Source organism: Silene latifolia, chromosome 4, assembly GCF_048544455.1.
Source record: "Silene latifolia isolate original U9 population chromosome 4, ASM4854445v1, whole genome shotgun sequence".
NCBI lineage: Eukaryota > Viridiplantae > Streptophyta > Magnoliopsida > Caryophyllales > Caryophyllaceae > Silene > Silene latifolia.
The window spans coordinates 31,110,549-31,182,637 of NC_133529.1; the positions used below are offsets into that span (position 1 = coordinate 31,110,549).

The following is a 72,089-nucleotide window of genomic DNA, read 5'->3' on the forward strand; positions in this document are numbered from 1 at the left end:
GTTGTCAGGTAGTTGATCCCGACGGGCTCGAACCTTCGATTGTTCTCGAGGTTAATGTTGTTTTCACAGGCCAAGAGTTGCTCTTCCAAGAGCTTAAGCCTTTTTCCAGTTTCGGTTAATGGCCAAGAGTGTCGATACGGGTCTCGACACGGTCCATAGTGACCTTAAGGGTTGTGAGCAGGCTGGCTAGCTGAGCAGTTGTGAGATCTCCGTTGTCATCGTTGTTGTTATTGGACGAAGATGAAGATGGGGCCATGGTTTTGAGGCAGAGAACAACTCACATTACATCTCAATCCAGAACGATTTAACGACAAAATGCAGACATCGCAAAGGACGAAAAGATACTTTGGACTCAACGAGATGAGGGCAACCGTGTGTGGTGCCTCGGTGCTAACTCGATTGATGGTGTTAACTAGGCTTTGACCCGCGTTCAACGTGATGGCGTGACGCCGTTGAACGAGTCTCAAGATGAGACGACTCATAAGTAAAGATCCAAAAGTACGTTTGCTTTGATTAGGTAGACACGAGGCGGACTTGGAGTAGTGGACTGGAATTTTCGAAAAATAGAAATTTTTAAAAAGATACATTTGTTGCTTTATGTAAGGTCTTCGAAGAGTAGAGATGTCCAAAGAGTCGGCCAGTTGAAAAAGGTTGTCTTAGGTTTGTTTTCAAAAGACGGTTTGAGTTAAAGTTACGGCGGCTTTGAAAATGATGTGTTGTTTCCGAAGACAGACCTTTCTTGAAATTCAAAATCGTGTGTTTTGAACATCGAGATTTGCAAAGTTTTAAATTGTCGTGGTCTCGAGGACGGTGTGTTGTTCTCGGGATTTGGAAAGTCCTCGAAAATGATGTGTCATTTTCGATTTTGAAAGGGCGTTTATGTCGGCGCAAAAGTCCATTATGTCGACACAAAACGGTTTAAAATCCTGTTTCAAAATTGTCATTATGACGGCATGAAAAAGGTGTTTTTGTCGAAACGGTTGTAAAAACCAGGTTTGAAATCATCATTACGATGACATAAAAAAGGTTTGCAACGGTCGGCGAAAGACTGGGGTTTGAAATGGCCATTATGACGGTGCAAAAAGGTGTTTTGAAAATTTGAAAATGACAAGGAAGGACTTATGATCACATAGCACATAAGCACTCACAGTTCATTATATTATACATAATGCTGACACGGGTTTTGGCTTAATAAGGGTGGTTATACACTAAGCGATCAATCCCCGATTTTCGAGAGGGATCCCAATTCAAACAAACTGTGTAAGGTTGGTACCCTAGCCTTGTGCACGTGGGAAGTGATAGCTTTTTGGTGAAACAAAATGGTGTAATATCAATGGTATGCTTGACGCAATTGGGATTTGAAACGCGGGGATGAGAAAACTCACGCCGATGGGACGAGTCAATTGGTCGATAAAGGTTAGGTTATGGGCCCGGACAAGGAACCCGACTTATGACCGTGACATCAATTAATGTACTTCAACAAGACCTCGTTCGAATTTCACCATCTAGGGATCGTAAAGACACAAGTGTCCTAGTCCTCCCCACCGGAGTCGTCAATTTGTGGACATGGGCCACGTACACGTCAAGTCAATCTGTGGATGTACAGCAGTCGAAAAGCCACTCTCGGTGGCGTAAAAATGCTTTCGACCGGATCGCTTTAGATCGGTCGGTTTCGTCTCGGTGAAGGTCTCGAAACGATGCAGATATGTTCGGAGTCGCCACCAAGAAATTATGGGATGTCTGGAAACCATTCGAATCCACTTTATATCTAGGTCAATCAAGGCAAAAAGCGGTGTTTGACATAGGTACTAAAGATAAGGAATCGTCCTTCTTTAGCATCATATCGCTAGAATGACTCTCGTTCATTCTGGATAAGGTCGTCCACTATCCAAAGTTTCTGAGTATAAGGTGAGGGTACGTATTGGGAAGCCCTTTAATCGGACACCCAATCCCGCGGTAGCGACCTCTACTGATAGATCGTGGTTGGTTAAGTGTAGAAGTTGATAAAACGGGTTAAATGTGCGCATCCACAAGTTTCAACCTAACATGTGAGATTTGCTATGTCAGTTGTTTATCCAAATATCAAGTAATTAATGTCGAGTTGGATTTAATGTTGGTTTGCATGCAAGACAGAAATTAAACATCCATTTACCGAGTTAGGTTTATGGTGCATAATATGATCCATTGGTCTTAAAAAAGGGAGGTTTTTTAGATTGCAAAGTGTAAAATGTAAACTTATCAATATGATCCGTCCTGTATTGGATTAACCGAAGTCGGGATCGTCCTAGACGAGGGCTGGAAAGGAAGCAGGAGCAGTGTCAGGCAGCCTATTGCGGCGCGAGCCATGAGGCGATGCAAGGGAGCCTGTCCTGGTTTGAAATGTAGAAAACAGAAAGCATGTTTTGACGCGGGTCAGACGACGGATTAAAAAGGCGTCTCATGGTTGTTAAAAGTGTTTATGAAATTGTTTGTGAAATTGTTTGTGAAATAATTTGTAAAAGGGTGTTAAAACCCGCTTTTGTTGAAAAGGTCGTTAAGACCGCCTTCGTGCTAATATGAAGAACGGGACTCAGAATAATTATCATTGTGTTGATAATATTCGATGTCGGGTTCAATTTTAAAAGCTTGACATGGATAGTTTTGTAAGAAAAGTTGTAAAAATGCTTGATATGAACTAATTATATTAAGTTCATTACTTTGTAATTAAAGTAAAAAGGTGTTTGATATGAACTAATTATGTTAAGTTCATTGCTTTGTAATTAGCCGAAGTTTATCATCGTACTCGGGTTAAACCGGCATGGTATGTAGAACCAAGGATGATTATCCATGCATGACTGATATATTTTTTTTTTTGCAAATGTAAACAATTCAAATGAAAAGAGGGCTTTAAAATACCCTTTAAAAATGTAATTAACCAAATATTATCACCGAGTCACGGATTAAACCGTCATGGCATGAAGAGCCAAGGGTGGATATAATTCATAGTTAAAAATGCTCATCATAAAAATGATTTGAAACGGTAAAAACCGATTGCAAATAAGAAATGAAAATAGAGGAAAAGATGAATTCAAACAAATTTGAGTTCTAACCTGGGGTGTCATAAGTGGCGCGAGCCACCTAGTTGTGACTAGGGGCTTCTGCTTTAGGTCAAAACTCAGTTTTGGCTAATCAATCCATATTTTGGATCATGTTATGCATGTTTTATCATGTTAAAACCATAAAAACAGATAAAAAGAACATGAAAGAAGAGGATTAATTACACCCTCATACTTAAATGCTACGTTGCTCGAAGAGAAATCGACAAAGTGTAAAACCTCATGAGTCGAAAAACTCGATTTAAAACCGTTTTTGTAAAGTATGGAGTGTTGCTTTGCTTTAATGATTTTGTAGTTGGTCGAAGTGGTAAGTCAAGTAATATAATGCACGATGACGGTACCAAATAATGTGTATGACTCGTATTTTTAATCGGTAGGTCGAAAATACGTGTCGTTTGTTGACTCAGGAAGTCGAGGTCTAGAATTTTAAGGGAGAAAAGAGGGGGCGGACTCTCGTGTACCTTTAAATGGTGGCATTTGAGGTGTATTTATAGAGAATTATGTGGTTGTGTGCATTTTGGGCGACGTGGCCACATGGACTGCTTGAAGAGGCGCGAGCATGTCCGCGGGTCTTCAAGTTATCTTGTCACTATCAGGCATTTAAATTTGTGGTTTGTTCTACCCTTGGTTTTGTAGGACATGATTGTTGTACTTGACCATCAAGTATACCGTGTATACTTAGCATGGAAGCATTGTGATGTTTGTTTTTTTGTGTTTGATTCGGTTTCGTTGTTGGAGGCGGGATTTGAATTTTGAGTCGGTTTTTGGACCAGTGTCGGTTTTGACTCTAGTTAGTGTCATTGCGACCTCGTCGTCGTGCATAAAACACTCCAGGTACTTTTGAAATGTTTTGAAAATGTTTTCATTTTCGAAATCATTTTTGAGTTTTTCGACACGTAGTTTATATAAACTGTCGATCAAACGTAGCGTTTCCTAAGCATGTTGTAGTCCGATAATCATCGGGTGTTTGTTGGGGATTCAACAAATATCAGGTATCTACAATAAATCGATTATTATTAGACATCTATATCACGTCAAATTTCACATCTTCACATGTAATTACATCAATCACGAATATGCGGACTCCAGGAAACAGTCAATTAATGCAAAATTACTCGTAATGTGACTCAACCATATTCAACATTCCCATTTCCAGACATCATGTCACGCATATACCGCGCCAAATCCACCACATCATAACACATGTGTTTCCATATCCGTTCGTGATACGTGCATTTTATATAGCCTTTTTAGTCTTATTTTGCACGTATTTCTATGCATTTTTATAGCGTTATGTATTGCAATATGCTCCTGTAGATAGCCAGTATCTGCTGAGACTCCAACAAACACCCGATGATTATCGGACTATAACATGTTTTGGAATCGCGGCGTTTGATCGACAGTTTGTGTACAACTTTACGTCGGAAAACTTAAAACGATTTCGAAAATAAAACAATTCAAAACTTTTCAAAAGTACCTGGAATGTTTAATGCACGACGACGGGGTCGCAATGACACTAACTAGAGTCAAAACCGACACCGGACCAAAAACCGACTCAAAAATTCAAATCCCGACTCCAACAACGAGTCAAACCGAGTCAACCACAAAAAACAAACCATTTCAAATCTTCTATGTTAAGGTTTCCCGGAATCTTACATAGTCAAGTACCAAACATGTTCATCCAAAACCTAGGATAGAACAAATCATGATTGCACTTGTGTGAAAGTGACAAGACAACTCGAAGACCCGCGACGTGGCTCGCGCCTAGAGGTGGCAATCGGGTCACTCAGGTCGGTTATGGGTCGGGTCAAAGCGGGTCGGGTCATATCGGGTTCGGGTTATGTCGGGTCAGTGACGAGTTCGGGTCGGTTCGGTTCATGTCAGGTCGTCTTCGGGTCGGGTCATCAATAGGTGGCAACTCGGGTCGGTTCATTAGCGGGTCAGTGTCGGGTCAGGTTATCAGCATATATTTTATCTTATAAATTTCGTTTTGGATGGTAATTTTATGTTTAAATAATAGGTAGGTGTACTAATTGTAGTTTTAAGTGAAAATAATTAAGATGAATGTCAGTTTGGTGTTATTGAAACCATTATTAAGCTAGTTCATTATCGGGTCATCTATCGGGTTGAAAAAATATCGGGTCACGGGTCGGGTCGGGTTCGGGTTGGAGAAAATAAGGCTATTATCGGTTATCGGGTCGGTTCGGGTCGGGTCAGTTCGGTTTCGGTTCACCCAATTTTCGGGTTGTATCGGCCCGGGTTTCGGGCGGGTCGGGTCGGGTTCCTCGGGTCGAGTCAGCTTTTGCCAGCTCTACTCGCGCCTTTTGAGCAACCCAGGTGGCCACGTCGCTCAAAACTCACACAACCACTCATTTTCCTATAAATACCCCTCAAATGCCCCCATTTGAGAACTTACGCGAGTGTCCGCCCCCTCTTTTCTCCCTTAAAATTCTCGACTCGACTTATTAAGTCACAATCCGACGCGTATTTACGACCTACCGATCGTAAATACAAGCCTTACACATTGTTTGGTACCGTCATCGTGCATTAAATCACTTGACCGACCACTTCGACCACTACACCATCACTAAACTTAATAAAACACTCTTTTTACTTACCAAAACGGTTTTAAACCGAGTCTTTTCCGACCAAACGAGTTGTTACACTTACGTCGGTTTCTCGCCATAACCAAACATGTAAGTATGAGGGTGTAAAAATCCTTCTTTTATCATGTCTTCATTTGTTTCATGACTACAACATGCTAAAACATGCATAACATGATCCAAAACATGGGATAAACGAGCCAAAACTGTGTTTTGGCCTGAGGCAGAAGCCCCTTATTGTGCAAATAGGCTCGCGCCTCAATGGGGTGCCCAGGTCAGAACTCAACCGTGTTTGTTCTCGTCTTTCCCCTTTAATTCATTTTCATATTTGTAATCGGTTTTTACCATTTCAAATATTTTCAAACCATTTTTATTTTATTTCATTTGTTTTAACCATAAAACATTTTTCACCCTTGGTTCCTCATACCATGACGGTTAAATCCGTATTTCGGTGATAATATTTGGTTAATAACATTTAAAAGGTATTTTGAAGCCTTTTATTATATTTTGGGAGGTATTTTAAAGCCTTTCATCATTTCTTTACATTTTCAAAACAAGTATATTAGTCACCAACACAAAGTCATCCTTGATTCTATATACCATGCCGGATTTTAACCCGGGTACGATGATGAGTATCGACTAATTACATTCAAATGAACTTAAAACAATTAGTTCATAATTATTTTCAAAACTATTCATGTCAAGTTTGCCAAAGTCGAACCCGACACCGAATATCATCAAAATAATGATGATTATTCGAGTCTCGTTCCTCAAATCAACAAATGCGGTCTAAACGACCCTTTCAAACCAAATCGGGCCAAATACCCATTTTTCAATACGTTTTATAAACGTTTTTCAAAAAGCCAGAACACGGCATACAACCGGTGGTTGACCCGCGCCTAAACAGGCCTCTTTTTTCTTATTTTCGCACCTCATGTGGCCGCCTGGTGCAGGGTCTGTTCCCTTTCCAGCATTAGTCTAGGACGATCCCGACTCCGGTTAGCCCGGATATAGGACGGATCAGATGACTATTTGCTCATTCAAAATCATATTTGAAAAATGCTTCACTAAGACAAATGGATCACGTTATGCACCATAAACCTAATACAGTAAATGGATGTTTAATTTCCGTCTTGCATGCAAATCAACCATAAATCCAACTCGACATCTTATACTTGATACTTGGATTAAATCAACCGACTTAGAAAGCTCTCATATGTTAGGTTTAAATTATTGGATGCGCATTCATGCATTTAAACCGTTTTATCAACTTTTGCATTCAACCAACCAAGATCGATCAGTAGAGGCCGCTACCGCGGACGGGATTGGCTTTCTGATTAAAGGGCTTCCCAATATGTACCTTCACCTCTTACTCAGAAACTTTGGATAGTGGACGACCTTATCCAGGGCGTACGAGAGTCATTCTAGAGATAGGATGGTAAAGAGGGACGATTTCTTTATCTTTAGTACCTGTGTCAAACGCTGCTTTGTGCTTCCATTTGACCGAGGTATAAAGTGGATTTCGAACGGGTTCCAAGCATCCCACAAATACTTGGTGGCAACTCCGAACATCTCTAATCGTTTCGAGACCCTTACCGAGACGAAACCGACCGATCTAAAACAATCCGGTATAAAGCATTTTTTACGCCGCCAAGCGTGGCTTTCAAAAGACCGCTGCGCGTCCGCAGATCAAACCGGACCCGCAGGTGGGCCATGTCCACAGCCCCGAATTGGCTACTTTGGTTTGTTTTGTCTGAATTGCAGAAACGAACCTGAAAGTGGTGAAACCGTACTCTTTTCGTCCTATTTAGCATGCATTATTGAGGAGACGAGAATGTTAGAGCGAGAATTATGCCTTGGAGTGCGTGAAGGGTGGTTAACAAAGCAGTCAGAGTCAACTTGAGAGGTTGATATAAAGAAAAGCACTTGATCGAGAAGTCTTTTGGTTCGATCGAGTGGTTTGGAGGACACGAGAGGTCGATCGAGTACTTTTAGTTACTCAATCGAAATGCTGATTTTTGGATGTCCTCGATCGAGAGGTATTTTGGCTCGATCGAGAGGATTAGCTGATGAAGACCTTGATCGAGTGGTTTTATATCACTCGATCGAGAGGTTTTAGTTTCACGCGGGCTTTTAGTGACCCGTGATTAGTTTTATTTCGTTAAACCTTTTATTTTCCTATTTAAGCTTTCGCTAATTAGGTCATTAGGATGCTTTTTCATCTTAGAACTCTCTAATCTCTTTTTTCATACTCTCTACTGTTAAACTTTCTCTTTAATCTCTTGCTTGAATACTGGATTGTTCTTTACGCCGGATTGCTTGAGATTGTAATCACTCTTCTTCCTTAATCTTAATCTATTTATTTGTTTGCTCTAATCCTTGTTCTCTCTTCGTATTAATTCTGCCCTAATTTAGTTTATGCATAATTATTGTTGTTTTACCATGCCTTTCATTAGTATATTCATTATTATTATTGTTGACGCCATTAGTAATATGAGTAGCTAATTTCTCTTATATCGGGATTAGGGAATCCATGGTAGGATTGTGACGATGTAGCGAATAGACTAGATGATTTATTTGTGAGAACCTGTACCCATAGCAATTTAACTGTAATATCGACTTAGTTGAGTGCACGCTTCTAAGTTACCTTTAATCTAGTTAAATTTACTCCTGGATCGGAAGATTGGATTAAATAACCTGCTATGAACAGTAGACTACCCTAATGCGGACGGAAGTTAAGTTAGTGGAAATCTAGGATATAAAGTGGATCGGAAGGACCTTTCTTGTATCCCTCTCACAGTAGATTGTCTGGGCTATTTGCAGCTGAGTTGATAGACTACCATGGTGAACCGAAATCCTGGCATGCTTTCTCTATTTGATCATCTCATTTACAATTCTCTCACTTTTATTGCTCTTAATTAATTTCTCTTGCCTTTAATCCTTTATTAGTTTAGAAACCAAAATGAATCCCCCCATTTTGTGACTTAATAGACGGACCTTTAACAGATATCTTGCCTCCCTGTGGAGATCGACCCTGCTTATCACTAGCTTCTTTGTTAGTTTTAATTAGGTTTATTTTTGGTACAAAACGACAGTATCAAATTTTGGCGCCGTTGCAGGGGAGGCAATAGCCCTATCTGTTTTTGTTTTCGTTTATTTCTTTCCGTCTCAGGGAATTTTTATTCCTTGAGACAGTTCTCACTTATTTGTTTCAGTGTTGTGTATGCCCAGGTCAAACAGGTCAGATTTAGTTCCAGCTAATCCTGAGCCAGAAAGACTGTTTCGACATAGACTCCGTCTGCAAAGAGAAATTCGAAAGGAAGACTTGAGTACTTTCGAACCCAAGCTACAACACTTCTTATTTGCAGAAGAACCGTCTTTTGAAGAAGACAATCTCATTTCTTCCAACAAGCCAGTAAAGATGCCTATCATTGCAAGTCACTCGGAGCCCAAAGCATCCTCGATTCCTAAAGGTTTCAATCTCAGGACTGAGGACGGTAACACTCTCGATATCCGTCCGTCTTACATAAATCTGGTGGAAAAAAATCTGTACCGAGGTGTGGCGTGTGAAGATCCGCGAAAGCATATGGAAGTCTTTACTGACTATTGCTCTACTATTCCCGCCACTAAGGGAGTAACACAAGACAAGATAAAGGAAGTGCTTTTTCCTTTTTCTCTGACTGACTCAGCCCGTGAGTGGCTGATTGATCTTGACCGGACTGCTGCTGGTATCACCAACTGGGAGACTCTCGCACTTGCCTTCTACAAAAGATACTTCCCTCCACAACGCACTAATCAGCTGAGGGGTAAGATTACTAGTTTCAAGCAGGCACCTGATGAGACTTTCTATGAAGCTTGGTGCCGGTTCGAGAAGTTGGTGAGGTCTCTTCCTCACCATGGTTTTGATCAGTGGTTCTTGTGCAACCAGTTCTACAATGGGTTGTGCGATGACCACAGAGCTATACTTGACGCCTCATCTAATGGGAGATTTCAAAAGAACATTGATGATGATAAGGGATGGGGCATTATTGAGGAGATGGCGACCCATTGTGCTGAATATGGGAACCCACAGGACGGTATTCGAATGGTCCATTCGGTTGATAAGGCAGTTGTGGCCCAGCTGGAAGCCATGAATGCTCGGTTTGATAGATTGGAGCTGCAATTTGCTGGAGATCAACAAACGGTTCTTCTGTTGACTAGATAGGAAACTGTCACATGTGAAAGATGTGGAAGCAATGACGGTCATACTGCTATTGACTGTCTGACTGAGAAGGAACAAGTCCTTGCCTTTCAGTAATATAGGCAAGGAGGAGGTTCCTATTACAATAATCAAGGGGGGTTCATCCCAATTTGAGGTGGACAAGTCAGAATGTTCTTAATCCCACTCCTCCACCGCAGCAGCAACAACCTTATGTCCCTCCTCACAAGGCTCAACAAGGCTTCCAAAAGCCTCCTTCTTTTCCTCCATCGAACCAAAGAGCATCATCTTCAAGTGGGGTAAGTGAGCTAGCTGAGTTAAAGTCAATGCTTCAGTCGTTGACAAATCAATGGCAGATGAGTGACCAACAGAAGGAAGCTTCGATCAAGTCACTTGAAACCCAAGTTGCTCAGTTGGCCGCGAGCCAATCCACAAGAAAATCGGGTCATTTGTCATCTCAATCCGAGAAGAATCCACATGAGACGATTAACTTGATTAATTTGCGAAGTGGTCGTTCCTACGAAGGAACAAAATTGTCAGCTGATAAGGACATTTCATACCCGAGGGATGCTATTATGGAGGATGAACAGTCATCTGTCGCTGAAAATATGCGGAGTACAAAGGAAATACTCGATCGACTGATTTCAGGTGGTCGATCGAGTAGAAATCATGTTGAAACTACTCGTGTAACACCCCCATACTCCGAGTGCCTTACCAGGACCACTCAGGTATGAAGACATCACCATCTCGGTTGCCCGAGGTATGATAATCAAATAGACAAAACAGAAACAACATTTATTATAAGTAATTTAATGAATAAGTACAATCCTCGAAACCAAACTGAAAGTACAATACATTATTCCAAACGGTCTCATTTCTCAATCGAAATGTAAATAAAACTAAACTACAAACGGAAGACTCTATCGTCATGTCGTGGCCATCCCAGCTATCCCAATATCATCTCTATACCGCTCAATATCTCGCTCACCATCCCCGAATGGATCACCGCAGGTTTTACAAAACAACACCGGTCGATTACTAATCACACAATCAAAATAGATAACAACAATAAGACAAACAGACAAATTTGAACCGCCACACACACACACACGCACATCCAACCAACCGTCTCAATCACCGATCGTCCACTGGACCCAGCCCGCCGATGGGGACCGCACTGCCGTTCCCACCTAAGCCCCGCTCATCGTACGAGCGATAACCCTGTCCATTAATGTGCACATCCCCTTTCGTGGCGGGTTCCACGAAGGGCGAAACTAGGGCGTGAGATCACTCCCGCAAGTGACCCCACTCAGCCGAGAACGCATCTCGAGAACCATCAACTAACACAACCACAATCACAATCACAATCACAATCATCATATCAAACAACTAACTACAGCACATCACCAATATCCCATTATGGGACTAATACTGAGTAGGAAATCCTACCTGGAAAGCACAACACGCAGACGGTATCTCAATTTGTCTCAAAACGCCTCTTCTATGAACTCTCCTCCTACCATACAACACATAGATACTACTATTCAATTACTATTCATAAAAACCCCCAATTCCTAAATTAGGGTTTCACTAATCTTAACAAAACATTATATAAATTGTATTAGAAGCTTACCCTCGACGCAAGGAATCCAACGACACGAACTACGATGCAAACTGACCGTCTGAACTCCGGGAATTGTCAAGAGCGCGATTAGGAAGAAGACAAGTTGCTTTCTCTCTTAAACAGGTTTTAGGTTTTGTAAAAAGTGATTTAGAACAAAGACGAATTGGTTTAAATACCTTAATCGCGTAATTAACAAAACCCGAGAAAACTCCCCGAAACCAGGACACTCGATCGAGTACCCAAGGTACTCGATCGAGTAGCCTTCGATTACTCGATCGAGTGCCCTGACTACTCGATCGAGTGCCCAACAGGTCAGAAACTATTTTATTCTGCAACATACCCTTACTCGACAGAGTAAGGGCTACTCGATAGAGTACCCCCAAGACCATAAATACGGAGTATTACAACTCGATCGAAAGGAATTGTTACTCGATCGAGTAGTCTGGATAATGAAGGAACTGATCGAGAGGTCCAAACCACTCAATCGAGTAAAAATATTGAAGAATCTGTTCGATTGAGGGGAAATGTGCCTCGATCGAACACTGTTGCTATTAAGGAACTCGGTTGAGAGGCTGGAAATGCTCGATCGAGTGAAATATCACCTGGAAAGACTCGATCGAGAGGTAAAAAGACTCGATCGAGTGAAAAAGAGCTTGAACCTGCTGAGACATTGGAAGAGAGAAACAAAGGGCTCGAGATTCCTATTACGGTGCCCTTCCCAAGGCGATTACAGAGCACTAAAGCCAATCAACAGTTCGGTAAATTTGCCGAGCTCCTGAAAAGCCTACGGGTTACTGTTCCGTTCGCCGAGTTGCTGACACAGGTACCCTCTTACTTAAAGTTTATGAAAGAAAATTTGTCGCGTAAGAGGCACATAAACGATCATGAGACGGTAGCTTTAACTGAGGTACGGATTGCCCTAGTTCAAAATAAGTTGCCACCTAAACAATCAGACCCGGGTAGTTTCTCGATTCCGTGTCATATAGGAACCCATTTGATTAACAACGCGCTATGCGATCTTGGTGATAGCGTGACCATCTTACCTTTGTCTCTCGCTAAGAGACTTGGTTTGACCGAATTCAATTGCACTAATATGACCGTACAGATGGCCGACCATAGTATATCACGGCCGTTAGGAGTTATAGAGGACATACCTGTCAAAATCGGGAGATTCTTTATTCCCGTAGACTTCGTAGTGCTTGATATTCCCGAGGACACTCATACCCCTATTATTTTAGGGAGACCATTTTTATTCACTGCTCGCGCAGTGATCGATGTCGGGGGTAAGACACTTACGTTTCAGGTAGGAGATGAAGAATTGATTTTTCATCAATCTAAATATCGTAGGGCTCTCATGCAAGCTCAATCTTGCAATGCCCTATCCTCTATCGACTCAGATATAGACACTTCGGCTAAGAATGTTGAGTTTTGTGCTGCTATTGTAATCCCTCCGCCTCAGACTGAGAGCGAAAAGGAGGAACATTCGTCTGTTGTCCTTACTGCAGGTACAGATGAAATGGAAGTTGGAGTTCTCGATCGAGTAGAATTCTGTTCGATCGAGCAGAATGAAGGCCAGACTCCTCGATCGAGTGATTTCCACTCGATCGAGTGAAATTGAAGACTACACGCAGGAAGTACCCCTTTAACTTCTATTTTTCTTCATTCTATTTTTTTCTTCATTTTGTCTTCCCTTTCGTGCAATAAGAACTCCAAAACCTCCATAATCTTTGCCCCTTTGCCAAATCCAACACCCACATACTCATCCTTGCTAGCATACCGACACTTGTCCTCTATTTTCCCGTTGAATTTCGTCCTTGTTGCGGTTGAATTTGGGAATTAGGGTTTGCGGGTTTTTCATTCAAAAATCCGTTATTTACATAAATTTTTGTCGATTCTCTTGTTTGTCTTGTGGGTTTCGTCATCAAGTAAGTTTACCCTTTAGCTCTTTGTTAATTGATTGCTTTATTTCGTAATTATAGAGTAATTAGGGTATAGGGTTTGCGGTTTCAATTCGAAATTCCGATTAAATTGGGGTTTTTTGCGGTTTATTGATTCAATTGCTTATTATTCCCCATTGCTTACTTGATTAGGATGGAAAGCAGTTCACTGCCTTCGACTAGATCGACTGTAGTTCCATCCTCGACTGAGACGGTGGTCCCTGTTGTCACCACCGTCGTTCCTACTGTTAGTACCACTGCTACGTCCCCTGTTTCACCTGTTGTTACTGCTGGTGCTACCTCTGCTACTGCTGCTAGTTCCGTTTCTGTCACGGCTAGCTCCGCTTCTACCTCTGTGTCGACTTCAGTCTCTGTCTCAGCTAGCTCTGCCTCTGTTTCTGTCTCTACTGCTTCTACTGCTGCAGCCACAACTAGCACTTCTGGTACGGTGACCACCCCTGCTGCGTGGTCACCGGTCATCCGTTGCCTACGGGGGCCACTCTAGTACCTCGTCCCGCTACTGGACGGGCTTCTTCTTCAGGTACTAGAAGGTGGGGTCGCGGACGAGCTACACCTTCTGCTGGCCGCTCGCTGGCCGAGTCACCATCCGAGTGGATGATTCACTTGACCCGCACCCCGATTATCCCGAAGTAATTTTCGTTAATGCTATTCATCGTACTCGTTTCTTTGATTTAGCGAGCTGTGATTTTCTGTCTACTAAATTTTTATGCCGTCAGTCACTTGATAGGCTTGGTATTTACGAGCCTGTTTGTAACACCCCCATACTCCAAGTGCCTTACCAGGACCACTCAGGTATGAAGACATTACCATCTCGGTTACCCGAGACAATGATAATCAAACAACAATAAAGAAACAATGTTTATTATAAATAATTTAGTGAATAGATACAATCCTCAAAACCAAACCAAAAGTACGATACATTATTTCAAAATGACTGTTCTAACTGAAATGTAAATAAACTAAAGGCTACAGCGGAAGACTCCTATCATCATGTCGTGGCATCCCAGCTATCCCAGTACTCATCTCAACCCCTGCTCAATATCTGCTCAACATCCCCGAATGGATCACCGCAGGTTTACAAAACAACACCGGGGTCAGTACTAATCACACAATGAACATGTATAACAATAATAAGATAAACAGACAGCTTAACTGTCACACACACACACATGACCAACCAATTCCCATCATCTCAATCCCGATCGTCCACTTTGGACCAGCCCTGCCAGTGGGGGACCGCAGCCGTACCCACCAAATCCCCGCTCCACATAGCAGTGAGCGATAACCCTGTCCATTAATGTGCACATCCCCTTCCGTGGCGGGTTCCACGAAGGGCGAAACTAGGGCGTGAAGCCACTCCCGCAAGTGACCCCACTCAGTCGAGAACGCATCTCGAGAACCATCAACAACAATCACAACCACAAACACGGTACAATCATTATATCAAACAACCAAATACAACACATCACCAATATCCCATTATGGGACTAATACCGAGTAGGAAATCCTACTGCGGAAAGCACAACAATGATCGGAGACGGTATCAACAAATTTGTATCAAAAAGCCTCTTCTACGAACTCTCCTCCTATCATATAACACATAGAGGGTACACATCACATACTACACACAAAAACCCCCAATCTCTAAATTAGGGTTTAACCAAAACAAGGGAAGAACAATAAAAAGGGTACATAGATCTTACCCTCGACGCAAGGAACTCAACGATACGAATAACGACAAGAACTGACCGTCTGAACTCCGGGAATTGCTAAGAATGCGATTAGGAAGATGAACTGGTTGCTTTCTCTCTTAAACAGGGTTTTAGGTTTTGTAAAAGTGATTTAAAACAATGACGACGAAACTTAAATACCTTAATCGCATAATTAACAAAACCCGAGAAAACTCCCCGTAAAACCGGACACTCGATCGAGTACCCAAGGTACTCGATCGAGTACCCCCTTACTCGATCGAGTACCCCAGCTACTCGATCGAGTACCCAACAGGTCAGAAACTATTTTATTTCGCAACTTACCCTTACTCGACAGAGTAAGGCCTACTCGATAGAGTACCCTAAGACTTATAAATACGGAGTATTACAGTCTTCCCTCCTTAAAAGGAACTTCGTCCCCGAAGTTCAAACCACTACTAAACAAAGGTACTCCCACAACATTCCCGACTCAAAAGCCAAACAAAAATTTAACATAAAACATGATACTAACCCAACTCATCCCGACAAACATACCGACTCTACATATAAAAGGTGTATAAAACTCTTAAAACTGCTCGCGATCATCTCCTACCCCCCTAAAAGAAACAAGGTTACGTCCCCGTAACCATACATACCTGATCAAAGAGGAAAGGGTAACGCTCTTTCATAGCTTCCTCTGGCTCCCATGTAGCTTCCTCGGTCTCGTGGTTAGACCAAAGGATCTTAAGCAAAATTGTCTCACCACTCCTAGTCTTTCTAACCTTTCGGTCTAGAATCTGCTTAGGCACCTCAAGATATGATAAGGACTCATCTAGCTCTAAGCTCTCTGCCTCTAACACATGTGACGGGTCACTCACATACTCAGAAATGGTGCGATACATGAAACACATTATGCACTCTCTCTAACAGCAATTTGGTAAAGCCGGACGATAAGCAACTTCCCCAACTCGCTCTAAGATCTCATAAGGCCCTATAAACTTCTGACTTAGCTTGCCTTTCTTCCCAAATCTCATAACCCCACGCATAGGAGAAACTTTCAAAAGAACCTTGTCCCCAACTTGAAACTCTATATCCCGGCGATGTAGATCTGCATAACTCTTTTACCTGTCCTGAGCTGCTCTCATCCTTTCCCTGATCATCTTAATCTGTTCCACCATCTCTGGTCCTAGAACCCTTTGCCTCAAAGACTTTGTCGTCCCAACAGATTGGACTCCTACACCTCCTCCCATACAAAGCCTCAAACGGTGCCATACCTATCTTTGGTGTGATAGTGTTATTGTAAGAAAACTCTATCAAGTCCAACCTCTGCTCCCAGCTACCACCAAAATCCATCACACAAGCTCGCAACATATCCTCAAGAGTCTTGATTGTTCTCTCGTCTGCCGTGCCGTCTGTCGCAGGATGAAATTTGTACTCATCTTCAAAGTTGTTCCCAACGATTCTCGCAACTCTTTCCAAAACCTCGATATAAACCTCGCATCTCTGTCGGACACTATGTCCTTAGGGACTCCATGTAACTTAAGCACGTTCTTTCGATAGGCCATAGCCAATTGTGCCTTAGTCCATGTATCTTTCATTGGAACAAAGTGAGTGACTTGGTCGACGATCCACTATTACCCAAATCATGTTGTTACCTTGTTGACTCTTAGGCAAACCCACAATGAAATCCATGGAAATGGATTCCCACTTCCACTCAGGCACCTCTAAAGACTGAATCTTACCTTGTGGTCGTCTCTGTTCCCCTTTAACTCTCTGGCATGTCAAACAACGGGACACAAACTCAGCTGTCTCTCTCTTCATCCCAGGCCACGAAAACGTTTTCTTCAAATCCTTGTATAGCTTGTCTCCACCTGGATGAACTGAATATGGTGTGCAATGCGCCTCTGTCATGATCGTCTTTTTCAACTCCTCATCATTAGGAACACACCACCTACCATCAAACCTCAAACTACCATCTGTATGAATAGAAAACCGGGACACTGTCCCTTTCTCTACTCCGGCTCTCCACTCCACTATCTTAGGATCCAAAGCCCGCTTATCCCGAATATCATCATAAAACTCCGGATGTCTTGTCATATCACCCATGGCATCTCCTTTCGCATCATATGTATCCCAAAGCTCGCTACCTCATCCCTCAACCTCATCAAAGATAGAAATTTGTACACAAGGAATGTACACTCTTCCTACTCAAAGCATCAGCAACAACATTGGCCTTCCCTTCATGGTAGATGATTTCCATGTCGTAGTCGCCAATCAACTCCATCCACCTCCTCTGTCTCATGTTCAACTCCTTCTGCGTGAAGATGTACTTAAGACTCTTGTGATCAGAAAATACCTTAAAGATTGCTCCATAAAGGTAATGTCTCCAAATCTTGAGAGCAAACACCACTGCACCCAACTCCAGATCATGAGTAGGGTAATTCTCCTCATAAGGCTTCAACTGCGCCCGGAAGCATAGGCAATCACTTTACCATTCTCGCATTAACACACATCCCAGCCCATTCTTCGAGGCATCTGTATAAACCTCAAAATTCTTGCTCCCTTCAGGCAATGCTAGGACGGGAGCGTGGTCAAACGCTCCTTTAATGTCCGGAACGCCGTCTCACAACTCTCATCCCAACGAAACCTGTTCTCTTTCCTCATCAACGCTGTCATCGGTCTAGCTATCTTGGAGAAATCTTTCACGAACCGTCTGTAGGATCCAGCTAAACCCAAGAAACTCCTAACCTCAGCAACATTCTTTGGTGCTTCCCACTTTGTCACTGCCTCAATCTTCGCCGGATCCACAACTACCCCATCTTTAGAGATCACATGCCCCAGAAAAGCAACTTTCTCTAACCAGAACTCACACTTGGACAAATTAGCATACAACTCATGGTCCCTCAAAGTCCGCAACACGATCCTCGGATGCTCCTCATGCTCCTCCTTAGTCTTAGAGTAGACTAAGATATCATCGATAAACACCACTACAAACTGGTCCAAGAACTGCGTCAAGATTCTATTCATCAAATCCATAAACACTGCCGGCGCATTAGACAACCCAAACGGCATCACCACATACTCATAATGGCCATACCTTGACGTGAAAGCTGTCTTTGGTATGTCCACCTCTCTAATCTTCACCTGATGGTACCCTGACCTCAAATCAATCTTAGAAAAGATTGTTGCACCGCTCAACTGGTCAAACAGGTCATCTATCCTTGGCAAAGGGTACTTGTTCTTTATCGTCACACGGTTCAGCTCCCTGTAATCTATGCATAACCTCAAACTCCCATCTTTCTTCTTCACGAAAAGAACTGGTGCTCCCCACGGCGATACACTTGGTCTAATGTATCCCTTCTCTATCAGATCATCCAACTGCTTTCTAAGCTCCTCCATCTCCTTAGGACCCATACGGTACGGTGCCTTAGAGATCGGCCCCGTCCCTGGCTTCAACTCGACGGTGAAATCTATCTCCCTCTTCGGTGGCAACCCCGGAATCTCCTCCGGAAAAACATCTGCAAACTCTCCCACCACCGGTATCTCATCAATCGTCGGAATCTCTATCCGGTCATCTCTCACATGGCACAGGATCAAAGGACATCCCTTCCTCGGATAAGACTTCAAGGTAATTTGCAATCAACTTAACTTTGGGTTTGACTAGAAACCCACGATAAGACACACTAACACCCTTTGGACCTCTTAAGGACACTTTCTTTTGATGACAGTCTATCTTAACTTTATACTTTCCTAACCAATTCATCCCAACTATCATCTCAAAACCGTTAAAAGGAAACTCTAGCAAGTCTACAGGGAAATCAACTTGCCCAACTATCAAAGATACATCTCTAAACAACCTCCCACACGATACTGGACTCACTCAAGGTATGAAAACTTGCTCACTAATGATTCATATACTCTCAAACCCAACTGTTTAACATGACTCAAGACACAAACGACCGAGAAGCCCCCGAATCGAACAAAACAAAGGTAGGAATACCATTAACAAGGAATGTACTGGTGATAACATGCGCATCTTCCTCACCGCCTTCTTCTCCATCATGAATAACTTGCCACCGGTCTTCGTCCGCCTCCCGAACAAGATCTTGGTGATGCGGTCGGCTTAGCACCCGACCCTTGATTGTTGTTGTTGTTCGTCGGTGTTTTCTGATAAGAATTACCGCCGTTGCGGTTGCCTCCACTCTGGTAACTCTGACTTCCCCGGTTTGGCCATGATCCAGTCGGTCTGTTGCTCGCGAAGCTCTGTGCAGGTCTCTGAAAGGATCCCGGTGCACTTGTGCACTCATGTCTCTTGTGGCCTACACCACCGCAACTATAGCAGGTCACTCCCCAACTATTACTCACACTTCCACGGCCACGCCCAAAGGAAGCCCAAAGCACTAAACCGGACCCGGAAGAAAATCCTTTAGACTGATTGTGGTTGCCTTTCTTGTGATTCGATTGGCCACCACCCTCGCTCTCAGACTTCCTCTTTTCACCACCTGACCTCTCCTGAGCCATCTCCACCAACCTCTCCGCTCTCCCAGCCCTCTCATAAGCTTCCTTAACATCAGTAAGGATCCCCACGGGTAACTTATCCATAATCTTGGTGGTCAACCCCCTCTCAAACCTCAATGCCAAATTCTCCTCACTCAAACCCATGTCCTCAGCATACCTAGACTTCTCATTGAACAGCCTGTAGTACTCAGCCACAGACATCTTAGCAGTCATCTTAAAACCATCAAACTCTTCTCTCAACTTACTCCTCACATGTTCCGGTACAAACTCCTTTCTCACAGCCCTACGAAACTCCTCCCAAGGTATAGCAGGTAAGCCTTGGTTGGTATATATTTCCTTAGCACTCACCTTCACTGAATCCCACCACTTGCCTGCTGCCTCCTTCAGATAGAACGCAGCCTGTTCCACTCTCATCTCATCAGGACAATGAACCAAGTCTAAGATGTTCTCCATCTCTCTCAGCCAACTATCAAGTAGGTTAGGCTCCCCAACTCCCTTGTACTCTTTCGGGTTAAACCTCGCAATATAGAGGCTGATTTTGGAATGATCAACCTCCTTCTCCTTATTCTTATCCTTGTCCTCATTCACTCTCTTCAGGGTCTCAGTAAGAGCATCCTGGTGCTCTAACATCTTAACGATGTCATCCACGGTCATAAGCTCAGCTCTCGCATACAAAGCAGTTCTCTTGGGCGGCATCTTGAAGCTATATAAGAAAGGGTAAACATAAACACACGTACTAAACCTCAAAACACGAAAACACGCTGCCCAGAACCCACTCGATCGAGTTCCCAAACACACTCGATCGAGTAACGGGCTACTCGATCGAGTGCCCCACGTACTCGATCGAGTACCCAAACTCCAGAACCCAAACAGACCTTCTGATCTCTTACCTACTCGATCGAGTATCTAGGCTACTCGATCGAGTGACCCCCTACTCGATCGAGTACCCCTAGTTACTCGATCGAGTGCCCCAAAACTCGATTCTGGACTCCAAATCGCCAAAAACCCACCCGATCGAGTCAGTCTCACTTGATCGAGTAACACTAATTCATAGAAGCTACCCGCATGTTACGTCATATGCTAACATGCTAAACTTTATAAACCACATTATATCATAATAAGCATACTACGCATCTTTTCTACTATCCACGAAATCATTTCATCATATTATTAAATGCCACATTGTAAATCATCCAACATGTTATCATCTCATCAACAAGTTTCCTCATATCACCATTTTCTTTCACATGCTCAACTTTCTACTTCAACATTCAACAATTAACGCATTCCATCACATTCGTAACCCAGTTAACCAAACACACATACGACTCGACAAACACTTCCCCCATGTGACCGGTTCAAAGTTGTAGGGCGACCCCTGCGACTTTAGGACGTCTCCCAAGCCTTTGCACTAGCTCCTACAACTTTTACCCCGGGTTCATTTTAATTGACTCCCTATGTTCATTAAGTTCATTGGTTACGGGTTTCGGGATCGTCGCTCGATACCATTTGTAACACCCCATACTCCAAGTGCCTTACCAGACCACTCGGGTATGAAGACATTACCATCTCGGTTACCCGAGGCAATGATAATCAAACAACAATAAAGAAACAATGTTTATTATAAATAATTTAGTGAATAGATACAATCCTCAAAACCAAACCAAAAGTACGATACATTATTTCAAAATGACTGTATTTCTAATGAAATGTAAATAAACTAAAGGCTACGGCGGAAGACTCCTATCATCATGTCGTGGCATCTCGGCTATCCCAAGTACTCATCTCAACACCTGCTCAATATCGCTCACCATCCCGAATGGATCACCGCAGTTTACAAAACAACACCGGGTCGTACTAATCACACAATGAACATGTATAACAATAATAAGATAAACAGACAGCTTAACTGTCACACACACACACACACACAGCCAACCAATTCCCATCATCTCAATCCTGATTGTCCACTGGACCAGCCCTGCCAGTGGGGGACCGCAGCCGTACCCACCAAATCCCCGCTCCACATAGCAGTGAGCGATAACCCTGTCCATTAATGTGCACATCTCCTTCCGTGGCGGGTTCCACGAAGGGCGAAACTAGGGCGTGAAGCCACTCCCGCAAGTGACCCCACTCAGCCGAGAACGCATCTCGAGAACCATCAACAACAATCACAACCACAAACACGGTACAATCATTATATCAAACAACCAAATACAACACATCACCAATATCCCATTATGGGACTAATGCGAGTAGAAATCCTACCGGAAAGCACAACAGATCGGTATCAACAAATTTGTATCAAAAAGCCTCTTCTACGAACTCTCCTCCTATCATATAACACATAGAGGCTACACATCACATACTACACACAAAAACCCCCAATCTCTAAATTAGGGTTTAACCAAAACAAGGGAAAAACAATAAAAAGGGTACATAGATCTTACCCTCGACGCAAGGAACTCAACGATACGAATAACGACAAGAATCGACCGTCGAACTCCGGAATTGCTAAGAATGCGATTAGGAAGATGAACTGGTTGCTTTCTCTCTTAAACAGGGATTTAGGTTTTGTAAAAGTGATTTAAAACAATGACGACGAAACTTAAATACCTTAATCGCATAATTAACAAAACCCGAGAAAACTCCCCGTAAAACCGGACACTCGATCGAGTACCCAAGGTACTCGATCGAGTACCCCCTTACTCGATCGAGTACCCCAGCTACTCGATCGAGTACCCAACAGGTCAGAAACTATTTTATTTCGCAACTTACCCTTACTCGACAGAGTAAGGCCTACTCGATAGAGTACCCTAAGACTTATAAATACGGAGTATTACACTGTTATTGAGATTTTGAGGGGTACGGGGATGTCTGGACTAGTCACCATGAGTGCCTTGACCTTCAAGGAGCTGACCCTCGAGTTTTTCAGCTCCTTTACCTTCTCTTCTGGCGCCTATGCCACTGACCCGACTTGTAAGGGCGAGTCCATAAGTTCTCTTGAGGACCATTGGATGAGAGAAATGGAGGGGTAGGATGAAAGCAAAAAAAAGGGGATTAATTAGCTAATTTACACTCTCTCTCTCTCTACCTTCACTAATTTATCCTAATTAATCACTAAATCACCATATATCATTTTTCCACTCATCCACTTATCTCTCATTTCACACATTTCTCTCAACTTCTCTCTCAAAAACCCCAAAAATAAAAACCCAAATAAATCACTTACCCTCACCCTCTCCTACTCCGTCAACAACCACTAACGCCACCACCCACGACCCCGACCTACCACCACACCTTCCTCACGCCACCCAACCACCCTTCCACTGCCCACCACCCACGCGCATGCCCACCACCCACGACCCCAACCTACCACCACACCTTCCTCGCGCATCCCCACCACCACCACTACTCACGGCACACCTCCACCATTCCGACAACACCACCACCACCTTTTGTCCACGTCAAAAACCGGCACACAAGCCCACCAACCGCCACCTGCCTGCGTAAAAAAGCGGCACACCTTCTGCCCACGCCTCCCTCCTCTCCTCCACCACTGCCGCCTCCTTCCTCCTCTCATCTAAGATCTCGGTTTTTGGCAATAAATTTGTTGTAGAATGTCGTTGTTGTTGCTGTCTTTTGTTTTCTTATTTTTTGTTTTTTTTATCGTTTTCCTTCCTGTCTTCTCAGATCTACGTGTGGTGTTTTTTTTTTTTTTTTTTCAAATTTGGGTGTTTTTATTTTTGGTTTTTTTCCCCTTCAAATGTCTTGTAAATTAGTCTTGTTATACATATTTTTTTCAAATTTCCTTTATATTTTTTTCTTAGATCTTATTTATATTTTGTGAGATCTCATTTTTTAACCTTTTAAACTAAATTTTTTATAGTCTTGTAACTTTTTTTATTTTTTTTCGAGTAAAAGTTGTGTTGGTGTTGTTGTTGTGATGGTGGTGGAGATCTGAGTTTTTTCTAAAAAAAAAACAAATGAAAAAGTTAGATCTAGTTTTCAAAAGTTAAACCTAGATTTTTTTTTCCATATTTTTTCTTTATTTGTTGATTTTTTTTCTTCTAGTAAAGTTAAGATTATACTTATCTTTATCTTTATTTAAGTTACACTTTTCTCTATTAAAGTTACACTTCTTAAAATTATAGTTTTCTATATTAAAATTACATTCTTCTCTATTAAAGTTACACTTTTCTCCATTAAAATTACACTTTTTTCTATTAAAGTTACATTTTTTTCTGTTAAAGTTATATTTTTCTCTATTATTAAAGTTACACTTTTCTCCATTAATGTTACACTTTTCTCCATTAAAGTTACACTTTTTTCTATTAAAGTTACACTTTTTTCTATTAAAGTTACATTTTTCTGTTAAAGTTATATTTTTCTCTATTATTAAAGTTACACTTTTTTCCATTAAAGTTACACTTTTTTCTATTAAAGTTACACTTTTTTCTGTTAAAGTTACATTTTTCTCTATTATTAAGGTTATACTTTTCTCCATTAAAATTACACTCTTATCTATTAAAATTACACTTTTTTCTGTTAAAATTACATTTTTATCTATTATTAAAGTTATACTTTTCTCCATTAAAATTACACTTTTATCTTTAAAATTACACTTTTTTCTATTAAAATTACATTTTTTTCTGTTAAAGTTACACTTATCTCTATTAAGGGTACCCTACCAAGGACTAAATTTTATACTCTCAATGGACTAAAGTTACACTATCAAAGGACTAAAGTTACACTCTCAATGGATTAAAGTTACACATTGAATATAGACTAGAGATATACTCTCAATGGGTTAAAATTACAATTTAATGGACTAAAATTACACTTTAGTTGACTAAAGTTACACTTCGGGACTAAAATTACAATTTAATGGACTAAAGTTACACTTCTGGACTAAAATTACAATTTAATGGACTAAAATTACATTTTAATGGACTAAAATTACACTTTAGTTGACTAAAGTTACACTTCTAAAAGACTAAAGTTACACTTATAAGTTATAAATCACTCAATTTACAATGAGTTGTGTTAAAATTTGAAAAAAAAAATATTTCTCAAAAATTGACGTAAAATTGCTTCAAAATTTCAAATTTGTCGTAAACTTGCTTCAAAATTTGAAATTTCAAAATAATATCCGTCAAAACCGCTTTCTTTTTGTTAAAATTACACTTTTTTTTGTTAGAATTACATTCGTAAAATTTGTATAAACTTTGAACTATAAGAAGATCTTTTTTTGTTAAGTGTATAATAATGAATTAGTGAATGTATAATTAAAGCTAGAGAGAGAAAGTGGGATTAATTAGTGCAATGAGGATCCTCTGTCCATTTGGTGTCCCATTGTGTGTGTCACACCACTTAGCTTCTAACACCTCAACAAATTAACAAATATATTGTAATATTTTATTTTGCCACAAGTGATGTGTCGAAATGTAAGTGATGTGGCACACACAATGGGACACAAAAGTGGGACAGAGGATCCTCATTGATAATTAGTGTATAGGAAACTCATTAGTGTTAAGTGTGTTTGTTGTCTTCAATCTCAACCATCCATATTGGAGGATCTAATGATAAGAGATAGGATTTAGGGACTCAAAACATATGGTGGATTTATAAGAACTTTACTCTCTCTCTCTCTCTCTCTCTCTCTCTCTCTCTCTCTCTCTCTCTCTCTCTCTCTCTCTCTCTCTCTCTCTATCTATCTATCTATCTATCTATCTATCTATATATATATATATATATATATATATATATATATATATATATATATATATATATATAATTGGGTTGAAATGCTGTGGATGTACCACTCGTCAACCCAGCTTTAAATAAAAGTATTAATTACAGCTGAACATTAAATATAAACATAATAAATGTTGTACAAATCTCAGCAAAATATTAATTATAGTTTAATAAACTTTATTATAAAATTACATTAAATAATTACGGTAATTTGATTCTAAATTTATTAAAAAAAATTATTTTGATAAAAATTCTAAAATGTAAATAATTACGTTCATTGCGAAAAATGCTTCAGATTGAGTATAATTTTCATTATAGTCATTGAAATACTTTGATTTGTAGAGATGATTAAAGTGAGTGTTTCATAATGTTTTATGTTTACATAAAAAGACATTTTGAGAAAGTTATAAAACTTAGAACATTAAATCCTAAGAAAAATATATTTGGAAGAGTCATTGTATTTCTTAAAAATATATCTTAAAAAAAATCTACTAAGAGATAAGTTTTTATGTGGGAATGAAAAATAATATTGCGAGAAATTGAATACATATGAGATTTTGATAGGTTTAAAAATTTTGATAACGAGTATGTGTACGAGTATGTATGCACACAGTGATCGCGAGTACATTTGAATAATCAAACAAAAGTAATGATTATTAAATAATATATTAGTACAAACGACATGAAAAAGTAGAATAAACGTTACATTTTTCTTTAATATCTTCAATTAAAATAGGTATATTTCAAATATAAATATTGATTATGACTAGCTAAATAGTACTTTTAGTTAAATATTTTATATGTTATCTTTTAAATACTTTGAAATTAAACCTCAGAAAATATTATTTGAGAAAGTTTAACCTATTTTATTTATAGGTAAACTCTTAAACATCATTTATATATAGTTATTTAAAAATACAAAAGGTGCAATTCTTATAGATATGTTTGACACATAACACATGCAAGACACAATCAAAACATTTGAATAAGTTGAGTTTGAACTTTATATGTTTGATACATAAATATCACACGTTATACATAAAAAGTAAAAATTACATAAAATTATATTCACATCATTTTGAACAAATATTAATTGATTTGGAACATAACGTATCGAAAAATGATATAATTTGAGAACTTAATGTAGATTGTTGCATTATTCGAATAAATGTTATTTTAATTAATATGATATTTGATCAGTCACAAAATAATTTATAAAACGTTGATCATGCATAATTAATTATCACTTACTAGTTTTAATTAAAACTGTATGTATTTTATTTTAAAACATTGAAGTTAAACCTAAAAAAATTAAATTTGAGAAAAATTAATTTTTTTTTATTTATAAGTAAAAATATTAAAGATTATATAGAAATTATGTTATTTTTCTTCAATTATAATAATTAAATTTTAAAACAGGCCGCGCGAAGTGCAAGATACTACCTAGTATATATAAATTTTGTGCAAAATTTTAAGGTAAGATTCTCGATTTAAGACAATACGTAGCATTATTAACAAAAGTGAAATCTTATTATTCAATTAATTCAAGAAAACTTTAAAACAAAATTTTCAAATTTGAATACCATACTTAACATCATTAAACAACATTTGAAGCTCCTTTACATAATTAGATAAAGGATGAAGTATAAAAATCAGATTTGTCGGTATAACTAACATAGATGTCAAAACTTGAGGCGATTTGTAAAGCAAAACTGCTAGTTTAATATAACACCCATACAACATCAAGAAAAATAAGTAACAAAAAACAATTGGATCATGTTTTGAGTGCAAGATCAAAATCATTCATTTTAAGTTAAAATTCTAAAAGATTTTAGGCACCATTTTGGGATGAAATTTTGATTCAAAGTAATACATGTCGTTACTAACAAGGAAGAATCAAAACTTAAGCGTGACAAGATTCTTGAGCCCTATTAGTTTACTAAACTAAGTTTTTAAACACGAAAATCGGAATTTACGCATGAACATTAAAGTTTCAAAATTTTCAAGACCAAATTTCAAATGCATAACAAGAGTTAGTAATAACAACCAAACTTCGGTCCTTGTTAAACAATTAACCATGCAACAAACACCAAATCAAATTATTGACTCAAGACATCTCTGTAATAACCGAGTGGGTAGATATGCCTAGGGACATATCCGTCACAAGTTAAATGCCTAAGGAGTAGTGTTCTACTCTGATCTTATCTAGCTACTTGACTATTATTTAACCCGTTTTCAACTTATATATATGTCCGTCTTCAATTAGCTCCATGATTTTAGTAATTGCCCCAGCATTTTTTCAAGGATTATTTCATAAGAATAATCCAACCTATACCTCTCCTTCTTATATTAATCCAACCTATGTTTTAACCCATATTAATCCGACCAATACACTCATTTATCTTTCACTGAACTTACCCTAATTTTTACCTGTTACAACCTGTAAAGTTTCCAGTCATAAGGCTATGGACCCTATTTTCGTTTGTTCTTCTTCACTAAACTGAACCAATTCATCTTCTTCTTTCAACTTTTCCCAAATTAAAAACAAAACCCAGAAAATCACTTCTCCCTTTTATCTTATTCTTCTTCTTCCTGGATCTATTTCCTCTTCATTCATTTCTTCTTCTTACTTCTTCATTATCATTCTCCAATAATCACAATGCACAACTGAAATCAATAATAAACAATACCTGCAAATCCCAAATCTTAATATTAAGCATAAACCTTAAATCTCAAAATTAAACACAATATTTATCCATCAAAATGTATAACTACTACAACTCTAAGTAATTGAAATATAAATCCACAAAATCAGAAAAGGGGAAATCGAAATGTTAAAACTTAGCTTGATTGTAAAATGCAATACCGTGAGTTTTGACGATGCAAGGTTGATTGTATTTGGGGGCATAACAATGACGCTTACGATAACTGAGACATTCCACCATTTTCCCAAATTGATTGATTATTTATGTCTTGCACTCTCTAAATTGAGCTGCAAATTCTCCCACAACCACCATTATCCACATAAATTTCCATTGATTAGCCGCATAAATTTATTAAATAATCACCTTTGCGCCTCAACAATCTCTCTATAAACCCTCATTTGATGGGGTTCAGTGATGGTGGAGCAGATTTATGGTGCGGTTTAGTAGCAGTGGTTTTGGGTGTTTGTTGTTTGAAGATTGGTAATGGAGGAGACAAGAGAATGAAGATTGAAAAGGATGAAGGACCTGTTATTATTGTTGCTTTATTGATTTTATTATTTATTTTTTCTTAAAGGTGACCTGACAAACAAGTAGTCGGTAACCTGGTGTATTGGGAGTTAAATGAGTGTATAGGTCAGATTAATATGGGTTAAAACATAGGTTGGATTAATATAAGAAGGAGAGGTATAGGTTGGATTATTCTCATAAAATAACCCTTTTTTCAAATCCTGCACTGTCCAATTGTCCCTTAACCTGACACCGTCTCACCCGTGGGCTGTGGTCTACATGTATGTATGTATCTCCCTTGAAACTCTCTCCCCCTCTTTCCCTCTTCCTCTTCCTCCCCCTTACCACTTTCCCTTCTTTCCCTGAACCTCGATTTCCTTCTGGTACGTCTTTTTCTCCCTAATCTCTTTCCTTCAATATCCGCTCTCATTACAATTGATCGATCTAAACTTTACTTTCCGTAGATCGCTTTCTACATTTCTCAATTTTCTGCTTCAATTACTTCCAGATCTATCCTTCCGCCAGTGTTTACCTAATTATTCGTTTTAATTTGTATAGAGCGAATTTGAATACCTGATTCGGCGAAAATGGCGATGGTAGAAGAACCCCTATATCCAATCGCTGTATTAATCGACGAGCTCAAAAATGAGGATATTCAACTCCGATTGAATTCCATTCGTCGTCTTTCCACTATTGCGCGTGCGCTAGGCGAAGAGCGCACGCGTAAAGAATTGATTCCGTTTCTTAGCGAGAACAATGACGATGACGATGAGGTGCTTCTTGCTATGGCTGAGGAAATGGGCGTGTTTATACCGTATGTTGGCGGTGTAGAGCATGCCAATGTGTTGATTACGCCGTTGGAGACGTTGTGTAGTGTTGAGGAAACTTGTGTTCGTGATAAGGCCGTTGAGTCGCTTTCTAAGATTGGTGCTCAGATGCGGGAGGTTGATGTTGTTGAGTCTTTTATTCCTATGGTTAAGGTTCGAATCTCGCCGCTTTTAATACGCCTTTGAGCTTTTTTGTTGTTGCCAAACTATGTATATTGTTATTCCCTCTCATTGTTTGGAATTGCAACATTTTTGAAATTTGTGGTTGAATCATTTATCTCTATGGTTAAAGTTAAATTATCGTCACTTTTCGTATGAGTTGTGCTGTTTTTTTTTTTTTTTTTTTTTTTTTTTTTTTTTATTGTGGAACTATGTAAATTGTTGTTTGGTCTTATTCGTTGGAATTGCGACATTCTTAGAAATATGCGAGGAGAATTTAGGAAAATAGGGAAAATTTCGAAAATAAGGAGGGGGTACCCTACATTGCAGATCTGATAGCTGGGCTATTCGTGCTTGGAAGCTTGTTTTGGTTTTAAAGATGTGCATTGTGTAGCTTTTTCGAGGTCATCTTATAGAACAGTATTGCGTTTATGTTAGTTATTGAAGGTATATTATGTGTGAGCTTGTGAGGGTTATGTTATGTTTAAAAAGGCTGCACACTTTTGACATAGGCATTGGGGGTAATGTTAGTAGTAGTTTTGATATGTAGTAAATTCTTGAGGTGAATCTTGTTAGCCAAAGCTTTGTGTAACCGAATTGCAGAATTTGATATATGGGGTATCTTATATATTAGCAGTTCGTTATTAGGATTGTACTCCGTAGGCGCTTTTTATGGAGTTGTTAAAAAATTTGCTGATACTCATGACATAAAAACTTGATAGTTTAAAAGCTTTGCGCAAGATTGTTTTGGGAATCTGATGTCTTTTTGGTATAATTTGTAAACTTAAAGAGAGTTATCAGACTTCTAAGTTTGGATGAGGAAGAGTTATGGTAGCTTAACAATCACAGATATCGAGATTACTTTTGGCACTGAGAGCAACTAAAGAAAGCATAATTTGTGCTTGGAAGCTCATTATGGTTTTAAAGATGTGCATGATGTAGTTGTTTCGAGGTCATCTTATAGAACAATATTGCGTTTATGTTAGCTATTGAAGGTATTTTATGTGTGAGCTTGTGAGGGTTATGTTATATTTGAAGAGGCTGCATACTTTCGACCTAGGCATTGGGTGTAATATTAGTGTGTAAGAAATTCGAAACTTGAAAAGTGTAATGTTATATTTGAAAAGGCGGCATACTTCTTACATAGGCATATTTGAAATTGGTTTCATTGTAATGGTTTTTCAGAGACTGGCTGCTGGTGAGTGGTTTACAGCTCGTGTTTCTTCATGTGGCTTGTTCCATATTGCTTACCCAAGTGCTCCTGAAAATGTCAAAGCTGAGTTAAGAACAATATATAACCAATTGTGTCAAGATGACATGCCAATGGTTAGAAGATCAGCTGCTAGCAATCTGGGGAAGTTTGCAGCTACTGTTGAAACAACCAATTTGAAATCTAGCATTTTGTCAATGTTTGAGGAGCTTACGCAGGATGGTATGTGTTCTGTTTCTCATGTTTGCAGGAGCTTTATATGTGTAGCTTGTGTCAGTCAACAGTAACTTGTGAGGTCATTGTAAGATGCTTACTTATGTATATTGTATGCGTTGAAGGACGGAACCTTAGTTTATTTGCCAGGTGCTTCATTTGTCTTTTCCTAAACGATACAAGCTTGTATGCACAATTTGCATTTCTGTAAAAGTCTCTATGTGCTCAATCTGCAAGATCTATGGTTTAAGGGTACATAAAGCAGCTTTGAATAATTCCTTAATTATACGATATAATTTGACTGCCGTCCCTATTTTTCTGTTTTTTCCACTTCTATATATTCTTACAAATTGTCGGGAGTCGGGACTGTAGGTCTCAATTACCTAGGAAATATGGACTTCTGAATCAATTTGAATCCACCTTGTGTTGTACACTTGTACTGTTGTTTGGCTTAATTGCTTGATTTGCTAACAGATGTGTTAGTGACTACCTGCATAGTGCAAATCAGCTAGTATTTCACATTATTTCTCCTTGGCATACAGATCAAGATTCTGTTCGTCTATTGGCTGTTGAGGGTTGTGCTGCCCTTGGGAAGCTCTTGGATCCACAAGACTGTATTGCACACATTCTTCCTGTTATAGTTAACTTCTCTCAGGTATGCTACAACTCTTACTAGTACTTCAGCTTCTGTAACGTGTGTGCTTTTGGATCTTGTTGTCTATTTATTAGCTTTCCTTGCTTACACGGTTGCGAGTCTTGTGAATGAAGACAGTGTATTCCTTTATCTTGAATATCAAATTTTTATTATTATTATTATTTTTTTTGTATAACTTTCTCACTGTTTACTTCGAAAATTTTAGGAGTAAATGTTTTCCTAGCAAATTAACTGTTGCATATATAAGATGGATTTGGATTGTAAGGTTTCTGTTAGCTTCAGAACTTACTGGTCTATGAGGCTATTGTGCTAGATTCCTATCAATGTACTTTATTGAACGAAACACTGATTTGAAATTTGAATTGGTGATTTGCTTCTGAGTGCCAAAAGTTTTTTGCGCATTTATCATATTTGCATTACTAATCTGACTAATAATTCTATGTACCTGATTATCAATTTCCAGGATAAGTCTTGGCGTGTGCGCTACATGGTTGCTAATCAACTGTATGAGCTGTGTGAAGCAGTGGGCCCTGAACCTACGAGGTATCAATTGGCTACTGCATATAATCTTCCACGCCATCAGGCCATCCTAAACATTTTGGGGATTCAAACATCCTTGTTCATTCTATTTTCTTCTATTATATGGGGCATGCTGAGAAGGTCCTATTTGTGTCTTTGATACTCTATTTTATATTATATTTGATTCTTCATCTTATTTTCTTAAGGTCGGATTTGTTACCCGCATATGTGCGGCTACTGCGCGATAATGAAGCTGAAGTTCGTATAGCAGCTGCTGGAAAAGTGACCAAGTTTTGTCGTATCCTAAACCCTGAGCTTGCGATTCAGCACATTCTTCCTTGTGTCAAGGTAGATATTAATATGTTCCTTTTCATCTATAGAAATTTCAGGGATTAAATTAGTCTGTGACCTGTGTTCCTGCTTGTCTTACTTCATATATTCAGTTTTCTAATCTGCAAGCTTTTCTCTTTGCAGGAGTTGTCATCAGATTCGTCTCAGCATGTTCGTTCGGCTCTGGCTTCAGTTATTATGGGAATGGCACCGATTTTGGGAAAGGTGAGAGATCAAGTAAATATTTATTGTATTGCTCAATATATGTGTTATCTTGTGTCTGAGTGTATGATTTGTTTTGAACAATATTAATTATTCGGTTCTTTGGTGGTCTCCTTATTTGAAAGAACTGTTTTTAATGCTTTTTCACTTGCTCTTAAGAGCTGCATAGGCTTTTTCACATTTAACTGGGAAATCACTACTTGCAAAAGATGTTCTACAGTGTAATAATCAAAAGACTACTTATTTAGCCTGAATGAAGTATAATAATTATCTGAATTGAATAGTTTAAAGCCTACACCTGGTGTTGTATGACAACATTGGAGGTCCGCTTCAGTAATGCCCATGTCACTTATTCTTAGTGTATTGACCGTCTTCTTTCTTTATCACTGCTTTATGCCTTTATATATTGTTGTGCTTGTATATACTCATTGTCTTGTTAGTCAAGCAAGCCTGGTTTGATCTCTTTTTGTCAACTATATTTCATTAATTTCAAGATGATTCTCTTCATAGTGTTCCCTAATGTGGTTTTGTGGTCGCAGGATGCTACAATTGAGCAACTTCTTCCAATTTTCCTGTCGCTTCTTAAAGATGAATTTCCTGATGTTCGGTTGAACATAATCAGCAAGCTTGATCAAGTTAACCAGGTTTGATTTTAGGTTATATTGCGCGGTTGGTCACATATTTGCTTTTTGCACACGAATCAGAGACACCAGTAGATAAAAAACGACGAGTGCATGACACTTGACATTACTATAAGTGCGGGACTACGGGTATGACGTCGATATCCAAGGAGATATAATAGAGGTGATGCCCATTTACAGAAAGACACCATGAGGGTGACACCCATATAAAAAAGATACTCTAAAAGTAACACCCATAAACAAAGACACCTAAATGTGTAAAATCTCTCCACATTTTGTTTTCAATGAAAATAGGTTTCAACCTTGTTAAAAGGTAAATCATGTTATATGAGAAGCTTAGCGCCACAAGTCCTCATTGCAGTCAAAACAAGAAGTAATGGCCATGAGATGTCGATAATAAGTTGCTAAGCATTGGCCTTAGTAACTCGATGAAGCAAAATTTCAAGAATGAATACATAAAATGCTAAATGAAGAAGGCTTCTTTCAAAGAAAAGGGCCTTTTAGTATGCTTGTTTCCTTATATATGAGAAAATGATGTATACAATGCTTCTAGTCGTCATACACTCATAGATGTACTTAGTTCATACTTTTCATGGCGCCACCTCGACTTTGCTAGTTATGAGATTGGAAGTGCCCTCATTTGCTCGTAGTTGGTAATATGTTTTGGTTTGGTCTTGTTTTCTCATTTCTTTTTGTGATGATTTGCTGATGGGTTAATTTGGATTGCTCCATAATGCAGGTAATTGGAATAGACCTGTTGTCACAATCGTTACTCCCTGCAATTGTCGAGTTGGCAGAAGATAGGCATTGGAGGGTTCGTTTGGCCATCATTGAATACATACCCTTATTAGCTAGTCAGCTGGGCGTTGGATTTTTCGATGATAAACTTGGTTCTCTATGCATGCAGTGGTTAAATGATAAGGTTTGTATAATCATGGTTCATGACTCATCACGTCTAGCTGTTTATAAAGAATAAGGATAGGGGTAAATGAATGAGAAATTTCCGGAAGATGTTTTCTAGGTAACTACAGTATCTAGTATCGTATTAAATCTGCGTGGATTACATTGGGACAAAGTTCTAAAGGCCTTGAAGGTCACTGCTGCCTCATTTTGAGGCAGTATGAGGCGCATTTATGGTATAAGTACAAATTCAGAATAAGCAACCATATCTTAAGTTGTTGATCCCTTTCATAGTGGTGTTTTGAAATGCCAGAGTATTCGAAATCTGGAACACTTTAAACACCCTTAGAAATTGCCTAATGTATCTTTTGAAGTTATTTTGTTTTATGTTATCTGCTTTGAATCTTCAGTTTGCTTAGATCTGGTTCTTGGATTTCAGGTTTACTCAATTAGAGACGCTGCTGCTAATAATGTGAAGCGTCTTGCTGAAGAATTTGGTCCAGAGTGGGCAATGCAACACATAATCCCACAGGTAAGTTGGAACTTCTTAGCTTGTTTCTTTAGCTTAAGATTTATTGTCGTGCGACAAGGAAATCAGTCTATTCACATATTAATTTGTAGGTAGCTATCATCGTATTTGCTGAACTTGACGTTTAATGTTTTGTGCGCCTAAAAGAATGATGTAGTATCCATTTCTGTATGTTCTTCCCATTTTTCAAAATCCCCCACATATATATTTTGAAAAGTGGGAAGAACATGGTGAAACGAAGGTTAGTAATAGGTTTGGAGTCTGACTGCATATTAATTTTGTATATTTTGCAATATAATGCTCTGCTGAAATTTGGCAGGTGTTAGAGATGGCTACTAACCCTCACTATCTGTACCGTATGACCATCATACAGTCAGTGTCTCTACTGGCCCCTGTTATGGGTGCTGAACTTACGTGTTCCAAGCTTCTACCAGTGGTGGTTAATGCATCAAAAGACAGGTATATTATTGATTCAGTTGTTATTAGACATTTAGACTACAGTCACTACACTATATTCAGAGGTTAATTAATTGCTTCAGTTATGACAAAGCACTTGGGTTACTATATAACAATGGAGATGGATTACGACGTTGATTTTGTAAATATCTCAGGGTACCAAACATCAAGTTCAATGTTGCAAAAGTGCTGCAGTCACTCATTCCAATTGTTGATCAATCTGTAAGTATCCCATTTCTCTGCGAATCTTGCCACTTAGGAAGTCTGACAATGTGTTTTATTATAGTATATGGTAGACGAGGGGTTGGTTAAAAGTGGTTTCGGGTTCTATCAGTTTAGGTTTTGCCGGGTCGGGGACATCACCGGTGGTGATAGGTTGGGCCGGGTTCGGTTTGGGTCAAAATCGGGTCGGTTAATCAATATATATTTACCATACCTTTTCATGTTTGGCCAATAATATCGTGTTAAAAGTTATTTTTGGTGCATATGTTTAAGTTGAAACAATCAAGAAAAATGTCAATTTGACCTTTTTTTGGAACATTATTACTTTATTAGGCCAATTCGTTATGCGGTCATTTCATGGGGTTGAGTTAGTATTGGGTTACGGGCTATCTCAACTCGATTTTAACTATTGCTTCATTAAGCCTTGTGCCTCGATGTGCTCTAGGCGCACTTTTCTATACTCCAGAAGAATGACTCCAATAATTGGTACAAGTTCATGGGGATTCAGTAAATACTCCCTCCTACTCAAAATAAGGGGCGTTCACCTGTCCAGAACTGTACCGGACTGACCCGAATTTTGAATAGCCCTACTCAAAATAATCTTCCCCTTGGCTATTTCACGGTGTCTAAGAAGCCACTTTGACTCTATTCTTCTCCATTTAAATGCTACGTTGTATTTTTTTTTTCAAATAATATTTTTGTGAAAGAATGTTTTGTGATGAATGACAATATTTCATGATCATATTATAAGTTTTCATATTTTAGTACTTACTGACGGTCAAAACTCTAACCGCAAAAGTAAAATGACAAAGATAATTTTGAGGAGGGGGTAACTAAGGGGGCGTTTGGTTGGGGGTCTATAAGAAAGGGAAAGGGAAACAAAGTTATTGATTTCCTTTGTTGGTGTTTGTTTGACACAAACAAAGGGAATGAGATTCCCTTTCTTACCCCTCAATCCATCGAATTCCACTCCCCCACTCCCCAAGGTATGAGATTTCATTACCCTTGTTACCCCTTCAACCACCTTATTCACCTACTACCACACTTGCGACTACCACCACACCAGCCACCACCAAAGCACCACCAGGATGCCATCGCCACCATCACGCCACCGCCACCACTGCCACCACCACAGCCACCCCACCTAAACCACCACCTGCACACCAAAACAAACCACAATCACCAATCTTCTCCCCAAGTACCCCCAGACCGCCGGCAGCCCACTGTTTTTGGGGGCGGGCCGACGACGACAAGTGGGCGACAGTGTCAGGTTGGGCGACGCGGTGGGGTCTCAGCAGTGGGTGAGGAGACGGTGGCTGCAGCTGAGTAGATAAGTGGTTGTTTGTTGTGGTGTGTGTTAGTGGTAGGAGTGAGAGTGAGTGGACCATTATTTTCTTTTCTTGACTTGACCAAACTAGTTAAGTTTTAGGTAATCCTTTACCTTTCCCCCTCTTACCCTTTCTGATTTCCTTTCCCTTTCTCTAACCAAACCCCCCCTAATATGCTACACAAGATATGTCAAAGCCAGGTGTCAATGATGTAGTTCCCTAAGCAAACATTTTTCCTTGTATAAACTTCGCTTATCTCACTCACCCCTCGAAAATCTGGTGTATTTTCGGTATAATAGAAGTTCTTGAACTTGAAAAGCCATCTTACAATCCTCTTTGTCATAGGTGGTCGATAGTACTATCAAACCTTGCTTGGCTGAGCTCAGTGAAGACCCAGATGTTGATGTCAGGTTTTTTGCTACAGAAGCTCTCAAGACGACACACCAGGTTGTGATGGCTAACTAAAATTTCCTTTTTTGGTCCCTACGTAGATGTTTATTGAATACTATAACCATTCTTTATAATATTTTTTTTACTCTCTTCTGCTGAACTTATGGGGAAAGCCTTTGCTGTAGAATGCATCTAGCTTTGTATTACTAGTGTCCCTGGTGTTATTATGCCCTTTGTGCTTATAAGTTGTAACTATAGTTTTTTTCGTAATTTTTTGTGCGTTGCTTGCCAAGTATTCCCGAATATCTTCATAGCATCAATGAGCTAACTTTTATGGCAATTCAGTGACTAGTGCAGACTGTTAAAGTGTGGAACTATATCTAAACTATCCTATTGATAGCCAAAATGTCGAGTTTCATTATGAAGCGTTATGATTGTTTGCATGTTGAAGTATATCTGTTAGTAAAACAAGCTCAATTATAACAAGTTATGTTGAAAGGTGAAGCAATGAGTCATATTCTTCCCATTTTCCAAAATCTTCGTCGCAAGTTTTGCATATCCTAGTGTATTTTCAAAGTTGGAAGAACCTAGTAAAACGGAGATTACTATATTTTCTTTATTCATTATGTGAAATGGCGGTGTAGCAAATTCATTCAAAAACCGAACTAGCAAAATAACCGAACGATGATATTATTGCGCGAAGGTTTAGCCATCTCTGTAACTATAGACTTTTGCCAAAAGACAAAAACCAAACCAATATAAGAGAGCATTACATTACTGAATATAAACCCAAAGACTGTGATCTAAGATGACAACAAATTAATACTCCCGTTCATAGCAACGGATTATACATTCAGGGGCAGGCGACCTTCAGACGATATGAAGGTATCAGATACAACTTATCAACTCTAGGAATTGCAATGCCAAATTTCTCAGACATATCCATGTCTTCAGGCTTCTCATCCCCAGGGAGCTTCCAATCAAAACAATGCACCAGTTGAGCCAACACAATCTTCACCGTGACAGTTCCTAGGTACGCACCAGGACACAACCTTCGCCCTCCACCAAATGGGAAAAACCCAAAATGCTGTCCACCTCCATTGGCAAACCTCTCCGGGTAAAACTCATCAGCATTTTCACCCCAATCGTTGGGGTCTCTTGCTATACCCCAAAAGTTGATTATTATTCGCGACTTCTTAGGGATCATATAACCGTTGAGTACAATATCTTCCATTGACTCGCGGGGTAGTAGCAATGGTGCTCCCGGGTATAGTCGAAATGTTTCCTTAGCGACCATGTCTAAGTAAGGTAGTTTTGGAAAATCCGTCTCTTCTACCATTCTCGAGTCGCCCACGACAGAGTCAAGCTCTTTTTTGAGGACATTCATTATCCTTGGATCCTTGACCATAGCGGCCATGGCCCATTCTATGGTGTGACCAATGGTATCAATCCCGGCACCAAATAGATCCAACATTACGGCTTTGATATTGACTCTGTCGATGACGATATCTGTCGGGTTTTTCATTATTTCCAACATAATACCCAGGAGATCGTTGTTATGTACGAAGCCTTTTCCGGTGAGATGATCCTCTATTATGGCTTCAAGTACGACATCTAGTTCCTTACTCACCTTCTTCATTTTTCGAGTTAGTCCCTATAATTGATTCCGTGGTAGGGATCAATATATATCACAAATATTTTTATAAAAAACTAAAGTAACTAATACTTCAGGCAAAATCATTAATTTAGCTTTAATTAAAATATACACTCACAAAGAATAAAAAATAAATAAATGATCGAGACAGAGTGTGTTATTTTGTGGAATAACATTCGGTTTGTTGTAAATAAGTTTTCATAAGTTGAATGGGATAATTAATGTGTGATTTTTAATGCTATTTGGATAAAACTTTCTTACACACGATTATAGTCTAGAGGCATGGTCAAGACAAATAGACAATAATAATTCAAATCGACCTAAAAAATCGAAATATTTTCTCATTAGTCCTTTAACTATTTTTTTCTCCTGACTTATCCCTCGTTTATTGCCAAAAGTCTACAAAGATTGTAGAGACCGTGAATTTTTTTTAAAAAAAAGTCACCCTTTTTTGAAGTCTTACTCAAGAATTATGGTTATTAAAAAAATTTCTCCAAAAATTAAAATAAATTTATTTAAAAATTTGTCATTTTTGAATTTTCATTGATATCTAACCTAATTAAAGATATAAATTTTCATTAAAAGTATGAGATTGTTTCCTTATAACAAAAATAAAGCAAAAGTGTTTACCTGTAAATCAAAGGGTGCAAGAAGAGGAACATAATCAGCCATATTAAAAGCACCACCCAATTGCAATACTTGTTCAACAAAGTTTTGCAAATCATACCTCTTATCTTCCTCTTTACCCTTTCCAACAATCATCTTAAACATAATATCTTCAGTTAACTCTCCCATCTTCTTACCAACATCAGCCACGGCACCCTTATCGGCCGCGTCTTTAAAAAACCTTAATGTCCTTCCTATCTCCGCTTTCCTAAGCCACGCAAAGCTGTCCACTTTGCTGGCTGTGAGGAGTTGAAGTGTCATCATTTTCCTTAGTTTTCGCCAGGACTCCCCGTAGGGAGCCAGACCAACTGCCTTGCCTTCGTACCATAGGTACTTGACGGCTTGCAAGGCAGGTCGACTGGCGAAAACCAAGTCATGGTCTTTTAGGAATAACTTTGCAGCGTCCGATGTTGATACGACTATACCTGGGACCGACCCCAGACGCATGGTCATTATAGGACCGTACTTTTTTGCTAGGTTTGCCATGGACCTGTGTGGGAGTTTACCCATCAAGTGGATGTTTCCAATGAGGGGTAGCGGTCGCGGCCCGGGTGGGAGCTTGTACTTGGGCCTTGTTGTTAGGTAGAGGAGAGGGAGGATTATGAAGGTGAGGGTTAAGACTAGGAGTTGTGTGATTTCCATGGTTTTTGTTTGTTGGTTGTTTGTTTATGCATGCATGCAACTATGTGTGTTATATAGGAGGGGGAGTTTACCTTACCCTTAGTATTAATGGTATGTGCCAGGTGTGTGGAATGGATTTGTAAAGTGGCCTTTGCATGGCCTTACTACATTTACACTTTGGGTAAGAAATAAAGTTAAAAAGGTATCATATATTTTTCTTAACAATTTTATTTCTCTCCTAAAACTTTGGTGAAAAAATTCTAATGAATGGATGGGAGGCTATCAAAATGATTTCAGTTTTGGTAATAAATTGGTAGCATGATTTACAACTTAAATTGTTCAAATAGGATCATTGTTATCAGACCTGTATTTCGATCTTATGATTTTACGATTTTGCAATAAAAAATATCAGTAAGTCTTGCTTATAAACGGTCACTATCCGTCTTAAACTTAAGACGTGTCAAATACTACCACGTGGTGCTAATAAAGACAAAAATTTTGGCATTTCTTAGGCAACTTCGCATGTGATTTGATATATATTTGACCCGTACATCTTAAGTTTAAGACGAATAGTGTCCGTCTTAAATGAGAATTTGTGCAAAAATATAGTGACCAATTCCAATTTTAAGTTTGTAGGATTTTACACTCATGCTTTATTAAAAAAAAAAAAATCTAATCATAGAATCGTAACATGATCCTAGGACTCAATGATCCAATTTTACGGTCCTAAACTCCTAATGTTAGTTTTTTTTCCTTTTTTTTGTTGCAATTTATGTACTTTATCCGTCCCCATCATTTGTTAACCTTTTCCATTTTTGGATTGTCTCATTCAATTATTTACTTTTCTATTTTGGGAGTACTTTTTTTTTGGGCTGATAATTGTCATTTGGCATTTTGATCCACTTGTCATCCAACCAATCTTGTTAAAATCGAGATCCTACTTTGGATCAGCGAGGTTACTAGGATCATATAGGTAGAATCGTAAGATCTTATATAACTAAAATACATAGTTATGGTATCAAAATATGTTAAAATCTCATGCTTAAATCTCAAAAGTTTATTAATTTACCGAATTGCAGTCGACGTTTTACAACGAACCGTCGACGTTTTAAAAAAAAAGACGTAACTTACCCCTGTATCTCTTTCTCCCTCACTCATACTCTCTCTCTCTTTCACTCTTACCATTCAATCACTTCCCACCCGGCTGCCACCCGCACCACCCTGCACCACCACCTCTCTTTCCCCTTTGCTCTTTTTCCTTTTTATCCGTATTTCAAAAATCCCTTTCCACCGCACCATTGCCACCCAACACCACCACCACACACCACACCGCCACTGCCTTGCTACTAGGGGTGGGCATAATCCGGTCCGGACAAGAAAAATGGACCGGTCTAGACCGAAATCTAGTTGATCGGAACTGGTATTAAAAATTTCCCGTCAGGGCTCCGGTCCACCATTTTCTAACATTCCGGTTTCCGGTCCATTATTTTCTAGTCCGGACCGGTTTGGACCGGAATTCCCGAAATTATTGTTATTTGCATTTTTTTCTTAAACTTATTTTTTTTTAATCCGGTCCGATCCGGCCTAATGGACCGGAAATTTTGGACCAGAAGTTGAAAAAGTGTTCATGTAATGACAAATTCCAGTCCAACCGACCAGTCCGGTCTTGGACTGATTTTTCAGTCGACCCCGGACCTGAATTTTTATAGTCCTGTCTCGGTCCATGTTTTTTGTCGGTTCTGATTCCGGTCCGATTTTGGACCGGTGCCCAGCCCTACGTGCCACCACCAGTCCCTACCACAATTGCCCCTTAATTTTGTATTTTATTGCTTCTTGTTAGATTCCAATTTGTTATTTCAGTTCATGCGAATACGGATATTTTGTTTGCGACGGTCTTACTGAGGTCGTTTGGGGGTCAAACGAAACCAAAATCCGAGTTCTTAGATGTTTTGAAATCGTGAAACTGCAAGTTTTGTGAATGTGGGAAAATTTAGGGTCAAAGATGAACCTAAGTGGTGCTAAAATGGAAGAGAAAGTTTCTGGTCAGAAACTTTGTTTTTGCGAAAACAAGGGTTGGTTTGGACATTGATATTCAACAGTGAGGACGGTGTTTGACACGGCTGTCGCAACCTATCAAAAATAACCAACTGGTCTCTAACTAATATAGCTAGGGAAGTCGGGATCGTATGCAGAGGGAGACTAAAATGTGTTCTACTTGCTAACTAAAGTCTGCCTAGTTAACAAATGGGGTTTGTTTGATTTGATTGCTAAACTACAAGTAGTGAAGGAAAGAAAAGTACGAGAATAGAAAAGAGTATAAAATATAGGAGAAGAGAACAAGAATTGTCGGTTCACCAATGAATGTCTAACGGTATTGTCTAAGTCACAGATCGGTCACAAATATCGGTCTAAGGGGTAGTGAAAAGGTCCTCTCGGATTGCTAATCGCCCTAGAATGATTCTAACGGGCTCTCGCAACTTATTAGGGCACTCTAATGTTTGTAGCAGGTCTAACCCTCACCAGGCTCTTGATATTAGGTCGGGGTTTACCAGATCAATTAATCAATCATGCGCATTAACTGTTTAATTGCGATTTAATGCTACAATTAACAACAAAGGCATAATATAATTGACCAATTTAAAACCTAAATAACAACCGTCATAAATTCATTGGCTACCCTAAATCCTAGTGGAGAAATTAGCTAGACATGTTCATCCCCACTAAACTAAAAGAATAAGAAATTATGAATGTTTTCCCGCATAATTGATTGACTATAGTAATGGGCCATGTTAAAATATTAATAATTGATGTGATTCACTAACAAAAGAAAGTAGGCCCCATGTTATTCTATACAAGTTTAGCAAAGTAGTGACCCTATATTCCGATTCACTAAATTTGTTTGGTGCATATTAAAATCTGTAAATTTTTCTGATCAATGCAATAACAAAGTAGTTACCCTATATTGGATTATGTTTTTCCATAGTAGTCGGATTTTATTATTTTTAATAATAAAAAAACTTTCGTACAAAAATAATTTAATCTAAAAGTCCTTTAAATACTACACTTTTTTTTGATAATATCACTAACATTATAATCAGTACATTACAACCTATTATAAGCACAACTCATTTATATACATATTTTTTAAATTCATACTATATAAGCCAAGCTCATAAATGTCGTGCTTTAGCTCAAAATGGCGTGCTTTAACACGGGATCTCAACTCATAATAATGAAAACGATAGTAATAATTAAAAGGGATGAATTCATAATAAAACGATGATAGAAGGAATTAAACATAAAAACTAATGATAATAAAGATGGAATAGAAAGTAAGCAATAAGAATAATAAAGATGAAAGAGCAAAGATTAATTAAATTACCAATAATTTGGAAGAGTAATGAACAGGGAATACAAAGTCTCGATCTAAAAGTTGTAGAAAAGGTTTAACGTAGAATCAGTTTTTAGCAGTCGAAGGAAGAATAAAATATACCCTAATGAATTCTTTTCCAAGCCTTTTATACTAAGTCCAAAGAGATAAAATAAACAAGTAACTAAAAGCCCATTCATGAGCTAAATCACGGCAAACGAAGCACCTGTCGATCGACACTCTGCCTCTGTCGATCGACACACTTGGACCCTGTCGATCGACACCAACATTAAGTCGATCGAAAGCCATTAATAGCTCCAAAATATCAACCTCATGTGACGATGACAGGTTTGTCGATGGACTTCCATCCTCTGTCGATCGACACCCTTCTTCTGTCGATCGACCAATATGCCTCTTATCAGCTTCCTACCACGTTTAAGCACTCTAGGTAACGGTTACGCATCCTTCCAATGACTCAGACGTGGAATACGACCTCTCGTCCCCTTTATCGACTGGCTTTGGCTTCTAAATGCATAAATGGGTTCCAACTATGCAATAGACATGAAACATATCCAAAGTAGCAAATACGGGAGGAAATGTAATTAAGTAATCAAATAAACACATCGAAATGCATGCCAAATATGAGAATAAACGCATATAAAAGGCACGCATTAGTGTTGAACGTTGCATCTCAAAGTTTGTGAGGTTGCTCAACATTGGTGTTGAGCGTTGATGAAGGATAAAGACGTTGGTGATGAAAGTTGAGCATGGATAGGGACGTTGGTGATGAAGGATAAAGGATAGGAACTTTGAAGCCCTGGTTGAAACGTTGATGTCCTATGTTGGGCTTGGTTGCAACGTTGATATTCAACGTCTAACGTGGTGCTCATGGATCATACTTTGAAATTCAACGTCCATCCATGGACCGGATTTTAAAATTTCATTTTTTTTAATGTATTTCTTACGTTTTAATATCGTTAATGCATATGAGAGATACATGAAATAAGATTGGTCGTATTGTTTGCCATTAATTTCTAGCGTTTTTCTCGTTTTAATTTATGGATGTATTTCTAACGTTTTTCGATTATAAGTTAGTTAACTTATCTATGATTAGTCGTTTTCCATTGATATCGATCTTTAAATGTTGTAATTGTTTTGTAAGAAAACGATAGGGCGCCACCCGGTAGTACTGAATCTTAGTACCACACTAACTAAATTAAAAGGAAAAATAAGAAAATTTATTTTCGTTTTCAATTTTGCACAAACCATTTAAGAGTAAAAATGTAATTTCGAGCTAGCAATGAATGTAGATAAGATAAGGTTTTGATCAATATATTTTTGTCTACATCGTAATCTCATCTTCTTCATGCCTGAACTTAGAGATAAAAAAGACATACAAGTTTTAATTCAACCATTGCAAAGAAAAAGAACATCAAGCGGAGTGAAAGCAGGTTGGGAACCCAAAGTAGCATAGGCTATTGCTGCTTCGTACGGCATCAGAGTTGCTAGCTCTTTAAATCTCCATCGTGTTATGTTAGCATGCGATGCGCAGGCTCCTGCATCCGCTTTACAAAATCAACGACCTACTCGTTGTTTGTGGGAAATGATTGTGGAAGACACCATGTGTAAGCTCAACGTTTTTGAATTTAGCAAAGTGACCCATTTTAAGCGTGACGGTAATACCGTTGCTCATCATACAGCTAGGCTGTGTATGACGGAGGGAGAAGAATTTGTACATGTCTGTGGGGAATGATTGTGGAAGACACCATGTGTAAGCTCAACGTTTTTGAATTTAGCAAAGTGACCCATGTTAAGGGTGACGGTAATACCGTTGCTCATCATACAGCCTAGTGTATGACGGAGGGAGAAGAATTTGTACATGTCTCGAACTTTCCGCACATCTTTAGATTTGGCGGCCTTGGATTTTGAATGAATGAAATGAAATAGTCTCTTTTCCCCTTCAAAAAAAAGAAAAGAAAAAGAACATAAATAAACTAAAATTTGAACAACAAGGCCCAACAAAGACTATTATACTCCGTATACGGTATAATATTAAAAGTTACTATATGATTAGATTTTAAGATAATTATTTCAAGAAATTGATCATATGAGAGAAGTTTGTACGGAGTATTAATTTTGAGTTTTAATTTACTGATTATTTATGGTTTGTAAACAAACTTATAAGAAACTAATTTATATCACACGATTGAAATCACCGACTTTAACCCGAATAACCTGTTTATACTTGAACTTGGCGAATTTGCGTAGAAATACATGACACGTACTACTCTTGCAAAAAATAAGAGCCGAGAATCAGCTAGGTTAGTGATCAACTTTCAAAGATAATGATTATGATCAATGTTCATCACTATTAGGATATTAGGCCCATTAGGACCGGATATCATCTAGGGTTTAGTAGTGACGGCTACGTCACGATGGGTGTCTCTAGGGTTTTAGTAATGCTTAGGGTTTCTTGATCGGTACTATAAATACCGATCATTCTACTGATATCAATAACACAACAACATTATTATCAATACAATTACCTTATGAAATACTTTCCGCTCTATAATTTTATCAATCACTTTTTAAAGCTTCTCTATAAAATGTTTGTATAACAACCCGACCCCTCACTGTCGTAACACAATCTCAATAAGATGGGTGTGCACCTTTGGGCCATTATTTGTCCTCACTTAAGCCCAAAAGCACGAGACTTTTTTAGTAAGTGGTAGGTGAAATCCTTTATAGGCATATCATAAGCTCCATAATTTCCCGATGTGGGACAAACTTCCTTTCAATCTCTTGGGGTGTTACACTTAGTGCATCATGTATAATTAATGGTCTTAATGTACGTACAGAGTGTATTTCATGCATTCCTATGGTTGTTGAAAAGATGCCTACAAATTTGCCAAAGAAAGTGCTTGAATGAAACAAATTTGCTAATGCTGAATCATTGGTTGTAACATTTTAATTTACTAAAATACCCTTTGTTATTTATTTGTTTTCATTGAGAGGAAAATAAAAAACCTTAACCAATTTACTATTATATCTCCGGTGGCATTCAATTTGAGTAGCATCTGGTGTCATCTTTTCATTTTCCCTTTTTAATTGGCTTGGGAGACTTTGGGAGAGAGAGAGAGAGAGAGAGAGAGAGAGAGAGAGAGAGAGAGAGAGAGAGTGTGTAAAAGGATAGACTTGTTTTTTTTTTTTAAACGTCAATGACCTTTTTTAGTCCCCTTAATTTATCATATGCCCATAAATTGTTCCAATTTGTAAAATTTTTCTATCTTAAAGTCATATATAATATTTAGTAACCGAAAAAATGAGAATAATACCAATGAAGGATCGGTCGTATAATCGTAGGATTGAATTAAGATTATACTTTAGAAAAATTTGAGACAAGTTGAATTGTAAGATCCTACAAAATTAAGATTATACCTAGAGTTGGGATCAGTCACCACTTTTTGAATCGTAGAATCGTAAGATCCTACTGTAACACCCTTATACACCAAGGTGCCTTACCAAAGACCACCCTAGCATATCAAGGTGCTACCATCTCGGTTGCCTGAGGTAGAGTATATAAAATTGACCATCAAAGAACAATTAGTTTAAAATACCAAAACTGTTTAAAGTATGAATACAACTGAAATCAAACTCAAACGTTTACAATCAAAACTGTCAAGGAACTAAAGTAAACTGTCAACGGAAGCTAGATAAAAATGGTGACGACTCGACCCCCATGCAAACCCGCGAGCTATCCATAACTATACCTGCTCAATCAATTGCTCACCATCCCCGAATGGATCACCACAGTTTTGAAAACAATACCGGGTTCAGTCAACTGTATAATCAAGGTAAGACCTCATAAAACAACAATACAACCAATTCAACTGCAATATCAATTCCCAACTCCATTACCAATAAATATCTAACTACACACTTAAGTGTGTAGTCCTGCCAGATTACCCATCGCAACAGATAATCTTCACCGCCAGTGGGGGGCCCCTAGACGTTCCCACCTAAGCCTCGCTCATCGCAACGAGCACACCCATATCGTTAAGGTGCACATCCCTCTTGTGAGGGGAGCCACAAGAGGCGAACATAGGGTTGAAACCATCTCCCGAACATGGTCCCATCTCAACAATACCAATCACAATATTACTCAAACAATATCAATCCTATACAACATGTTAATCAATCAATCAATCACATCAATCTCAACTTAATTACACAAGAGTAGGGAAACCTACCTTATTCGCGAATCTGAAATCAACAAACAACAACGAAAGCTAGAATTGTTCCTCTACGAACTCATCACTAACGAAATCGATACGGAAAAGATGGATTGTAGACTTAAGAGCGATTGCACTTGACTTGGGAGTGATTAGGGTGATTAGAGAGATGATTTAAGTAGTTTAGGTTTTGATAAAAAGAATTAGTAATTGTTAAACGAAATATTTATAACCTTTAATCACCTTAATCAAACCGCAGAAATTAATCCCGTCAGACCGGGTACGCTCGGCCGAGTACCTGGGATACTCGGCCAAATACGACTTACTCGGCCAAGTATCTCACTACTCGGCCGAGTGCTCCTGGGCAAGTAGCCTGACCAGAAGTCACACGACGACTTACTCGGCCGAGCTCCACTTACTCTACCGAGTAACTGAGAACCAGAAAACCGTGGTAATACAGTCTTCCCTCCTTAAAACGAACTTCGTCCCCAAAGTTCATACCATACCAAAACAGTATGCAAATCCAACTACACAAAGACACTAACAACACCAACTATAGCTCACACAAACCAACAACACGACTATACCAACCGCAAAACTACCCCAAAACACATATGCGACCATCTCCTTCCCCCCTTAAAAGACAATGGTTACGTCCCCATAACCAAACATACCTGATAAAAAATGGTGTGGGTAGCGCTCCCTCATAGCCTCTCCGGTTTTCAAGTGGCTTCTTCCATGTTGTGATTAGACCATAGCATCTTAAGCAAGACGGTTTCACCATTCCTTGTCTTACGTACCTTACGATCCAAAATCTCCTTAGGAACTTCTATATAAGTTAGAGTGATGTATCACTTTTATATACACTTTTATAACTCCTTTCATGTTGTTTTGATACCGTTTCTACGCCTATTATATCATTTATATGCCTTTATTAGTGAAATGTCGATACTGCCGCTACTTTATGTTTTAATGCAGAAATGACGCATTACGAAGTGAATCAAGTAAAGATGAGCATTGCGGTTATGGCATAGCGGAGTAAACAGGGCATGACACGAGAAACGAAGAGACTTGAAGATAAGAAGATAAGATAAGAAGAAATCAAGCTGTTACACTTGGTTCCTTGATCGAGTACATGAGGGCTCGATCGAGTAACCCTCCTCGATCGATTATGTTGAGGCTCTATCGAGGATCCTCTCTGATGGATTTATTTCCGTATTTTCCTAAAACACGTCTTGTTTGTAATATATATTCTAAACTTGTAGGATTTATGAGGTTACGCTTTTTATTACTTTCGTACGGCTGAAATACTTTAAGTTGGTTTATCTTTCATACTTTTGGATATTTAATCTTTCCTCATTAATCATTAAGGTTCTAATCGTTCTTCGTAATTTATTGTTCAAGTTTTATTCTTTTAATTCATTATTGTTATTTCATGTCTTCAATTATGTTTTCATCCATCTTTATTGTTGTTGATCAATTCACTATGAGTAGCTAAATCATTCACCTAGGATGAAGGAGATCTAGGTTGATTAGAAAGGGGATTATCAATTGATTATTAGCAATATCGTTTAAACTATCGTTTGATTATTGTTCTTATTCTAGTTATATGATTTAAGGCCCGAGTCTATAATTAGTGTAGCGAATTAATGCTTTCACCGACAGGGTTAGAATTAATATAGGCTGCGATAATCAAATAGATTGTGTTTAATATTAGCGATTGCATGTTAGGCTTAATCTAAAGGGCATAATAGAATTAATCAATCTTGTGACCTTAGATAGTTTAATTGACCTAACAATTAATTAAGATACACCTCATATAATTGACCTAGTGAACCGGAATCCTAGACTCTTTAATATTATTGTTACACATCTTTTAATTTACTTGCTATTAGTTGATAGAAAACAAACAAACAAAACTCCCATAAAATTGTTAGCTCACTACAACAAATCCCTTGCGTTCTTGACGCTTTAGGGGCGACGCCTTTACAAGTGTCGATCCTTTTTTCGCCCTTATATTTGGTCTCGACACCTTATTACGTCAAAATCAAATTTTCCATTTCCCCAAAATATTGAAAACCCAACAGCGCACTAATTAGGCGCTAGAAACAAAAATTCCATCAAAATTAGCCGCCTATATTGAAACTACTCGCATACCCTTAGCTATCCCTCAGTTTATGATGAACTAACCCTAATTGCTTTCCAACTCACCCATCATCTTTTCTGTAATACTCATTACAATTTGCTATCCCTTCGTTTTCGATTTTCATCAAGTAAAATCAATTTGTTGGTTGCCTAACCATCCAAAGCAAGGTCAGACTTTTCTTCTTCTCTAATATACTTTCATTGATTTCTTTCGCGTTTTCTATGCAATTGTAGATTAAATTAAACAATTTTTATTACTTATGGCTTCATTCAATCTCTCATATGTTTAGATCTGGACTGTCGATTCCGTTATTAATTGGAACCTCTTCAACAATGCCGAACGATTTGTTTTATTGAAATCGTGAATCTGGTGCTCGAATTTTTGCAATGAACTACAGTTTGCTTCTAAGATCTGATTTTTATTTTCGTTTTGCTCTGTTTTTTTTCTTATTTAAGCGATTAGAAATCTCATGTTTTTGTTATAAACCCTAATTTATGAGTTCGTTTTATTTTATAATGTTATTCCGCTTCATAATCATGCTGATTTGTCTTGAATGGCGATGAGGTATCAATTTCTTATGTAAATCGTCCTACTTTTCATTCAAATCTGTTGAATTGTTATCATTTCTGCACTTATTTTGTGTCGTTCTACTCTAATTTTTGCTCAGTTTCACAATATCATCAGTTTCTTGCAATATTTTCCCTCAAATTGATTGTATCAGTTATCCGCCATAGACAAGCATCCAACAGGAAGCAATGCCGTCACCATGTTGGCAAATGATTCCAGTTTTGCTTTCTTCACCACTGTTTGACCATCAGTGACCTCCAGTATGTACTGGGTAACTCTTAATACTAATACTTTTCTAATTATAATTTTAATTTAGGGTTGAGGATTGGGGAAATTCATTCATTAGGGTTTTCAAATTTCGGTATTTGGATTAAAGTCAAATTACACCTAAAATGACTCTATGTATGCTTAAGGTTGACAAAAGGGCTAGTGTATCTCCTCGATGTATGCTTAAGGTTGACTTGAGGAAGGCTTATGACTCTATTGAGTGGAGTTTTGTCCTTCAAATGCTAAGGGCTCTTAATTTTCCTCCTCACTTTATTCAGCTTGTGATGCAATGTGTGACCACTACTACTTACACTATAGCACTTAATGGGAACACTCATGGTTTTTTCAAAGGGGCTCGTGGGTTAAGGCAAGGTGACCCCTTGTCTCCTTTACTTTTCACCTTATGCATGGAATATTTGAGCAGATTGTTAGAGGTAGTGTGTAATGGTCCAAGTTTCAATTATCACCCTTTATGCCATAAGCTCAAGCTATCCCACTTGATGTTTGCTGATGACCTACTTTTATTTTGCAAAGGGAATTTGGCTTCAGTATGTACTTTGGCTGAGACCTTTGATTGTTTCACTAGGGCTAGTGGGTTGCATATCAATATTGACAAGACTGACATAGTTCTCAATGGGGTTCATTCTGATGTGGAGCAGGCTATCTTGAGTAGGACTGGTTTCAGTAAAGGTAAGTTGCCCTTTAAGTATTTGGGAGTTAACATATCTCATAAGAAACTGTCCAAATTGGACTGCTCTTTGCTGGTGGATAAGATGGTTAAGAGGATTAAGGGATGGAATAAGAGGAAAATCTCTTACACTGGCAGATTGATCTTGGTCAAATCTGTCTTAGCTACCTTACATAACTATTGGGCACAAATCTTTGTGCTTCCTGCAGGAGTGATGGATAGGATTCAAGCCTTGTGTAGGAACTTCTTGTGGGAAGGCTCTGACAGTTATTCTAAGGCTCCCCTAGTCTCTTGGAAGATTGTCTGCTCTTCCACTCTTCTTGGTGGGTGGGCATCATTGATAGCGAGAACGGAACGAGCATTTGTGGGTAAGCTAGTGTGGTGGATAGCTTCTAAGAAGGACCTCCTTTGGATTAAGTGGATTGACAAAGTCTATTTGAAAGGCCGGGACTGGTTTGAATACCAACCTAGTCCTAATAGTTCCTGGGCCTGGAGGCAAATTTGTATGGTAAAGGAGAAAATGGCAGCTGGTTATAGTAATGGCAAATGGCAGGATAATGATGGTCATTACAATATTGCGGATGGTTACAATTGGCTCAGGCAGGATCATACTCCCAATGTGGCCTGGTATAATATTGTTTGGAGTAGGCTCAATACTCCAAAGCATATGTTTAATGCTTGGCTCATTAGACATGGGAGATTACTTACCTTGGATAGGTTATATAAGATGGGAATCACTTCTCAAAGAACTTGTTTTTTATGTGGCTATCAGGATGAGACCCATGATCACTTATTCAGCAGCTGCACTTTCACCTGTCACTGTTATGCAAGATTCCAAAACTGGCTTGGCTTACCAAGTAATGGAGTTGTCTTGGGCGAGAGGATGTTGAAGATTAGGAGAGTTTACGGTTTTTTCGAGGAAATTGTTATGCTCCCTGGTGGTTGCTTTACACTATCATGTTTGGCATGCTCGGAATTTATGTCGTGTGGAGCAGAAAGTTTTACATCCCAAAGCTATCATACAAGCAGTTAGGGAGGACGGGAGGATGGCTATAATTAAATATAATTACTGTCAGATGTCGTTGAGTGATAGAGAATGGTGTCGAGAGAAAGGCTTAATGTAATATCTTAGTTTGCTTGTCTTTTCCTGCCTATGTAACTTCAAAATGGTGTGTTGTATTTGGTGTTTTTTCCCTTTGGGAAATGATTAATATTACTTACATTTCCACCAAAAAAAAAAAAAAAAATTACACCTAAAATTTTATTTCTTGATTCTGTTTAATGCATTGTTATTGTGATACAAACGAGTATATGGTAAATAATTTGAAGAATTGAGCTGAGCCTTATAAGAGGTGGACCGTTTGTTTGAATCCCATTTAGCTATTTCTATAGCATTTTTACTGCAAATTTAAGTACGTCACTGGTGCACTTACGAGTTTACGATTACAAAGTTCTGAGACATACAACCATACTTTCACTTAACTTATGTCACCTACATGATTGACCCAACAATTATTTTAGTTGCTTGCGATGTTGATACTTAGAGTTTAATGATTGGATGCTAGCGTCTGATTTCAAGACAAAATGTTATCTGAAAATTTCTAGTGCATCTCAATATGTATATGATGAAAAAGGGTCTTTATTAAAGTATTAAGTAGTCTTAGGTTTACAAATATATCTTATTCTACCAGGTACTTGTTGATTAAGGGAACACTTCCTTTTTTATTTTTCTACTTGATGTAGATTTTGTCTCAAGTTGTGATTTTTTTTTAATTCTTATGGTATGTTGATTTCATGATAATTTGTTTTAATTCTTAAGTTGTGAGTTTCCAGCATAGAGGATTTCTGAAGACATCTTTATTTCTAGTATGACAGTGCCTGCAAACTAGTCAATTTTTTCAAACTAGTATATGTAGTCAATTTTGTCAAACTGTTAGATGGTTTGGACCAATTATCTTGTGCTGTTTGTTTAGCAAACTTTGACCTTTATCCCCATTAAAATTGATAGACCGTACATTCAGTATCCTGACAGAGAAACTTTGGTAGTTAGATTAAACCATCTCTTGATTGTAAATTACATTATTTATTAAAATTAGGCTATTATACTTCTTTTCAGCTCGAAGTTTACCTATTAGTAGAATATTGATTTTACCTTGAAATATAACTGAATGAGATAGAAAAACCAAAGCTAATAATAATGAGAGGGGTCATCATAGAGGTCCGAAAGCTAAAAATTATGTACGATATTAAAATGACTTGCTGAAATATGAAGCTCATCTTAAAAAGGAAGTAACTATTGAACCCCTAGAGGGTAAGGCATGTCTATTGGTAGCCACCGACAAGGATGTTTGGTTCTCTCTCACATTATCTATGTTATACCTGTGTAGGATGTGAAATCCTGAACCATAAGCTAGACAAGCAAGCAAGACAATGCATCTATCGAAAATAAGACATGTCTTTAGAGAATTGCGTAACGTCCTAAATATATTTGAATGCTTTCCAGGTGTAGTTGATGAAGCAAAGTGGTAATTTGTCATTTGCTAGTTGGTCTGTTCCACTATTCCCCATCGCAATTGTGTTGGCTTTTTGTTGGTTTAGGTCCCTTCTGACTTCTTTGTTTAGTTTTTATGTTAACATGATATCAAACCATGATACACAATATGTTGGTAAGTCTTAATAAGTTCTAAAATTGTGAATGTTTATAACTGCACACCTTTCTTAACTGGCAGAGACCTTTTATGGTTACCTGAAATGGAGATATAGGAGGTTTTACGAAACAAAGTTACATGGCTCTAAAAGAATGTTTGGGTGTACTTGGACATTATTTTCGTTAGTTTGCCCTTGGGATCTGAATCCACCTTTTAGAAACGTAGAAAGCTTGTATATTGGTCATTGTAGAAATTTAAGGTTCATAGCATTGCTTATTGTCGAAAGCATGTATATTGGTACTTTTGTGTATTTCCGGAGCTAAAATGGGGATGTTTCTTAGATTATACGAGTAACAAGTTTCAGCTAATATGATAACTTTTGTGTATTGTTGTGATTAGACCTAATATGAATATTGCGTTGAGAATTGAATCAGTTCACTACTAGTTCATAGTGATGCAAAGGACTAGGAGTCGTTTATTATGTAGAAGCCTAATATTGTTTAGATAATTGAGAAATGCTTTGGAGATTGAAGCTATTTATTAGCTTACATTAATATCAGGATAGGATGCCTTACACTCGACAAATCACTTGCACTATTTAAGGGAAAGGTCGTCTGATGTTAAGTGTAACCAAGTTTTATCATTCAAGCCTTTGATTGACTTAACTTGAGTGTAAGAGTTAAGAGTTTCTGATAGCAAACTTCTATTGCCAAGTTTGAATTTTTGCATTACTGCTCTTTATGAAATCCATTCTTGTTACCCTTATTTAATCACGACTCTCAAGAGACATCAGTTTGGTTTTGCAAATTGTTTGTGGAGTATTCCCTTGTCCCTTATTAATGCTTATTCTTCCTGTTTTACGTTTTTTCTGAAATTATCTCCTGATGATGACTTTGCTATGTTTTTTCTTCCTTCTTATTTGTGTTTGCAGGCATCTCTCAAGGTAGATATTGTTGCATATGGAGGTACAGATCTTTCTTTTCATATTTTTGTTTCAATCTTTGGGATAAATTTTTGCAAACAAAGCATTTCTTGACTAGCAACTATTTAGATAATGGTAGGATGTGGAGTTGCAGAGGTATGGATAATAGGGGTCCATCAAAATATAGCATGCGTGTTAGGATTGTGCCTCTTTGTTTCAAAATATAGCAGGAGTGTTAGGATTGGGTCCATCAACCAGTAAGACATTATTACTAATATATACTCCCTCTATCCCGGTCATTTGTTGTCCTATTTCATTTTTGGGTGTCTCAGTCAATTATTGTCCTTTCTATTTTAAGAATGAACTTAATGAGCAATTTGATCATTCACATACAATTTGGTCCACTTGTCATTTACTAATTGGCCCCCTCCTCTTTCTTTGGTTTTTGTGCCAAAACTAAAGGACAACAATTGACCGGTACGCGGAGGGAGTAGTTGATATAAACTTCTTACACTAAAATATTAAAGCATATATGATATACATATTTACTTCACTTTTTGTTTCTAGTTCTTAATCAGGCGTGCCTCTTTGTTTCAAGTTGTTACCTGCAGTTACTAAGCTCCTTGTGGAAGTATTGATGATTTGGCAGGACTCACGAGAGATGAGATGCAGTGGGAGGGTTGGATTAGAATTGAGGAGTGTGTGGACATATTTTCCAGATTGTTCAACAAAATGTATTTTCGTTGTAGATGGATGTATATTTGATTTTAGTGTGATAGAAATATTTCAACTTTCAATTGGTCTCCCTTGTGACGGGTTACCATTTGTGACGGATATTTTGTGAGATAAAATGGTAACAAAATGGGTTAGTGGAGAAAGGGGACCACATGAATAGTGTTGCAGAGAGAGAAAAAGTGGGTACATTGTGAGGTAAAATGGTATCCGTCTTCAGCTTGTGACGGATATGTCATGTCTTCAATGAGAATTGTTGTTCAACTTTGGATGAGTTCCATTTTATGGAGCTTTTTGCTACAAACATTGTACATTTTATTGTGTATATGTAATATTTATATGAAATTACTCCATTCCTTGCACCCACGTATCGAAGATCCGTCTAAATTATTGTATTCTATACGCTTTTTATGATGCCATTTGGTTAATTTAGACGTTGATAGTGACGAAAGCATTACTAGCGAAAACTGTTGAGAGACAGAAAAATGCGTCGAGAAGCTTCCAATTCATCACGCAAAGAAGTGTCGTGCACATTGACACTAAAAAGCGTCGCCACTTGAAAAGGTCCTTGACGCAAAAAGGCGTCGACATGGTTGACACCAAAAAGCGTCAAAAAATCCTGACGGCCCAAAAACCCACGCTTTTTAAAGCGTCGAGAAATAAAATGTCGACGCTTTAAAGCGTCGAAAATTGGCTTAAAAAGCGTTGAAAATGTAAGGGATTTGTAGTAGTGGCTTTAAGACACTTTGAATATTAGCAAACTGAATATTACCGCCTCCCTATGGATTTGATACCTGTCTTATCTGTAACACCCCAACTACCCGGCCAAGGTAATTGGGGCGTTACCTTTTCGGTTTCCCGAGGTAGTGAAATCGGAGATACAATCCAAGGACAATTAACATAAATAAAGCGTTAGTGGATTATATAAACATGAATGAATAAATGAAATGAATAATACAACTCGTGACTACTAAACTAATCTAATCAACTATGCTTGACTCGAACATCATCACGGCTCGTCCCGTCTTCCGCAAGCAATCAAAGCTAACCTGTAAACAACTGTTCCCCATATAATCGAAAATATCATATGGATCGACATAGACCACCCCAAAATAGGTGACATTTACACGGACACAACAAACGTTAGTTTCAATGATAGATGCAAGACATGACATAATGAGGAACTATGTAAAATGTTGATTATATGAATGAGACTCGAATAAATCAACATCATAACGGTACCGGGACATGCCCAGACATACCCATAACCATCATACCGATACCGGAACACACTCAGGCATACCGACCATCACACTAGGTACCGGGACACGCCCAGAAGTACCGGGTCCGGAGGCCAACCGAATCCCCTGCCAGACGTCGTGCCTCAACCACACGCGTCCCTCCGTACTCAAGCCATTAATGTGCACATTTCCCTTGGAGTGGGAAGCTCCAATGGGCGACCCGAGCGTAAGACGGTTTCCCAACCGTCTTACGTCTCCTCAACAATCAAGTACCACCATCAAGATCTCCAACACTACACAAGTACAACCATACATGACAAATGGAAGAACAACACTTAACATATGACCAAATTCATGAATTTCATCCCACATGTTATGAATGTCAACCCATCCAATACCCACATGACATACTAACCGATTCATGAATGTATATGACAAGTAAGACATATGAACACGCTTATACAACATTGAAACCGAGTAGGATAACCTACCTTTAAGCGTAATCCTCAAGTTAATCGAAATCACCAAGTATCCATCTCAAAAAATTGTCTCATCCTACATAAATCATGTAATAACTATCACAATTCACTCTATACTAAATTATAACATAAAATCCCTAATTATAAGTTACTAATTACGTATTTTACCTAATTAAATACTAATTAACCTCTCTTAGTAAACCCTAACTCGAATTTATTCATAAAACAAGGAGGAAAGGGTGAGATTTCTACTTACAAAGGTAGATCGGGGAATAGGAGGCATGTTCTACCATTAATCTAAGCTTGAAGGTTGAGGGAAAGGCATTTGGGGTGTTTTTAGAGAGAAGGGAGAGGGTTTTAGTGTAATAAGGAAGAAGGAGGAAAATGAATGGGATAGGGTTGGATAGAATGGAAATCCTGAAATATCATCTCTCGGGTACAACTCAGCACACTTAACCGAGTGGCCGGTTCACTCGACCGAGTGGCTCTCACTCGGTCGAGTGAACCCTCACTCGACCGAGTGCCGACTCACTACTCGGTCCACTGGAAGTCCGCTAGGTCTAGTTTAGGCCTTACTTGGTCTTATCCGAGTACGTGTGGGTTCCTTCACGTCCCTCTTGCGTCCCTAGGTCTAAGTACGGGTCTCACAAATGCCGGGTATTACAATCTCCCCCCCTTAAAATGAACTTTGTCCCCGAAGTTCAACACTCACTCTCTTTTTACGATTAACCCTCGATCTTCTCTCAAGGCTCAATTTCTTGTTCACTCTCATTACTTTCCTACGTATTACGCTCTTTCTTTCTAAACTTCTCTGAGTTCTTAAATTCACTCTCCCTAAAAGGAATCTTCGTCCCGAAGTTCATTATGAGTATGACCTGACGCTCTCCCGGTAACCTAACATTATTACCACAAGATGTGTATGATTACCATATGTATATATATATATATATATATATATATATATATATATATATATATATATATATATATATATATATATATATATATATATATATATATATATATATATATATGACTACTCTTTAAGACTAGACACAACCACGTTTAACATTCAACATATCATTCACATATCGTATCGGACCGCCATAACACGTACTAGTGTTACCAACTCGTCACGTGGTGTGTACTCACTACTATTATTTACTTTTTCACTATCATTACGGAATGTCTACATGTTTTCATGCACTTTATGCTATCATATAATCATTTGTAGTTCGATTATTTCTTATACCGTCCAAACAACTGACAAGGTCAAGAGTAAACAATTCATAAAGGTCTATCGTGTAGGTTTTCTATGACCCATCGACTACTAGTAGGTCGACATAGTTCAAGTTCAAGGTTAGATGCATCGTAGGTGGTCTAAAATTCCCCAAAAGGGTCAAATTACACTATACTCGGTCGAATTCAGGAGTTACTCGACCGAGCCAGAGTCACTCGTCCGAGTGGTCACGCCACTCGGTCGAGTGGAGGTATTTACAGGGTGTTTCCAGAACCTATTTTTAGGCCTACTCGATCGAGTGAAGGGGCAATCGGTAGAGTGAATAGGGCACTCGGTCGAGTGGACCACCACTCGGTCGAGTGAATAGGGCACTCGGCCGAGTGTCGGTGGGTAGTCCCAATTTCGGTCATTAATGGCCTCTAAGCTTCCTTATGGTTGGACAAACATGCAATGGGGTCCAAATGGTGATCACTACACCATCCTACTATGCAAGGTCTAATAGTATTGGCCTCATGGCCGGCTTACAACATAGAAATTAAATTGTTCAAAGTTCCAAAAAATAATTAAAAGTCTCAAGGATCCCAAATCATAAGGCCACAACTACTTGGAGGACTTCCTCTTCTTGCCAAAGCTAGACACCCACTTTGCCCATCCGGAGTGACTCTTCCCCGTCTTGCTTACTTCTTCCGCTTGTTCCTCCTCCTCTTCTTTATTTTCCTCTTCCTCTTCCTGTCCCTTGCGAGCCGCCGCCTCCCACACTTCATCAAGGTCCATGGCCTCCGCCACCGCGGATGTTCCCGCCTCACTTCCACTCCCTTGGTAGGCATATCTCGGATAGATCCCGACATCACCTATGTACGGGTCATGCAAGTGTCTTACACCGAAAGAAACGTTGAGCTCCCAATCCGATGGTTGGATACCATAGGCCTTGAAGACTCCGGAAGTGTCCCCGGGTCCGGACTAAAAGCTAGGTCAGTGGGCAGGTCGTACTCCTTGATTAAAGGCCGCCTCGTGCATATCCCTCAACACAAGGTCGGTGTTCACTCGGTGAATGAGGTAGGACATGGGATAGTTGGAGTCAAATGTTGGTGAGGCTTGACTAAAGTTTCCGGCATAAGGTGGGAACATCATGGTTGTAGGCATGTAGTGAGGAAAAGATGTGGGAGCTTGGTCGACGGGAGCACGAGGTGAGGGAGGTAACGGTGGTGCCTCCCATTTCTCGGTGGCATCATCAAGGTCAAAGGTGAGGTTACTAGGGATGGTATCCGTTTGGGCCTCGGGGCGGGGTGATCCCGTTCTTTACAAAGAGGAAGTCGGGGGCAGGTCCTCGCCGGTGGGAAGTTTCATGTACCACTCATCATTAACCCTCCAAGAATAGGGGTTATCCTCTTCTCCATCTACTACCCAAGACTTAGCTTTCCACCAATCAAGATCAAAATAAACCACTTCCTTAGACATGGGTGCATCCGCCACCCCCGGTTCGTAGGCTAACATGTTCTTGGCCAATCGAGTCACCAAGGCTCCATAATCTAAGGAGCATTGGTCCACCTCAGCCATCCACTCAAGGGCAAGGCATACCAAAGACACGGCATTGAAGTGGAGACGGTTTTCGTGGCGGGGGTTAAGGTAGGAGCTCAAGATCAATACCTCTGTGGAGTTGAGCTTGCTCGGGTCCCTCCTCCCATAGAGAAGGTTGGTCAAGGAGCGCAAGAAAATCTTGAGGACGGGGTGCTCAATGTCACTAATTTTCATGTCACTCACACTAACCTTTTCCTTGCTTGTGTAAAGGTGGTAATATTTTGAGGCTTTCATGTCCTTCTCAATCATGTAATGGTGATCCACAACTCGCTTACCCACCCCTAGATGGTCGGCGAAAGCATCAGTACTTAAGTTGAAGGGGGTATTCTTGAGTCTAAAACTCACCTTATGGGTCTTCTTGTTATAGGCGAAGGAGCTCAAAAACTCGAGGGTGAGGTTGTGGTAACTTATCTCCTCCAAGGTGTACAAACCCTCCAATCCAAGGACCGTGAAGATGTTATGCACCTCTTTCTCTGTTCCTAGGGTTTCCAAGGTACTTACCAACACACACTTGGTCGGGGCCATCCTCCTAGTGGCTAGGACCTCAAACTTATCCCGGTGCTCTTCACTCTCAAAAAGCTATGGAAGGGTAGTTAGGGAGGGTGATAGCGGGCGATGCTTCTTGTTGAGGTTGGCGAGCATTCCTTCCACGAGCGGTTCTTGCATTCCTTGCGATGCCACAAGAGAAGATCACACAAGATATGGAACGGGGAAGGTGAGAATTTGAAGCAAATTTTGAATATGGATAGAATTTTCTCAACTTCTCAATTTTATAGGCACCAAATACAAAGGGATTTCTATTATAGTTTCTTGTAACTTAGTTGAATTCTCCAAAGTTTTTCTTATGTTACAAAAAAAAATTATTTTCCGGAATTTAAAGATCCTTGTGGCATAACACTAGTTTAAGCATGATTTTAATTACATGTATTATCCCAATTCATCACCCGACTTGTCAATTTCGACTCAACTAAGACACACTACACTTTAAAGTTTCACTCAAGTGATTACATGACATTACCATTAACAACAATATTGTCAAAGTTGATGGAAATAAAATTTAGCTTGTCAAAATAAAAAGGGGATTTTGGGTGAGTGAAGTGCTTCTCCATCACAAAAAAATCCTTAAGTTGAACAAGTAAGTAGTAATACAAGTAGTGAGTATAAATTAAAATTTAACACGGTTAGTCTCGAATTTCCAAGATTTTGAGACAAAAATTTCTTTTAATCCCTCTTATAAGGTGGTAGTAACCACAAAATCCCCAATACTACCACATAGGAAAATCACCATTAAGGCACCAGAATGCATTATTCATGAGAATTTTAGAAGACTCAGGAGAGTTTTCACCCAAACTTTTAAGACAAAATGGTTTCATTTGGTTTACATAGTACATTATCAACCAAGATAATAGTCTTACAAGGTGATTAAACTAAGTCTAGTTCATGAAAAATCAAAATTTGGGCATGACTTGTCTAGAATTCGAAAATTTAAGACGGAGTTTTAAGACGAAATTTACACATTGTATACAAGATCCATTCATGACAACAAAAGTTAGGCCTTTGTTGTCCAACTATACACAACAACAATCGCCAAAATCCAATCATTGTCTCAAGAACACTACTTTTCGAGTTCTACAATGGTGGATAAAGTTTTTCAACAAAAATTTGATTTTTATCCACAACAATAGTATTAAAAGCTTACTAGTACCATGAATTAAGCAAAAGGAATAATTAATTAACACAACTTGAAGGATTTAGAAGTAGATCTAAGAAATTCAAATTTGGGGAATGATACGAATTTTACCCGGGAGAATAAAACTCGTATGAGTGCAGCGGAAACAAAGAAAGAACAAACAAATACGAACGTACTAGGTACGACCCGATCTGATTTATAAGGATATTTGACAAACTAGACCTATAATTTGTCAATGGGGTTGATTGAACTCAAGACCTATTGAGAAACAATCTAGTTAGACTCGAATCGCGTCGAAAACTAACTGAATTTTGGTATGTAAACTACACTCCCAAAACAATAAAAAAAAACACAAGTGTTCTTTTCTTAATCTTTTCTTATCATTTTTTGAATGGTTGATTCCAAAGCAAATGTAGGCTACAAATAGCCAAGGAAATCAGCCGTTTAAGAGCTACAAGCAAATGAAAGGCTAGCAATAAACTTGCTAATTAAAGACAATAAAGCTAGGTAATTATGACTAAATAAATTACCCAAAAGCTAATAACTAAATAGGACTTCCCTTTATTAACTATCACAAAATTAAGCTGCAAAGTGAGCAATTCAACGGACCCAAGTAACCAGGGGAATGCAACGACTCCTCGAACAAAAATAATCCTCATTTGGGCTACTCATTTTCGTATCATCCCCTCCCCCTTACAAAAGAATTGACCTCAATTCTAGTAGTAGAAGTCCGCCTGGATCAAAAATGAATATGATTAACATCAGACTGGATTTATAAACAAAATCAAGTGAGTTGCACGATGCCTTGAAATCCGAACCCAACGAATAATACAAACGAGATGAATCCTTTATAGTTGGAGCACCCTTCTCCATTTGAAGATCGACCAAATTACATTTGAACTGATCGTGAAACTCAATAGAATCAAGTGTGCTCTTGATGGTCTTAGAAATCAGACTGAACTCATAGCCATCATCAAAAGAGTAACACGATGTTTCACAACCAAAAACTATTGCATCTCCATCGCCATATTCGTCAAATTTCGGAGGCAAATTGAAATCAACGGAAAAACCACCATTATAAACCGCGTGTTCTTCACCCTTAGACAACAATGGGTCATCATAATCATCAAACAACGGAGGTAAATCCAAATTCAAGAAATAATCAACCTCCTCTTGAATTTCTTTATAAAAGAACAAACCTTTTGTTGGATTGAAAATTTTTAAAGACTCCATTTTTTTTTTCCCGGATGAACAGTACTTTTTTTTTTTTTTTTTTTTTTTTTTTTTTTTTTTTTTTGTAGTAGAACTCTCCCTAAAGATGAGTAATCAAAACCGATTAACCCTTGAACGACCTGCCCAAGTTTAACCTTTGAATTCCAGTCGCAATCGGAAATTCAACTAAAGATTGATTTTGATACGCCGAGGACCGTCTAGGTTATAGGAAATCAAGAGCCGAAGCTCTGATACCACTTATGATACGAATTTTACCCGGGAGAATAAAACTCGTATGAGTGCAGCGGAAACAAAGAAAGAACAAACAAATCCGAACGTACTAGGTACGACCCGATCTGATTTATAAGGATATTTGACAAACTAGACCTATAATTTGTCAATGGGGTTGATTGAACTCAAGACCTATTGAGAAACAATCTAGTTAGACTCGAATCGCGTCGAAAACTAACTGAATTTTGGTATGTAAACTACACTCCCAAAACAATAAAAAAAAACACAAGTGTTCTTTTCTTAATCTTTTCTTATCATTTTTCGAATGGTTGATTCCAAAGCAAATGTAGGCTACAAATAGCCAAGGAAATCAGCCGTTTAAGAGCTACAAGCAAATGAAAGGCTAGCAATAAACTTGCTAATTAAAGACAATAAAGCTAGGTAATTATGACTAAATAAATTACCCAAAAGCTAATAACTAAATAGGACTTCCCTTTATTAACTATCACAAAATTAAGCTGCAAAGTGAGCAATTCAACGGACCCAAGTAACCAGGGGAATGCAACGACTCCTCGAACAAAAATAATCCTCATTTGAGCTACTCATTTTCGTATCAGGGAAAAAGATGGAAGAAGATGAATAAGCTTACCTTGACCAAATTAGTGGGATTAGATGAGAAAAGTGGAGAAATAGGATGAATTCCAAGCAAATTAGAGCAACAATAAAGGTTTTTGGGAGAATTTTGGTGATGAAAGAGATGAAGGTATGAAGATATGGAGATAAGAATGAAGAATTGAGAAAAATAAGGGCTTTAAGCCAGTAACCCAACCCGTGTAAACCCACTCGGTCGAGTATGAGTCCACTCGGTCGAGTGGATGACCAACTCGGTCGAGTGACGGGTTCTCCAGAATGTATAACCCCCTGGAATCAGGTCCACTCGGCCGAGTACCCGCTTACTTGGCCGAGTTGGTACCTGCATTCGTTTAAGTGACCCCGTTGGGTTTCAAATTTTCACTAAGAGCTTATTGACGGATTTCCTGCAAGATAATACAAGGTTCGGGAGTCCACCACTTATCAGTGGTTCGCCCCGAGTTAGCTCATGCGACACCAAGGTTGCCGATCCTTAATCGTTAAATTCATACTTTCACTTACCGTACCAAAATGTTGCCATGTATATACTAACAATAACTCTACCATGCATTAGATAACCGCATAACATGCATCAAGGGAATAGGGTTATCATTTTTTAAGAGGTGTCAAGACATGCAAATTCATCCCTACGCCTATGAAATCTCATAGCATGCAAGAATCTAGCAACAACCATATCATTCATACCACCATATCACCTTGTCAATATCGTTCACCCTTACTTGTAACCACCCACGTAGTGACCAACCGAGGCAATAAGCACTAGTTTTGATATGAGGGCGCCCACTCATATAAAACCGATCTCCTCTCAAACTCAATCGGGTTCATTTTGTTAGACACACCTAGTTCATTTTGGTTCATTGGTTTTAGGTTCCAAAATCCTCGCTCTGAAACCACTTTGTAATACCCCAACTATCCGGCCAAGGTAATTGGGGCGTTACCGTCTCCGTTTCCCGAGGTAGTGAAATCGGAGATACAATCCAAGAACAATTAACATAAATAAAGCGTTAGTGGATTACATAAACATGAATGAATAAATGAAATGAATAATACAACTCGTGACTACTAAACTAATCTAATCAACTATGCTTGACTCGAACGTCATCACGGCTCGTCCCGTCTCCCACAAGCAATCAAAGCTAACCTGTAAAAAACTGCTCCCAATATGATCGAAAATATCATATGGATCGACACAGGCCACTCCGAAAATAGGTGTTTACACGGACACAACAAACGTCATTCTCAATGATAGATGCAAGACATGACATAATGAGGAACTATGCAACATGTTGATTATATGAATGAGACTCGAATAAATCAACATCATAACGGTACCGGGACATGCCCAGACATACCCATAACCATCATACCGATACCGGAACACACTCAGGCATACCAACCATCACACTAGGTACCGAGACACGCCCAGACGTACCGAGTCCGGAGGCCAAATGGATCCCCTGCCAGACGTCGTGCCTCAACCACACGCGTCCCTTCATACTCAAGCCAGTAATGTGCACATTCCCCTTGGAGTTGGAAGCTCCAAGTTGCGACCCTAGCGCAAGATGGTTTTCCAACCGTCTTACGTCTCCTCAACAATCAACTACCACCATCAAGATATCCAACACTACACAAACACAACCATACATGACAAATGGAAGAACAACTTGTAACATATGACCAAATTCATGAATTCCATCCCATATGTTATGAATGTCAACCCATCCAATATCCACATGACATACTAACCGATTCATGAATGCATATCCCAAGAAAAGACACATAAGCATGCTTATACAACATTGAAACCGAGTAGGATAACCTACCTTTAACAATAATCCTCAAGTTAATCGAAATCACCAAGTATCTGATGCGTGCAGTCTTTTTAAGCCTTATTTGCACGCATTTCTGTGTAATTTATGTATTATTAAGCTACAAATGTCCCCCGAATATTCTACTTTGGTTTGTTTGGCTTTTATTGTAGGAATGTACCAAAGAAGGCGGATTTGAGCCTTTTTATTGTCCCCTTAGCTTGCATTCAGGAGATAGAAGAATCAAAGCAAGAATACCTTTACCTCGGGAAGCGTGAAGTGGACTTTGAAGCTAAATCAACAAGCTATGTGCAGATTCAGTGGCAGTTAACTCGATCATGAGCTTTTGTTGGCCTATCATTTCGATCGAGTGCTTATGGTTGCTGAAAATCACTCGATCGAATCCCTGCTGTATGCGATCGAGAAGTGGGATTTTGATGTTCCTCGATCGAGTAGTGATGTACTCGATCGAGAGGTTTTGCTGGAGGATTGACTCGATCAAGTAGTTCCAATATGCTCGATCGAACACTTTTCTATTGGACGTAGGATTTTAATATCTCTAATATCGTATTAGGTTAAAAAATATCTTTCCTATATAAAGGAAAGACTCAGTTAGGTTTAGAGGACTTTTTTCCTTCATCTCAGTTTTTAATCTGGTTCGACATTACTTTCATATTCCCAGATCTCAACTTGTGTAATTCCTTACTCTCTTTAATTCACCATGTCTATTATTGCTTTATCTTTCATTATTGTTTTATTTATCGTTATGTATAACTAATTCCTTAGTACTGGGATTAGGGGAGCCATGATAGTAAAACAATGATGTTATAATTAGATTAGGAGGTTTTAAATGTGAGAATTGTTTCATAGCAATATAACTGTAATCGTTTAGTTGATTGCACGCTTCTAATTTAATTAACCCGGTTAAATTCAGACCTAGATCGGTAGATTGGAATGAATAGACCTGTTATGAACAATAGACTACTCTAACGAGGGCAGAAGCTAAGTTAATAGTATTTTAGGGCGGATAGCGGACTGGAAGGTCGTTTCCTTCACCTTTCTCGCATCAGACCGACTGACCTTACCTTTAGCAGAATTGTGTGATATCATGGTGAACCGACATCCTAGCATCTTTCTCTCTTTTTGATCACATCCTTTCATCCTTATTAGTTTTTATCGTTGTCTCTCTCATTGCTTTTTATTTCAGTTGTTAGTTTATAAAACAATTCAAACCCCCTATTTTGTGATCTTAGACAGACTAGATAACAAGTAGATAGTGACCGCCTCCCTGTGGAGTACGATATCCGTCTTACCTCTGCTATATTAGTTAGAGCTGGTTGGTTTATTTTTGATAGGGTTGCGACAGCCGTGTCAAATTTTGGCGTCGTTTCTGGGGAGGCAACTATTTTATTTACTTGTTTTATTTTTGTCTGTCTTTAGCCTCAAAGAATTTATTCCTTGAAGCAGTTCTTATCTTTTCTTCTAGTTTTGTTTTGATAAGTCTTACCTAGACAGGATTCTAGAAGAAAGATCATCAGAGGGAAGGCTTAGTACCTTTGATTCTTCTACCAAGATGTCTAACGTCTCCAGAATTATAGCACAATTTGAAGCACGGAATGCAAGATTTGACAAGCTAGAGAGTAGACAATCTTGGGGTGGTTCACCTCAGTTCCATACTATGGCACAACGGGTGGTCTATTATGAGAGATGTGGTGCTGGGGGCACGATGTTGTTATTTGTATGGCGGAGATCGGCGAAGTCTATGCGTTTAAACATCGTAGACAAGGTAGTCATTCCTATGGCAACCACAATAGGGTTTACCCAAACTTCACCCCACCCTCGTCACAACCGATATATGTGCCGCCACATCCGTTTCAGCAACGAGGCTATCAAAAGCCTCCATTTATTTGGCCGCCGTACCAACAAACCCCTCCTCCTGCTAAAAAGAATGAAGAGATTACTGAATTGACGTCTCTAGTGAAGGCACTTGCACTGCAAGCGCAAGAGATTATGCAAACTAAAGACGCCATTATCAAGAGACTTGAGACTCAGTTGGCTCAAGTAATTGCCGAGCAAACTTCTAGGCAACCCGAGACAATCTATGTTGTTTGCACCAGGATTGATATTCCCTATGAAAGACCGGTTCTGCCTATTGATGCTGAAAATGATGGCTCAGATGTTGAAAATACTGCTCACGAGAAAGAGCACAATGAAGCCTCACCTGCCCCTATTCAAAAATTCGATCGAGAGCCTTACTCTGCTCGATCGAATGAAATTACTGAAGAAGTACTTGAACGAGAGGATAAAAGTTCTCGATCGAGCACTGAGGGAAACAAGATCCTTGATCGAGTAACTTAAACTGCTCGATCGAGTAGTGTTGTTACTCGACCGAGTAATTTTGATGCTGAGAATATTAAATTATCGTCTAAATCTAATTTGGACGATGATTCTGCAAATAAGGTTAATTCTTTTGTTACTTCTTCTATAGGTCTCGATAGGTTGACGGACCCAGGGGGCGGGCTGTGTACGTTGAATTTGGAGATTGGAACGGTATGGATTGATGACCCAGGAGGCGGATAGCGGACCGGAAGGACCTTTCCTTCACCCTTCTCACATCAGACCGACTGACCTTACCTTTAGCAGAATTGTGTGATATCATGGTGAACCGATATCCTAGCATCTTTCTCTCTTTTTGATCACATCCTTTCATCCTTATTAGTTTTTGTCTTTGTCTCTCTCATTGCTTTTTATTTCAGTTGTTAGTTGAGAAAACAATTCAAACCCCCCATTTTGTGACCTTAGACAGACTAGATAACAAGTAGATAGTGACCGCCTCCCTGTGGAGTACGATACCCGACTTACCTCTGCCATATTAGTTAGAGCCGGTTGGTTTATTTTTGATAGGGTTGCGACAGCCGTGTCAAATTTTGGGTATATGCATCCATATCTGTGTTTGCATATTGTTTTTATTGCAATTCAGTTAGCACGTTTAATTTTTGCATGCATTGTTTATTTTAATTTGAAAAATTCAAAAATCTATAGAAAAAGTTCGAAAATTCAAAAATTCACGTTTATTTTTGCATATAGGTTGAGTCGGAACGGTATATTTCGATGATGAAATTGCACTACTTTTAGTCCTTTTTGCTTAAGCCTTGCATAAACTAATATTCTTTTAGCATTGTCTTATTGCATAATCTACGAGTTAATGTTAAAATTTAGCTGAACGAATAGACTTGACCTGAAATTTTGGCAACCTACTCATATATTCTAAGATTTTAGAACCTTAAAACTGGTGTCATTCATGACCAGCTCATGTAGGATTGTGAGTAATTACTCCTTGCATAACATGTATCATTAATTTGCACAAGTATAAAATTCAATTGCTTATTTCCTGCATACATCCGGGTTAGGGGTTGGTGTCACATGCAGGGAGACGCTTACATTCCCTTTTCTTTCATTTTACCCATTAACTCCACATTTAGCCAAATTTGCCTTTTGACCCTTATCTACTTCCAAACATATATAGTCTGCCTTGTCAAGCTAGTTTAGATTGTTTTTGGCGGTATATTGTTTATTGCGCCGAATTTGGTTTGTATTCAAAGTCGGGAGTTGGTATTGTGGAGAAGGAAGAATGATGAAAAAAAAGAAGTTGAAAAAGAAAAAAGAAAATAAAAATCAGAAAAAACCCGAGAAAAAGAAATGAAAAAGGAAAAATGAAGAATTTAATGAATCGGTTTTTGCTCCTATATTCTTATTTTATTTCTTATGAGGAGTTGATATTATTCGGTTTGGTGAGTTTGTATGCCGAATTAAAGGCATTGTGCTTAATTTTGATGGATTAGAAGTGGATTTGTTTAATTTGGTTTTGTTTAGGTAGCTAGCTTGGCTATTAACCTCACATTTCCAAAATGTTTTGCTTTTCTTACCCATTACCTCACTTTTCCATACTTTTGTAAGCCCTCGGCTGTGACGGGACCTTGTTTGGTTGGAATATATGTGTACGGTAGCTAGAATTGTCTTTCATACTATATTGCATGCATGTTTATGTCGGTTGTAGTCTAGGTGAGCGACTATATTTCTCTCTCCCTTAGATTTATATGCTTACCCTTTGCTTCATGAGAGAAGAGTGGCCCGTGAGAGTCCATTATCAAAGGTCTTGGAAGGTCGACGGTTCAACTTTATTATAAACATCTTACAACTCGTTTGCATTTGACAGTTTCTCCTATAAGTATTAGTTTACTTGCTTTAAAATGGTTGAAGTAGACGATTTGTAGCTAGCTCTGCTTTCTTACTCCGTTCCATTAGTTAGTAAGTTGCATATAGTTGCTTGGGGACAAGCAAAGGTTTGGTTTAGGGAGGTTTGATGCGTGCTTTTTATATAGTCTTTTAAAGCCTTATTTGCACACATTTCTGTGTAATTTACGTAGTGTTAAGCTACAAATGTCCCCCGAATAGTCTACTTTGGTTTGTTTGGCTTTTATTGTAGGAATGTACCAAAGAAGCCGGATTTAAGCCTTTTTACTATCCCCTTAGCTTGCATTCAGGAGATGGAAGAATCAGAGCAAGAATGCCTTTACCTCGAGAAGCGTGAAGTGGTCTCGGAAACTAAATCAACGAGCTATGTGTAGATTCAGTGGCAGTTAAATCGATCGTGAGCTTTTGTTGGCTTATCTGTTCGATCGAATGCTTATGGTTGCTGAAAATCACTCGATCGAATTCGATCGAATCCCTGCTATATTCGATCGAGAAGTGGGATTTTGAGGTTCCTCGATCGAGTAGTGATGTACTCGATCGAGAGGTTTTGCTGGAGGATTGACTCGATCGAGTAGTTCCAATATGATCGATCGTGCACTTTGCTATTGTACGTAGGATTTTAATATCTTTAATATCGTATTAGGTTAAAAAAAAATCTTTCATATATAAAGGAAAGACTCGGTTAGGTTTAGAGGACATTTTTCCTTCATCTCAGTTTTTAATTTGATTCGACGTTACTTTCATATTCCCGGATCTCAACTTGTTAATTCCTTACTCTATTTAATTCACCATGCCTATTATTGCTTTATCTTTCGTTATTGTTTTATTTATCGTTATGTATAACTAATTCATTAGTGCTAGGACTAGGGAGCCAAGATAGTAAAAAAATGATGTTATGATTAGATTAGGAGGTTTTAAATGTGAGAATTGTTTCATAGCAATATAACTAAACTTGATTAGTTGAGTGCACGCTTCTAATTTAATTAACCCGGTTAAATTCAGACCTAGATCGGAAGATTGTAATGAATAGACCTGTCAGAACAATAGACTACTCTAACAAGGGCGGAAGCTAAGTTAGTAGTATTTTAGGGCGGATAGCGGAACGGAAGGACCTTTCCTTCACCCTTCTCACATAAGACCGACTGACCTTACCTTTAGCAGAATTGTGTGATATCATGGTGAACCGACATCCTAGCATCTTTCTCTCTTTTGGATCACATCCTTTCATCCTTATTAGTTTTTATCATTGTCTCTCTCATTGCTTTTTATTTCAGTTGTTAGTTTAGAAAATCATTCAAACCCCCATTTTGTGACCTTAGACAGACTAGATAACAAGTAGATAGTGACCGCCTCCCTGTGGAGTACGATACCCGACTTACCTATGTTATATTAGTTAGAGCCGGTTGCTTTATTTTTGATAGGGTTGCGACAGCCGTGTCAGTATCCATCTCATAAAATCGTCTCATCCTACATAAATCATGTAATAACTATCATAATTCACTCTATACTAAATTATAACATAAAATTCCTCATTATAAGTTACTAATTACTCATTTTATCTAATTAAATACTAATTAACCTCTGTTAGTAAACCCTAACTCGAATTTATTCATAAAACAAGGAGGAAAATGTGAGATTTCTATTTACAAAGGTAGATCGGGGAATAGGAGGCATGTTCTTGTAGATACCTTATTTCTACACCTCCCGCAAACCACCCGGTGATGATTGGGCCGCATGTTTGGTACGCGGAACGATTGTGACAGTTCGTAAGTTTATCATAAAGTGATTGCTCAAACACTAATGTCTACCTCTTAGTTGTCATCTACGCGCCGATACGGTCGTTTTGACAGTAATTAGAGTACATTTGGAGTCCGGGCCTAAAACCGTCTTCATTTTCTGATAACCGCTAAATCCCGAGTCAGAATGTTCTGGAATGTT

General features: G+C 38.8%; 2 protein-coding genes, 1 long non-coding RNA gene and 1 other non-coding gene across 4 annotated transcripts; 2 read left to right on the plus strand and 2 right to left on the minus strand.

Moving 5' to 3' along the window:
- Positions 1-9,495: 9,495 nt before the first annotated feature.
- Positions 9,496-9,601, minus strand: LOC141653975 (small nucleolar RNA R71). Its single transcript, XR_012547560.1, has one exon. It is a non-coding gene; the product is annotated as a small nucleolar RNA R71 (small nucleolar RNA).
- Positions 9,602-28,876: 19,275 nt separating this feature from the next.
- LOC141653379 (uncharacterized) lies at positions 28,877-37,594 on the plus strand. Its single transcript, XM_074461116.1, has 13 exons — positions 28,877-29,036; positions 29,212-29,633; positions 30,825-31,071; positions 31,605-31,717; positions 32,181-32,260; positions 32,443-32,584; positions 32,711-32,791; positions 33,328-33,432; positions 34,169-34,351; positions 34,769-34,861; positions 35,178-35,317; positions 35,470-35,536; positions 37,210-37,594. Exons 2-13 carry the CDS (start codon positions 29,241-29,243, stop codon positions 37,327-37,329), a joined length of 1,764 nt encoding a protein of 587 aa, XP_074317217.1. The 5' UTR covers positions 28,877-29,036; positions 29,212-29,240; the 3' UTR covers positions 37,330-37,594.
- A 417-nt stretch (positions 37,595-38,011) lies between these two features.
- Positions 38,012-40,216, minus strand: LOC141651321 (cytochrome P450 CYP736A12-like). The gene is made up of 2 exons (XM_074459038.1): positions 39,539-40,216; positions 38,012-38,908 (listed from the first exon to the last, which is right to left on the minus strand). Exons 1-2 carry the CDS (start codon positions 40,214-40,216, stop codon positions 38,108-38,110), a joined length of 1,479 nt encoding a protein of 492 aa, XP_074315139.1. The 3' UTR covers positions 38,012-38,107.
- A 9,653-nt stretch (positions 40,217-49,869) lies between these two features.
- LOC141653380 (uncharacterized) lies at positions 49,870-55,823 on the plus strand. Its single transcript, XR_012547390.1, has 3 exons — positions 49,870-50,110; positions 55,045-55,078; positions 55,647-55,823. It is a non-coding gene; the product is annotated as an uncharacterized LOC141653380 (long non-coding RNA).
- The last annotated feature ends 16,266 nt before the right edge of the window (positions 55,824-72,089 follow it).

Excerpts from the sequence above, each read along its gene's own strand:
- LOC141653379 (XM_074461116.1), top strand. The coding sequence starts at position 29,241 with ATGGCGATGGTAGAAGAACCCCTATATCCAATCGCTGTATTAATCGAC. Across the intron at positions 29,634-30,824 it reads CTTTTATTCCTATGGTTAAG|AGACTGGCTGCTGGTGAGTG; the intron begins GTTCGAATCTCG and ends ATGGTTTTTCAG. Across the intron at positions 34,862-35,177 it reads TGCAACACATAATCCCACAG|GTGTTAGAGATGGCTACTAA; the intron begins GTAAGTTGGAAC and ends GAAATTTGGCAG.
- LOC141651321 (XM_074459038.1), bottom strand. The coding sequence starts at position 40,216 with ATGGAAATCACACAACTCCTAGTCTTAACCCTCACCTTCATAATCCTC. Across the intron at positions 38,909-39,538 it reads TTGCACCCTTTGATTTACAG|GGACTAACTCGAAAAATGAA; the intron begins GTAAACACTTTT and ends AATCAATTATAG.